Genomic DNA, 72,089 nt, shown 5'->3' on the forward strand with positions numbered 1-72,089 from the left:
TTTCAAATTACTCAAACGCTTAGGTGTGGGCTCTAAGAGAAGGACATTTAAACAAGGCCTCAAGATAATGTTTATACATATTGATGTCTGAAAAGCCAGTCTTCCATATACTAGAATATCAATGATTTAGGAACCTACATATAAGGTACATCCAATGCCAATACACCTCTGTATCATTCTACTTCTCTATAAAATTTGTATATGAACTTAATCTGTGATCACCAATTTCTTTTCTTCTCTGCTCCATCCTTCCTCCACTAGAGTGCATCTTTTTTACAAAGTAGAGAACATGTCTATTTTATTGGTCAAGCTCCTCTGGATCCTCTTCTTTACTAGACTCTGACCTGGGGTTCTCTTCTTGGCCTTCTTAATCCAGCTATAGCGAGAATTCTATGCCCTCACTTTAGGGAAAATCCTCTCTCACTTGATATTTGATCACATTTCCCATCCCCCATTCCCTACAGCTATTACCCTGGTTGCCCTCAATAAGAATCCTGGGGAGTCAGTGTAACAAGGATCCCCCAGCCTCTTAGCAATTTTCAATCCACTGATTCCCTCAGTGCTCCTTGGCTATAACTGTCCACTTGTGCTAGCTGTATTCAGAGTTGAGTCCAATCTCTCTCCCTACTGTATAACTATCTACTGCACTAGTCCCTCGTGAAGAAAGTCTTCTTTTCTTTCTTGAATCATTTTCATAAAATATTTTTCTTTAACATTTGTTTTAAAAATAGGAATATGAACGGAATAGGCCTTACATTGGAGAAAATAACCGTCTACTATGAAAGTTTATCTCATAAGAATTATTTATAAAGCAATACAACCAAATCTAAACAGAAACATGTACCAAGCCAAAAGAAAAATTACTATAATTTGAGAGGATTATGGAGAAGTTCTTCCTGTGGTTATAGCTACATGGCTGAATTTAACTACATACAAAAATTAGAAATGACTAATTTGATGTAGCTTGTATATAATAAACACTGTTGTTCATGCCAAAAAGCTAGCTTTAAATAACATCAAGTATGACCTGTCTTAATATTAGGATCCATAAAATGCACTCATTTTGTTTTTAGAAACAAAAATATATTTGACATACTCTGCATGTTTTCATTTTAACAGTGCATTATTAGAATAGTCTTTGCCTGTTATGACATCTTTCTATTGTAGAGAATAGTAATGTAAACTCCGAGGAGAAAGATTCATTTGATGTCAACCCCAAGAAGAAACTTATCTGCTGAGATGGACTCCCCATGGTTAACTGAGGGCCCAAATTTTATAAGTAATAAGAGCCTAATGGACATTTACTGACAGGGGCTTCTCATGTATTCTGGTTACTGGGAAGAACCTCAGACTGAACACTCCCTGCTTCTCGCACTATGTTCTGGTGATTTACACAATCTAAGTCAATGATTTTAAGAAGTTCCTACTTTTTTCTTTCCATCCATAGACTAAGCCCTGCCCTATCCAATCAGAACTGCTCCATAATAATGCTGACCAATCAGGATTGCATGATTCAAACAAATCAGAAGTATACAAATTTGGATATCCCATTTACATAAAATGAACCTAATTGGGAACCTGGGCAGATACTTTGTTATAAAAGGCAGTCTGCCCTTTGTCTGGATAGAGCACAATTTGGGTTGCTACCTGAGTCTGTGTCTCTGGGGTGCAGCTCTCTTTGCTCAAATAAATGTGTGTTTTTTTTAATTTTGTTATTACAGTCTAAAAATAATTTTAGTTTACAGTAGTTATACACATATACATGCAGGTATACATACATATTTATCTCATTCAAGTGCATCATCACAGTGGATGTTGCCAGGGAAAGCTCATATACTTACTCAATGTCATTACCAAGTAAAAACTGAAGAAATTTCTAGTGGCTAAGTGCCTAGAAACTTTTGGACCGTCAAATCTCCTTTGTAATTAATTGTATTAAAAACCTAATCTTATGGCTAAAAATCAAAACACTGACAACACCAAATGCTGATAACACCAAATGTAGAGCAACAGGAACTCTCATTCATTGTTGATAAGTGTAGAAAATGGTACAGTTATTTTGAAATACAATTTGGTGATTTCTTACAAAACTAAACATAATTCCATTCCTTGGTATATTCACAAATGAATTAAAAACTCATGTCCTACAAACGTGTGCAGAGAAATGTTTTGTTGGGTTTTTTTTTTAATATATTTTATTGATTTTTTACAGAGAGGAAGGGAGAGAGATAGAGAGTTAGACACATCGATGAGAGAGAAACTTCGATCAGCTGCCTCCTGCACATCTCCTACTGGGGATATGCCCACAACCCAGGTACATGCCCTTGACCGGAATCGAACCTGGGACCTTTCAGTCCGCAGGCCGACGCTCTATCCACTGAGCCAAACCGGTTTCGGCCAGAGAAATGTTTATAGAACCTTTTTTTTCATAACTGTCAAACTGGGAAGCAACTAAGATCTTCTTCAATAAGAAAATGAATAAACAAAATGTGGTTTATCCACACAATGGAATATTATTCAACAATAAAAAAAATGAGCTATTTAACCACAAAAAGACATGGAGGAAGCTTAAGAGCATATTGCTAAGTGAAAGAAGCCAATACGAAAAGGCTGCATACTGTACGGTTCCAATTATATGCCATTCTTAAAAAGACAAAACTCTGGAGGCAGTAAAGAGATCGGTCGGGGGTTGCCAGGGATTCTGAGGGAAGGGCAAATAAGGGAGCACACGGGACCTTTTTGGGGGGAGTGAAAATATTCTGTATAACACAATAACAACAGAAATATGTCATTATACATTTTGCAAGGCCTATATAATGTAGAATACAAAGACTGAACCCTATGTAATGGACTTTAGTTAATAATAATGTCAATAATTGTAACAAATGTATCACACTAGTAAAATATGTTAATAACAAAAATTTCATGTGTTTGGGGGGAGGGGTATGTAGAAGTTTGTAATTTTCAGTTAATTTTTCTGTAAACGTAAAACTGCTCTTCAAAATCTGTTAATTAAAAAAATAAGAAAGCAAAACGAAGACACAGGTTATGAAACCCAAACCAAAACAAGACAAAATCTTGGCAAAAGAAGACAGCTTCTAGAATTGTGACCAAAGAGCATTTTCCATGGTGAGACCACTGAGCATCTGAATTGTTACCTTATATTTTTGAGGTGGTTACTGTGGTGGTAGCTGTGACAACATTAGAATAAGGCACAGGACAAATACCAGAGAGCACCCGGGCCCCATTAGCCTGAAACCTATGATTCTGCATTACTTAGTATGGGTTTGAGTCAGTGCCCACATCTGTTGACCCCTTAATCATTTTTTGAATGACTACTAAGTTATAACTAAACCAGGACTTAGCAAGACCAGACCAAATACCTGGTATTAAAGTGAGGCCTACACTATACAATTACCTCAGACCATGGGAGTCCTGTGACTGACCCTTGGGGCAGATTCTGTCTATGTCACCTTCCCCAGAGCCCTAGGACAATAAGGAGTCCTGCCACAGTTGAGATGCCCCCTGGGTCCTTCAGGAGAAAGCTCACGGACAGGAAGGAGGAAAAGATTCTCAGTGTAAGTTTCTCGATATTGAAATAGAATTAGTGAAATCAGAAATTCTGGTAAACCTTTAGGTAAAATGGATGTCACATGAAAATTTAGGACCCAAAGTATCTTTCCTTTTCCTAAGAAAATCTCTTAACGCCGAGTCCAGTCATAGAGATGCACAAACAGCAGGCGACACTTGAGGACTTTCAAAAAGGAAAGCTTCTTTTGCTTCCTAGCTGAGCTCCTCCAACTAACAGTTTATAGATGTACCAGGACCCAATCCCTCCAGCCCTGGAGCTGTCTGGGATGTGAGCCAGAAAATTTTCACAGAGTGCCGGAGGAGAGAAGGGCCAGAGACACTCGGGGGAGAGTCTCCACCAACCACGCTGGAATCCCAGTGGCTACACTGGTGCTTTGCAATTCCCACTGTTCCCACATACCATCTACTCCACATGGATAACGTTTGCCAAGGAATTACTGCTGAACACTTCACAGGAACGGTATAAAGCATGAGCTACTACAAAGTTCTAACCAAATTTATAGTGCCCTTAATACTTCTGATAATATTGCCTATTTTTGCATCACAGTTCTGCTCATTTTCTTTTAAATGCTCACCAGAGGATATGAGAGAGAGAGAGAGAGAGAGAGAGAGAGAGAGAGAGAGAGAGAGAGAGAGAGAGAGAGAGAGAAACATCAATGTGAGAGAGAAAATTTGATCGGTTTTCTCTTGTACAGCACCTAGCCAGGGCAGTTTTGTTAATTTTCAAAGTCTACAAACCAAAAGTAGGAATCGGCTGTTACCTTATAATGAAAACTTCTTTACTCGTCTCAGGATAAAACATCGGTATCTTCACCCAATCCCTCCGCTCCAGGACTGAGCAGTTCTTGAAGTGCCTCTACCAGGTCTAAGGGGAAATAAAAATATATAAATAAACTTGTTGGTATGCTTCGGCTAACTCCGCTTGAACTTATTTAGATGATCCTTTTGGCATTTCATGAAATTTCCACATATCTTGCATGAGACTATTTTGTACAAAATAATCAGCACTTGAACACAATTTTTAAAAATAATTTTCTTGCTTTAAATCATTTATAATTTCCCCCTTATCCACCTTTGAATGAATGGTGTCATTGCTTAATGACACCATTATAATGTCAGAGTAACTATTTCCCACTGTTACTGACTTACTTTCCCTCCATCACAATTTTATTCTTTATCTCATAGTAAAAACAAATGTTTCTGCAATAGAAGTTGAAAGTTGTTAGGTTTAAATAGTCCTAACTGGGGCTTCACTAAGACTGTTTTATTGCTTTACTTACTATGAAATTTACTAATACATTTTGGTTCCTAATCTCCAATGCCTATTTTTTTTTTTTAACCTAAAAATCCCTACTGGAGCCCAAAGAACTCCCATCAGGTCTATAATAATATGACCTGAACCAGTGACAAAGGGTGCTCTGCCAGCATGTTCTATAAGATAGCTTTCCTTCACCACAAAGGTTTAGGCATTCTTTTTTGGAACTAGAAAATAAATAAATAAATAAATAAGCTGGCTTTGGTAGTCAATCAGAAACTGCTCTAATTCGATGAATCCCTCTTCTGCAGGCTTTACTGGGCAAGCCTCTTCCTGCTGCCTGTAAACTGACTACTATTCTTTGCAAACCTCCTTTCTAGTTCTACCCAAATATCACCCTCTATCCTCCAAAGAATTATATGTTGCTGAAAATATCTTTTAAAGCAGACTTTCAGTAGTGGAAATACAGTGGGGCCTTGACTTATGAGTTTAATTCGTTCCATGACCGAGCTCGTAACACAAATTACTCGTATGTCAAATCATTAAAGTGAACAAGTGAGACACATGATGCTGGGCTGATGTTGTGGCGTTCACTGTGACGTTCACTGCACCAACTAGCGGTGGGGTATCTGAAGCTGCCTCATAACCCAAATTTTAGCTCGCAACTCAAAGCAAAAAATCGGCCGAGAGACGGCTCGTATCTCAAAAAACTCGTTAGTCGAACACTGGTAAGTCAAGGCCCCACTGTACCTAATTTGAGAGCTTTTCTTAACCTCTGCAGTCTGTGTGGCACCTGAGTACCTGAAAGGGCGAGGGCTACGTCCTCCATCTTGCCCCGAATCCTCCATGTTAGGGCAGCAGCCACGTGCTCAGCAAGCACCTTCTTCCCGAAAGCCCAAGCCTCTGCTAGCCACGCCCAGGATTTCTTTAAACTAACCAATGACAATCAAGGGATGTGCGCGTCATAGGTATGACCACATCCTGTGTAACAAGACCCTACTTGCACCTGGCCAATCAGCAGGGCCCACAGTCATCTCTCCTCCCCTCACTCCACCCTCCTATTAAAACCCCCTTTTTCCCACGGGGCTGGCACTCTTGTCTCGCCGTTTTATCGGTTGAGGCTGGGAGCCAGACCCGGGTCTATAATAATAAAGACTCTCTGCTTATGCATCGGACTTGGCTGGCTCCCTGTTGGTCTATCGGGAATCTTGAAATCTGGGCATAACATACCCACAGAACAGTCTTAGAGGATAAGGGAAAGCAATGGCAGAGTGCTTTAGCTCAGAGAAGTCAGGAAACTGGCCATGTCACCTGCTCTAAAATGTGCCCCTCTGGACTGGCTTGGTTTGTCAAATGATCTGCATATGGAGGGCTCATAGTACCATTATATGAATTGAATGGTACTTCTAAACTCTACTTCTAGAATAAAATTTGTGCAAGGGGCTCGGCCCTCACAGCCACAGTGGCTTTCTTCAGCCCTCACTGCCCCAGCTTTGTCCGGAAGGTCATCCGGAAGGTTGTCGGGAAGGATGTCCGGAAGGACGTCCTGAAGGTCGTTTGGCTCTGTCCTAATTAGCATATTATGCTTTTATTATTATAGATGTCTTTGGAATTCTTATGAGCAAGTGATTAAAGACTGGGGGAGGTGAGACCAATAAAGCTTTCAAGGAGAGGCATACAACAGTTTTTTGGGTTTTTTTTATTGATTTTTTACAGAGAGGAAGGGAGAGGGATAGAGAGTTAGAAACAAGGAAGAGAGAGAAACATCAATCAGCTGTCTCCCGCACACCTACTACTGGGGATGTGCCCACAACCAAGATACATGCCCTTGACTGGAACTGAACCCAGAACCCTTTAGTCCGCAGGCCAACACTCTATTCACTAAGCCATTGGTTCTCAACCTTGGCTGCACATTAGAATCACTTGGGAATCTTTTTAAAATCCTGACTTCTGGGCCTCATCCTCTGGAAATTCTGTTTCAGCTAATCTGAGCTAACAATGTTGGTGCTTACTGAATCACTAAACGCTGTTAGAGTGATCAGACCAAGGCAAACTGAACAATGTTTTTCTATTAAATCGAGCCTATATAGCCTCCAAATTTACTGAATCAAAACATCAAAGTAATTTTCATGTCAAATTTCATTGGAATAGTGAAAGCTTTTTAAATAAAATTTAGGTCTTCTACACCCTAGGAAGCTTACATATACAGCTGTCCATCAGGATAACATGGTGTTAAATGACCCTTTTTCCCATGAGCAAATCCCAGCTGGAAAGATAGGTGCATCTACTTCTGGTGACTTTGCTGCCAATGAGGGATCTGCAGGCTCTTCCAATAACAAGCATTACCCATACTTACAATAGATCCAAGCTTGTGAGAGGTGCTGTATTTGATATACAAAGTATCACCACAAATACCAGCATTCCAATATAAAATGCTTTCACGTAATTCTCATTCTCTCTCTCTCTCTCTCTCTCTCTCTCTCACACGCACACACACACACACACACACACACACACACACACACACATTTTTAAATGAAGTCCCTCTGTGGTCACATGACTTTTTTCTTAGCTTAGCTGGTATCAAAAAAATACCATGTTCCTTGGTTTTCTAACTGATTCTTTCCAAAATGGGAGGAGCCATTCATTATAAGATTTAAAAAATAAAAGAATGTACGTAAAAAGCAAAAAAACCCAAGAATCATTTTTATTATATTTTGTGAAACTCTCTAGGAAGAAACTAACACAATTTTTAAAAGATTGCTCTAAGAGGAAATAAGCTAGAAACAGTGAGTTCAAAAATTAGGTTTGGAATGAGAAGCATACTTTACACAACGGCCATAGAGGGTAAATGAATGGTTTGTATTTAATCAAACCAACACCCACAACATCACCTTTTACTGATCTCTGCTATCCTTTCTAGTCTCTGGCCAGACGATTTAGGGTTTGGGTTGTATTCCACTGGCAGGACAGAAACAGGCCACTAAAACTCTAAAGTACCTGGAACTCTAGATAACCATTCCATATGACCACGGAAAATATTGTCAGATTTCAATCCAAATTGTAGAATGGCATTTTAATTACTTTCTTAGTCTGGTCAGTGATAAATTCAAAAGAAATCCTCTATTGCTGATTAGGAATTACGGTTCCTGTTTACATAGGTTTAACATATTCTATATGTAAGATATCTATCTATCTATCTATCTATCTATCTATCTATCTTGACCAAGTAATACATTCTTTTAAAATGCCATGTTTTATTTTTATTCTCCAACCAAATAGTTGATAATTAGAATACTTAACACAATGAAACATTTTCCTAGCATTTTAGTGTAATTTTTCCTTCTACTTTTCCAATTTTTATTCTCTCAATCTCACTTTAGTTCTGGTTTCTGGATTTTCTTCCTGCCAATGTGAAAATCAGCTATCTGTGTTCCCAGTTCCTTACAGAGTCATTCTTTGATACTCACTGGTATTTTAAGAAATACTTTAAGGAAAAATGTGATATTGAGTTTGTGAGATTTGAAGAACTTTATAAGTACTGGCACTTACGACTTCTTTCTGACAATCCACTGGATACGTAATTGTGGTGCAAAATTCTAGATGATTTCTAATGGTTTTTACATTGTCACAGCCTTCTTCCCTACTGACTCTCAAAGATGTCACATTCCATCTGCAGGCCTGTATCCACTGATAAGACAAGCCTTTCCCATGTGTCCTTAGAACAATTTTTAAGCAGCTCCGAATTTAATAAATTTATTGAACACTAAAATCTAATAGTACTGAAACATTTTGAAAAAGGAAATAAAAAATTTTGCAACTATTGCTTTAGGATTGTATTTTTCCAAAGGTCCAATTTTAGGAATTAGCTTTACCACATATGCATACTTTAGATTAGTTCAAAAGTATACATTTAGCAGCTCTTAGTGTGGGCCAGTCACTGCACAAGGGACATGTACAAAAAACATTGCACTTTCTGAGTCTACAGTAACTCATAGCCTTGCCAATGAAGTTAAGGAGACATAAATACATAAGATAATTCAATAGCATTTGGCAAGTACTATGACAAATGTATACATAAGACTATGAAAAAAAATGCAGATTGTAGACTCAATTTTCCTGATGAGGTGTGAAGAACTAGGGTGTGCTTCATATACACTGAGTGGCCAGATTATTATGACCGGCCAGATTATTATGACCACCCCATCAGTACTTCGTTGGGCCACCTTTTGCCTACAATACTGTGGCGATTCTTCTTGGCACTGACTCCACGAGATGTTGAAAGGTGATGCGAGGAATCTGACACCATGCCTGATGAATAGCACTGTCCAGTTCCGTGAGATTTGATGGTTGTGGAACCAGCTGCCTGATGGCTCTTTTAACTTCGTCCCACAAATGCCCAATTGGATTGAGATCTGGTGATTGTGGGGGCCACCTAAGCAAGGTAAAGTCTCCCTCATGTTCTTGAAACCACTCCTGCACAATACGAGCACCGTGGCATAGCACATTGTCTTGTTGGAAGAAGCCATCTCCATTGGGATATGCGATCAACATGATAGGATGAACTTGATCAGCAAGGATACTTAGGTATGTTGTGCTATTCAGACTTCTGTAATGATCTGACCCTCTAGCAACTTCAGAGCGAAATTATAGCTAATTTGCCTACAAATGTCAGGTGGTCATAAAATCTGGTCACCCAGTGTATATCTAAGTATCTAACTTTAGGACATGTATCATCTAAATCAGTCCTTAAGATACTCACTGTCCTGATTATTGCAAAATTCATTAAAGACTTATACACTTGGTTTTCCCCTGTTTTTATTTAATAGTTATCACTTGGCTAATTCAGGCAGAATTTTTCTCACTCATAAACATATCCCTATAGTGTTATTGTGATAGTTAATGAAATAATAGATGTAAAATACTTAGTGCAATGCCTGGTATGTGGTAACCGCTCTCCTCTTCAGGAAAAAGAACAACAAACAAAACATAAAACCTTAATCATCCTTAGAGAAGATCTGTCTTATTATTGTAAGTCTCTGCCCTTGGGCAAAATTTTCATGTGTAAAATATATGGAATCAAGTGTCACAGTTCTTATTCCCTTAGAAGTCATCCAACTCATCTGAACAGGTTGCTTAGCTTTTATATGAGGAAAGAGCTGCATATTCCTCTAAGACTAAAGGCTCATTCCGGGCATCTCTTTGTCTCTAGAGGCCAGTTCTCAAGACTCATAGCTGAGCTGTGGAGATCTCCAAGGTTTCCACAGAGATCATGAATAGGTTCTATGGGGTCTGTATAGTCCTCTTAAATAAACTGAGAAGACAACTTGTGAGACTTTAAAATCAATTGAGTATCTTTAATGGAAAGAAGACATATCTAGCATACCCTTTGTGATTATGTGACTGTTTAGAGGGTAATTTGAGCTATTTTACAAAACTGTAAATTACAGATAACTGATAGCAGTTAAAATGATATTAATCCAAAGATAAGCAAATTTGTTCTGGTGGAGGGAAAATTGATTTCCCCCCTATTCCAACCATAGGAGGAAAAGGCCAATTTTGCATCCATTTGTAGATTCATTTCAACATTCCTGATTCAACTATGTATGTGTGGTATTTTGAATTCCCTATTGAACCAGTTGATAACATCTTATAGATGCCCTCATTAATAAACAAGTTAAAGGAATTGTTTGATATATTTTTCATATTTGTACAACGATCTTGAGTTCGCCCTTTTATAAGCTATTCTTTAATAATGTAATTTTATATTTGTTTTGATTTCTCATAATAATTTAGTAAATAACCTATGTGTTTTCTGAGTCACCTAGACCACTATTTTATAACCATATACTCTCATATGAATTCAGTGTTCATGTTTATAGATACAATCATTTTGGCACCAAAAATTATTAATAAGAACAAAGAGAGAGAAAGTCTAATGATGACACTCCACAAAGGGATTTCCACTATCGAAACATTAGAATTGTCACTCTGCACTATATTGCCATAAATTATATAAGAATCTGCGTATAGCAAGACAAAGCCATATTCACATGGTAAACAGATATTTTATTTAAACAAAATATCTATCTCCTGTTACATTAAAAATCATTACTGTGAAATTGAGTTTCTCAGATTTGTAGATTTTATTTGTAATTGTATTTTGTAAGCGGTATAAGTACAAAGCATTTATGCCTGGTTTTATTTATATATTTGTAATTTTAAATAATTGTAATTATAATGAATTAATGCTAAGGTGCAAAGAGATTTTTTTACTTTCAGTTTTTCCCTTAAAAAGACTCTACATATTATATAAATTTCAAAAACACTGGGCCGAAGAATTGTAAAAAAAAATGTATATTTCAAATTTTGCATTTGTAGAAATTTAGTATATGAGATAAATCTCTGGTATCCTGAAAGAGTTAATTTATTTCAATCTCATGATCATCTTTAATTCATACTGCCTTCCCATCAGATCATGTTCTATAAGAATAAAGAAGGCTCAAAATAAATGTCATTGTTTGAAAAAACCTAGTCCTAATGAAGCTTTGAAAGTTCCCCTGTGTAGCTGCAAAATAGCATTTGTCTCTTCAGATTCTGATGTATTATTAATTTGAGTTTAGTAATATTAGAATCCAATTATGAGAATATTTTATTAGCACAGAACTGCAAAGAGAAGTGGTTTTATGTTGTTCCATTTTAAATCCAAGAAGAAAGAAAACCCAAAATGCTAAATTTGAATTGTTTAAAAAGATGAAGTCATTTTCTACTCTTCTAAAAAAACAGGTGCATCTTGGGAAATGATAGCTATTAGGTGAGAAGTGTTTTAATTATTTGAAAAACACATTTCTTTCTGTATATTATTCACTTAAGAGAGCCTTTTATAGAACTCAGCCTTAAAATTGTATGTATTAGCATGAGTTAACTCTTGGGGATATAACAGAGTGCTCTCTAGTGGCAGAGGTAAGGAAATACCAAATGCATCTCTAGCTCTACCACTACACTCTGTGGAATGTAAACTTGAGCATTTTTTATGTTCACTTGGTGATTGAGACCTGGATTCTCAGCATTCAGTCGACTAAGAAAGTGCCTACTGTTCCCCGTACCCACCCACCCCACCCCCCCCCACCCCCCTGCGCGCGCACACACACACACACACACACTTATCTATTCCTATACCATGGCATATAGCAGGCATTCAATAAATGAATCAATGAGGGTTATAAATAGGAAGGTTTGGCCAAGACAGCATGTGTATGTTAAGAGTTTTTAAAACAGATTCACTAATAGCATCTATAGCTCTATTATAGCAAAAACATTAGAACATTGTTTTAATTAGAGAACATTATTTAAGTTAGAATACAAAGACATATAATTGGCAGATTTCTGTTTTGTTTTTCTTTTAACTTATGGAGATAGGCAAACATAGGTAAATATGCAGTACACCTATCATTGTGGATTTCCTTCTGCAGTGGGGTATTTTTCTAAGTGCTATTTTTTTCACTTTCTATTTTTTTTCTATTTTTCTACTATTAAATTTAAGTAGCAAAGAAAATTTTCTCTTTGCCTTAGGGTATGAGATACTGATTCAGAGAGAACAAAGAATCACATTTTTGGCCTCTGAGCAACTAATTTGACCTTTCTACCTCAACAGTGCAGACAATAGTCTTTAAAGGATGGCTTTGAATTGCAAGTACCAACTGCTTATGGTGAAAAAATTCTAAGAGCTTGGATTTAAATATCAAGAGCCAAATCCTGGAGGATTTGGAGTAAAGGGTTTAGGCCACAGAAAGGGTGGGGAAAATGTGTGATGCTATAGGAGTTTTCCTAGGAAACCTAGAGGTGATAAAAATAAAAATTCTTTTTGGACTACAAAAGAAGAGATAAAGGAGAACAAAAAAAGCATAGATAGTATAGGTGGCCCTATTCCCTGAACCTACTTTGGAATGGAAATTCAGGAGAGTTGGGTGACAAAAACTCCCCAAAATATTCAGTAACTCTTGCTCTGGTGACTAACCTCACATCTACTCTGGAATTGAAAAGTTCCTTGCTGGTTACCCTTCACCCAACCTACGGCTGCAGTAGGTAGAAATGTCCGCCAGGCAGATCTAAGTAAAGAGAAGGCCTGAGGTCGACTCCTGTCATACCCAAACTTTCTTCAGCTCTCATACTGTATAGAGGAAATAAGAAATTCTGAAGACCATGGCTGAGGAACAAAAGAGAGCTGAGAATCAGTGAGCCTAAAGGATTACTCTATTTGGTGCAAGGGGATACTGTAGCTGAACAAAGCTTGCATAATAAGTGCCTCTAGCTAGGGTTAGGGTCCTGCTAAATTTTAGCAAACCACAAATTCAGTAAAAGCCAAACAGGGACCTAGGCTGCAGTGGCAGAACTCTATGGCCTCAGGAGCAAACTCCATTTTATCAATGCCTACAGGACAGAAATAAAAATGATGCCATTGTAATAACCTGGTTATTATTTAACAGGAAAGCAGGAAAGGGAAGGCTAAATAATAGAGGCATACCATTTATACAACTTTGCCAAAAAGCTGCTCTAACACTCTCAAGTCTGTTCCCCGCTCATCGCTGGGGGAAAGGGACTGGACAAAAGCAGTTTAAACACATGCCCAGTAAGTGTCATGGGAAGGTGCTTACCAAGCCAGGGAACAAATTAGTGTGCAGGGTGGGCGTGGCCACTGCAAGGGGTGGGGTGGGGAAATCTGAATATTAAACTTCTAAACAAAGAAGCAAGTGCATCCTCTTGGTTTTTGCTTTCTCTCACTCTGGCCTGCAGGTTTCCTGGCTCTCCTGTAGCAGGAGGATGCACTTCTTGCGCCCAGGTGGCACACTCCGATGTGGGAGTCCTCACACTACTAGACCAATGGACTTTAATTAGCGTGGATGCCGAGCTACACCTGGTTGCAACATGGACCCTGGCCCTGCTTTTGGCTCTGCTGGAACCCTAACTGCACCTTTTCCAGGACTGGCTTAAGAGGCAGGGGACTTTGGAACCCGAGGCATGTAAACTTAAAGTCTTCTCCCACTTCTCATTCTTCCCTGTGAATCTTAGAAAATTCTTTTTCTGAAGATACCACAAGAACCTCAACCCCACTCCCACCAGTGTCAGGAATTTGATTCTCTGATAAGAAAATGACAACCAAGACTGTAGATGACAGAGAAGCAAACACAGATCAGACAACCTGATTCTTGGACAACACATAAAAACTCAACAGGAAGAAAAAGGCAGGGGGTAGGGAAAAAGTGGTGGTGGAAAATCCTGAATCTAACCAAAAGTGAGTGAGCTTGGGACAACAGGTGACTAATTTACCTTCAACTGGCAAGATTAGATTTTCTGCTCCCAATCAATTAAAAACCAGAGAGTTGACTTATAGTTAGTGGTAGACAAATTTGAGTTGCTTTTTTACACATTTGAATCTGTGACTTGCTACCTTTCCTTCTCAGTCACACATATTTAAAAACAAAAACTAATATATAAAAAATATTTGCTATCCCATTAACACATAATAATCCACATTTAAATAATCAAATGGTAACCAACAGGGAGGAGAAAAGATTGTTCTTCAACTACTGCATCCCCAGCATTTAGTGCAATGATTGACATAAAACACACATCGGTATTTTTGAATCAATAATTAAAAAGTAAGTTTATCTGAATAATAAAGGCCAACATTATTAACCACTTAGTTGGTATTACACTGTTGCTATACCTCTTCATTTGACGCTCACATATTTATTTAGTAATATTGTTATTCTTATTTAACAGAGCAGGAAATTGGTTTATAGGAGCTAAATGATCTGCCCAAGGTCCCAGAGCTGGTAAGTGGCACACCTAGGATTTAAGAGTGCACAATCCGAAACATGCCAATGCTGAATCTTCATTTTAAAAAGTTGGTTTTGGATATTTTAAGCAATTTTGGAAAGTCCACACTACCATTTGCTCTAATTTGTCATCTGCAGTTTTTATTTTAGTGTCTCACTTAGCATCACAGCATTTTAGTCCTGAGGAGGAGGGCCTCATACATCACCTGGTTCAGCCCTCTAGTTAACAAATGAAGGAAGAGACAGAGCAAACTAGCACAGTTGACCCTTGAACAAAGTGAGGTGGGGGGATTAAGGGTGCACCCTCCACTCAATAATCCATGTATAACATTAAAACATTTAATACATATTTTTATTGAATTTAGAGAGTAATGAAGGAAGGGAAGAGAGAAACATTGATCAGCTGCCTCCTGCATGCCCCCTACTAGGGATGGAGCCAGCAACCCAGATATATACCCCAACCAGGAATCGAACTAGCAATCCCTCGTTGCATAGGAAAATGTGGAACCAAACGAGTCACACTGGTCAGGGCTGTGCATAACTTTTGACTTCCCCAAAACTTAAGTTGTCCCTTGCTATCTGCAGAGAAATTGATTCCAGAAACCCCTGTGGATAACAAAATCTGTTGATACTCAAGTCCCCTATATAAAAAAGTGTAGATCAATGCATACAGGTGGCCCTTAGTATCTGCATACTCTCAATCTTGGATCAAAAACAGGGCAGGTATTTATTGGGGGGAAAAAACACGTGTATAAGTGAACTAGCACAGATCAAACCCATGTTGTTCAAGGGTCAACCACAGTTCTTAGGGAAAAACCCTCTTGCTTTCCTCTTTTCCCTTCAGTTTTTTGTCCTTACCCGTTTTAATCATTGTTAAATGAGTTAAAAGGTGAAGAGTAGTGGTGCTCAGGATTATAAAGGATTAGAAACAGAAGATCAATGAATGTTGAAGTTAAAATTGGTGAAGCAAAGCCCTCTGGGTAAATGTGGTAATATAAACAATATCTAAAACTATGCTTTTAAAGAGCTTGCTAACTGTATCTATTGTAAAGGAATCCTTTATGATGGCATGAATGCTATTATCTCAGGCCTCTCAAAGCTATTTTTATTAGCAGATTTTCTTATTTTGAAGATCTATTCTGTATAGAGTATTCTATTTTAATGTTCTGGGCCAACTTACATAAAACCCCAAATATATCAAAATATCAACTGATTCAAACAATAAATAGACCCTTCAAATGCCATTCACACATGGTTAGTATTTTTTACTTCATACAAAATGTGGTTTTACTGTTTGCTTTCCAATCAGCTTACTGTAAAGGCATGAGTGAAGAAAAAAAGGATAATTTGATGAAATGTGTATGAGAATAAATATCCTTAAAATGTTTAATCATTTCCATAGCCATCTATTTTTTAAAACTATTAGACACCAGGGTACATTGACAAATGGGTCTAATTGTTTCTCTGTGATGGTCATCCAAGAATTGGTAATTCACTCTATTATTTTGTTAGACATGCACTTCCACTGACATTATAGTGAGCATAAAATGGTCTGATAACTTACAATTGGGATAAAACTAAAGTAATATGTTTCAGACTTTGTAAAAATGTTTCTGTGGAACTCATTCCACATTTTATATCTCACTGCATCATCCTTCCTCTTTTTCTGGTCGAATCATCTCATTTCATTCTTGTTATGATCCTCACACTGTTCTTGCAGCTAATTTTTGCTTAAAGACACAAGTACTATTATTGTATATGGTCAATCACTTCTTGGCTGGGCCTAGTGAGGGCACAATAGGGACAACCTGAGAGTGGGTCATGTAACACCAAGGATGTCATTTCATCTGGCACCTCTAGCTCTCCTTGCTGACATGACTTTTTAGTACCTTTATGTTCTTCTTTCCCCTTCTCCAATAGACTGTCAACCTCGTTCCCACGTTACAAGGCTTAAATCAGCCCAACATTGAAAAGCACATATGTTCATAAGTAGGAGAAATCTTAAACAAGCACTTGCCAATGTCTTAGCTTTTGCTCTTTCTTTTGAGTTGTGCATTAGGATGCTTTGATGACTCCTCAAGCTTGAATAATTAATGGAAAGATGGATGTGATCAAGCAGTTTGGAAGTAATTGGCCAATCTGCTCCTTTTATCTTCTGCAGACAGAATTATTTACGGAACTACAACACCGACTTAGGAAAGGCTTTCTGAAAGTTCAGAAGAAAGTCTTTCCTCTTTTTATTTTTTTTACACATTGGTCATCCTTATTTATCATGTTTCTCTTTTTTGCCTCTTCCTTAATTTCCTTCTTTTTAATGATTAAATGATTTCATTTTATCAATTAAAATTAAATACGGATTGTAGATGATGAAATAAATTGCTTAAGTTCGCTTAAATATTTAAGGAAGCCAATTTATCTTAGTGAAAGGTATAGATAAGGGGATTTTGTTTTGAATAGGGTACCTATATTTTTAAATGGGAGAGTGAACCTTTTTATAGCATGTTTTATTAAGATACTGAGACCCTAAAACAGTTGACAGGATCTCAAAACTGTCAACAATATTTTCCCCTTAAAGGAAAAGGCCCCAAAGCTGTCAGGGTTTAATAGGACACAAAGCTTCATGTTTTGTATCTGTCAACCTCAGTTCTTCGTGTAAAGCTGCAGGCCCCAGAATTGAAATGTGACTTGAGGCCACAATCAGTGGGCAAGATATGAAATTTTCTAAACTCCAGAGAATAAAAATAACAATTACTTATAACTATGTTCACTGACACTAAAAAGTGCTCAATACCTCTGGCTGTCCTAACTCTGGTTGTGCTTACTCAAGATGAACACCTAGAGCTGCTAAGTTGAATTCTAAGCTCTGTCCACAAGGCAATTGCATTAATATCATAATGTCCTTTCTCATCCATTTACTACCATGAGTGGAATTATGTTCCCCCAAATGTATATGTTGAAGTCCTAACTGCCAGTACCTCAGAATGTGACCTTTCTTGGAAAATAGGGTTGTTCATATAATTAGTAAGAGGAGGCCACAGAGCAGGAGGGTGAGCCCCTAATCCAATGTGATGGGTATCCTTGTAAGACAGGAAAATTTGAACACACACCCAGGGAGAACGCCATGTGAAGAGGACGGCAGAGACCAGTGATGTGGCAGAAGCCAAGGAGCAATAGTGATGCCAGCAAACCCCCAGAAGCTAGAAGGCAGGCATAGAACAGATTCTTCTTGACAGCACTCAGAAGGAACCAACCCTGCCTCCTCCATCTCAGACTTCTAGTCCCCAGAACTGTGATTTACTCTGTAATACATTTCTATTGTTTGAGTCAATCAATTTGAGATACTTTATTATGGCAGCCCTTGCAAAATAATACAGTAGTTTAGTAAGGAGATATATAAAGCCTGATGTGATATTTACAATGCATAGCATATATATTTATTTGTTATGAGGAAAGAACATCTTCAATCATCCAGTAACTAGACTTGAACTAGAGGCCCGGTGCAGGGATTCATGCACCGGTGGGGTCCCTCAGTGTGGCCTGTGGGGATTGGGCCCAAACCGGCAGTCCAACGCCTCCTGCAGCTCCTGCTTATCCTGGCCCTGCTGCACCTGCCACCGCCGCCACCTGGTAGGCTCGCTGCCACTCCACTGTGGTCTCCGGGCTGCAGAGGCCAGCCATGAGCCCTGTGTCTGGTGCCTGTCAGTCAGCTGAGTGCCGCCTTCCCCCTGGTGGTCAGTGCGCGTCATAGCGACCAGTCGTTCTGGTCATTCCAGTCATTCCAGTTGCTTAGGCTTTTATATAAATAGATGGGCAATTCCAAAATTTTAGAATCACATTTATGTACTCTTCTTGGAGAGCAAGCTATCCAATGAGTAAGTCGCATCTTAACATCTGGGTCAAAATCATATCAAATTTTAGGAGTCTTTCAAATAGTAAGAATAAGAACCTACGATGTAGCTTCAAAAACTGATTAAAGTATTGTTGATAGCTATTTCAACTTGTGCCACATAATTTGTATCTTAGATAACTGCAGGGGTAGATCCAGTTTTTATGAGGCCTGAATCTTTACTGGATTAACTTCACCTGAAATCTACCTTTGGCCATAAGACAGTGACAACACAGTCCAGAGACAACAATCAGTTTTGCAGATATTAAATGATGCTTATATCAACACAATTTTGCTAGACTATAACTATAAGATAAAAAAAGGTTGAAAGACAAGGGGAAAGAGAGATGACGATGCCAAAAGATATTACAAATGTTCTAGACCAGGGGTGGGCAAACTTTTTGACTCGAGGGCCACAATGGGTTCTTAAACTGGACCGGAAGGCCGGAACAAAAGCATGGATGGAGTGTTTGTGTGAACTAATATAAATTCAAAGTAAACATCACTCCATAAAAGGGTACGGTCTTTTTTTTTTTAAGTTTTATTCATTTCAAACGGGCCGGATCCGGCCCGCGGGCCGTAGTTTGCCCACGGCTGTTCTAGACAAATCAATCTAGCCTAATTTCATGTCAGCATTTCTCTACCAGCAACTGCATTATGTAAGCAATGAGTAATCACATTGTGTCAATAAGAAACCAAATCAATTAGCTGGCCAGTTTGGTAATCTAATGCAAACAGTACATCAAAATAGCTATTAAAATATGAACCAACTGATTGATTAGAAAGTTCCCATATTCCAGTGGTAGACCCCATAGACACAGCTTCATATACTCACATCCCTGATACATTCCCTTTCCTTCTGTACAATATTCAGTACTAAATATTTTAGAGTCAGCTCAAGAACCTGCAGTGTTTCATTTGTTTATACCTCTGTCCTGCTTAGTTTCTCAACAGGTATATATCTCTTTGTCTTCCCAATAAATATCTACTTACTTTTCTCTGTCCCATATGGTTTAGTCCCTGATCTTAAAATAATGGGTTGAGGATCCATTACTGTACATTACTCTGCAATAGTTATGTTCTTGAATCCATAAAGGTGAATCATACTCTAAGAAGAGAAATACTTTTTTCTTTCTAATCCTCAACTGAGGATATTTCCCACTGATTTTTAAAGAGAGTGGAAGAGAGAAGGAAAGACAGAGAGAAATGTCGATGTGAGAGAAACACATTGATTGGTTGCCTCCTGCATGCGCCCTGACCAGGGCCGGACTCATGAGGAGCCTGCAACCGAGGTACATGCTCTTGACCTGAATCAAACCCGGGACCCTTCAGTCCGCAGGCCCACACTCTATCCACTGAGCCAAACTGGCCAGGGAGAAGAGAAATACTTTTAAAAGTCCCCACCTTTCTCATGCATTTATTTTCCTCACGTACAACAGCAGCCCTTACTCAATATTCCTTCTAAATTATCTACAAACTTCCCCACTGAGTCTGAGTCCTGGTTCACCCAAGAATTCCCCTTCTTCCTTCTCTTATTTATATAATTAAATCACTGAGCAGCCAAAGGCAAAACCTTTCCAGGACAGCAATGGAGGGAAAGAAAATAAAAAACCACCTTGGGCTCCAGGTGGAAGGGAAAGTCAGAAAACTCTATGTTCATAAAATGCTCCTTCTCTTTTCAAAACTCAAATACTCTCAGAGACTCCAGGAAAACCACCCTAACTGGCACACTGCCACCTCTCTCACTATTATTGATTACTCCCCTTCCTTTTTAATGTTATGATCTCTGTACCTTTAACATGTTTATTGAACTTATGATAATATATTGAATTTTTAAGTCTACTTCTGCTGAAGGATGTGAACTTTTTTTGAGATTCATATTTTATCCACAAGCAAATGAAGAATGTCCCCTGTAAACTCTAATTTAGGATGAGAAGAGCAATATAGAGTAGCTGTTGGCTCCATAGTGATGTGTGAAAGGAGTCCATCCCACTCTTTCTTTAAACAATGATTTTGTTATTAAAAAGAAAAAACAGAGCCCAGCCAGTATGGCTCAGTGGTTGAGCATTGACCTATGAACCAGGAAGTCATGGTTTGATTCCCTGTCAAGGCATATGCCTGGGTTGCTGGCTCGATCTCCAGTAGAGGGTGTGCAGAAGGTAGTCGATCAATGATTCTCTTTCATGGATGTTTCTATCTCTCTCTTTCCCTCTCCCTCTCTGAAATCAATAAAAATATATTTCTTAAAAAAAGGAAAAAAGAGAGGTTCTCTTACATCGACTGCCTAAGAGTCGTGCTGTAAGAAGCAACAACAAGCTCTCCTCTTCCTCTCCGCCATCCGCTCGGCAGCCTCAAAGCAGCAACCATGCGTGAGTGCATCTCCATCCATGTTGGTCAGGCTGGTGTCCAGATTGGCAATGCCTGCTGGGAGCTCTACTGCCTGGAACACGGCATCCAGCCGGATGGCCAGATGCCAAGTGACAAGACCATTGGCGGGGGAGATGACTCCTTCAACACCTTCTTCAGTGAGACGGGCGCTGGCAAGCATGTGCCCAGGGCAGTGTTTGTAGAGCTGGAACCCACAGTCATTGATGAAGTTCGCACTGATACCTACCGCCAGCTCTTCCACCCTGAGCAGCTGATCACAGGCAAGGAAGATGCTGCCAATAACTATGCCCGTGGACACTACACTATTGGCAAGGAGATCATTGACATGGTCCTGGACCGAATTCGGAAACTGGTTGACCAGTGCACAGGCCTTCAGGGCTTCTTGGTTTTCCACAGCTTTGGTGGGGGAACTGGTTCTGGGTTCACCTCCCTGCTGATGGAACGTCTCTCCGTCGATTATGGCAAGAAGTCCAAGCTGGAGTTCTCCATTTACCCGCTCCCCAGGTCTCCACAGCTGTAGTTGAGCCCTACAACTCCAACCTCACCACCCGCACCACCCTGGAGCACTCTGATTGTGCCTTCATGGTTGACAACGAGGCCATCTATGACATCTGTCGTAGAAACCTCGATATTGAGCGCCCAACCTACACTAACTTGAATAGGTTGATAGGTCAAATTGTGTCCTTCATCACTGCATCCCTCAGGTTTGATGGAGCCCTGAATGTTGATCTGACTGAATTCCAGACCAACCTGGTGCCCTATCCCCGCATCCACTTCCCTCTGGCCACATATGCTCCTGTCATCTCTGCTGAGAAAGCCTACCATGAACAGCTTTCTGTAGCAGAAATCACCAATGCGTGCTTTGAGCCAGCCAACCAGATGGTGAAATGTGACCCTCGCCGTGGTAAATACATGGCTTGCTGCCTGCTGTACCGTGGTGACGTGGTCCCCAAAGATGTCAATGCTGCCATTGCCACCATCAAGACCAAGCGTACCATCCAGTTTGTGGACTGGTGCCCCACTGGCTTCAAAGTTGGCATTAACTACCAGCCTCCCACTGTGGTCCCTGGTGGAGACCTGGCCAAAGTACAGCGAGCTGTGTGCATGCTGAGCAACACCACAGCTATTGCTGAGGCCTGGGCTCGCCTGGACCACAAGTTTGACCTGATGTATGCCAAGCGTGCCTTTGTCCACTGGTACGTGGGTGAGGGCATAGAGGAAGGAGAGTTTTCTGAGGCCCGTGAGGACATGGCTGCCCTTGAGAAAGATTATGAGGAAGTTGGTGTGGATTCTGTTGAAGGAGAGGGTGAGGAAGAAGGAGAGGAATACTAAATTTAACATGTCACAACGGTGCTGCTTTTACAGGGAAACTTATTCTGTTTTAAACATTGAAAAGTTCTGGTCTGATCAGTTCTTTTGTATGTAGAGCAATGTACACTCTCATATACAATTACTGGCCTATGCTTTAAAACACAATGCTTTGTTACAGATCCAAATTGTCAATTTCTCTGATGGGTTTGAATAAAGTATTCCCTGTCTTAAAAAAAAAAAAAAAAAAAGGAAAAAAGAGCCATATGATTTCATGTTGAATTTGTGAAAAAAATTCAAAAGAAAAATGACTTTTCAAAATTCTCCAGTCTCCAGTCCAATGTGTGAAGTGACCAGAATGTCACTTTCTTCCAGTGACAGCCACTGCTCCCCAAGAGCAATAATGCCTGAGCAAAAGAGTTAATAGTCATCAAGAGTATCTATCTGCTTGGGAATGGAGAGACCTGGACCTTTAAAGTCTAAACTTGCAACTTCTCAGCTTCTAGTTCATCTGCTGTTCTACCCATTGTTCCTCTAAGATTTCTTCAATGGACATGTGCCAGAGGGGTGTGTCACTCTCCTTTCCCAAGTCTGTTTCTCCCAGAAGAACCACGTTTTCTCCTATGACCACCAAAATCCCTCTAGGGATATCAGCATAGTTTTTGCCCGCCTGAATATGCTCCACAGTCTGATGTAGCATAAATTAGCAAATTCACCGATGCTTCTCAAAATGCCTGTAAGTATCCTTCCATTTCGAAGCAGGACCAAGTACTTTCCCCAGAGTTCATCTGAAAGAGATGAGCAACTCACTATTGATCTTTCAATGAGGCTGGCAGCACTGGGCATATAGTTCATTTTGAGCTGAGAGAAGGTTGCAGAGTATAGTGGCAGAGGGCCAGTGCGTCCAACATCTCCTTCCTCCTCCTGTGGTCTCTGATAGTTGCTGTCTGCTTAGAACAAAGACCAGAATTGGCCCTGGCTGAAGCCACCTGGGTCTGCGGAGTAGAGTGTGAACTTCTTGAATGAGGAGCTCTACATTCTTAGTGCCTAGCATGCTAATGAGCACATGATACATTCTCAGGTTGTGTCTGAAAGAAAGTGAAATATCTTTACAGGTTTTCTCCAATGTGTCCTTTTTGGTCATGTTTCTTTAGAATCAACATAATAATTTGTTTAGAGTGGCTGGCATATAGTAGTTGCTCAATAAATGGTTATTGACTGTAAGAAGGAATTTATAAGATCTGAGCTTGCAATTAACCTCTGCAAATAGTCTTTAAGGTCCTAAGTAGAACTCACTGGAGATTTTGGAATACAGAATGTACCCCATACAGATTTTTAAGACTAATTATATAATTCGTCAAATTCATGCCAAATTTGCTTTTGGCAATTTTAATGTTCCATATAGAAAATCACTTAGCATCCCTTCACTTTTTTCATTAAAAAAAATAGGAAGGACTTTTAGACCTCTCCCCCATGGATATGAAAAGATGTCACAAAGTTTCTAAACAATTTAAATACCATCATCAATGCTGGTGATTGCCTTTTTCCTAAACCAGGCTTCACTTCATATCTGACAGTTCTACTCCTCAGATGCTGCCACATAAAGACTGTATTTCAGTTATAAAAATGAAGAGTGGGGGAGAGCACAGCAAGCAGAGGGAAGAACAAGGCAAAGGCTTTGAAATAAGAAGAACTTGGAAAGTTCAGAGAAGAGGAAAAGATCCCTGAGTGTTTCCTAGACAACAGTGAGCATTTGGTAGACAGGAGTAAATTTATGTGGGACCTTTTAGACTATGATCAGAGGTTTAGCTTTACGAGAAGTTATTGAAGGTTCAGCAGGGTTAAGTCATCAAGCTGGATCCACTAGAACCAAAGGGTAGAGCCTACAGTGAGATTAGATTTTACAGGAAATACTGGATTAGACCCATGATTTGGGAGGGTGCTGAGGTGGTTTGGAAAGGTCCAATATACTTGGGTGTTACCACGTTGGTAAAGGGATTCCTATTCATTTTTGTTTCACCTCCCAACTCTACTTTTATTTCGCATCCTTCCTATCATACACATTGATATCACGGGACTGAGTAACTGAAAAAATATATATGCATGAATTCTGGCTTGAAGTCTCATGATAGCCCCTTACCAGCATCAACATATAAAGATTGGCTAATTTGTATGTCCTATCAAACCCACAGCCAGATATGTGGGAACAGCAGAGTCAAACATGCAACAGGTTACTCACACACTGAAACATACTAAAACACAGACGGACACATTGAACACACTGAAATTAGCTAGTTAGTATATAACCAATCAAAGCAAGGAAGTGAACAGCAAAACCACTAGAGAACTAATTACAGAAAGGGAGTTCCATACTCCAGAGTAAAAGAATCCTGAGCTTTCATGGTCTGCTACCAGTCTCCTACCACAGTGTTTCATACTACCCCTCTGCTCTCCTCACACCTTGCTGGGGACCCTGGGCTCTCCCTGAGAGCCCTTGAACTAGGTATTATCCACAGACTTGACAGCATAGAAGGAAGGCCACCCATAGCATTATGGTGACTAATGGGCCATGTAAGGCACCCACCAAGGTTAAAGTACTGTGAACTTTTGCTCCTACTTCACAAGGAGTATGTATAGTGTATATATTAATAGGAAAGTTGATTCTTGACATACTGAATAATACTACACTGGATAGCTTTTTTATGTTTAATAATTCTATAAGTAATTAGGAAAGGTTACCTCCGGTCAGTATCCATGTGCCACCTTGAAGCCAGTTCACTGTAGGTGTCAAGATGCCCTATAGTTTTGATAGTAATCTACCCAACTCTGTATTGGCTGGATTTCCCCAAAGCTCATTAGTTTCTGATGGAGGCTGCCAAAATCTCAGTTTCTACACCTGTTCTCTCATGTCTTCAACTCCAAAACCCATCTTTCAATTTCAAGGGAAGTAATTTAGGAGATAGAGTTTGGTATATTAATTTCTTCTCTCTCACAGCTAACTTGGAAGGAATAAATATCTAGGAAAGAATAATTGGTACATAGGAATGTGTCTTCCCACCAAGTCTTGGTGGTATAAATGAACCAAATGCCAGTTTTTATTTTCAAAATGCACATATATTAATTATGTGATAATTAATTAGCAGGTCCTGTTCCGAAATAACAGTTCCCACAGGCTCTTTTAGGAAAGAAACTTAAACAAAAAAGAGTCTCTTCACTTTGTTTATTCGGCATTCTGCTTATCTATTTTTAGCAGATTCCTCTTTGCTTTCCCCATTGTACAGGATCAAGGAGCTGAAACTACAGTATAATAAATCTCTTCAATCAGCATGCTCTTTCCTACCTATAGAAAGGATAATAAAATATCAAGCTGCCAGAAGCCATGAGCCTGTCTTCTATGTAGAATAATGAACCCTTAGGACAGAGACTCTGAATGCTTCCTTATAATAGGTACGCAAAATTGGTCAAGCTGCCTGGAAAGGTAGGCACATGCTTTATTTTTAATTTTACATTTCTTTAGTGCTTTTCAAAATTATTTAAATGTAAAGAAGCTCCCAGAAACCAGCCTTCTATATCTAACAAAGAAAAACTGAAAGACTGGTGAATATAATCTTAAGCAACACTGTAAAGTCTTGAACATGGGTGGGATGGACCATGACACTGTGCAATCAGGAGAGCAGGAATGGGCTGTTGAGATTATGGGGCATGTGCAGCCTCAATTCAGTATCCCAATTCCTCTCCAGCTCCTTCTGTTCCCAACAATTTAGATATCGATGCTTTTACTAAAAAGAAAACAGAATACTCAATAGCTATTACATAGTTATTAAAATAACCTAACATCACTTTTGTATCCTTTAAAATCCAAACCTTTACAAGATTCCAAGAACTGCATTAGATTAAAAACATATCTATATATTAATTATAATTTAAAGATAGGAAGCTGGGACTAAAAACTATTTCTTAATAAAATAAAAGAAAAAACATATGTGAACTACTATTTCTACTTAATTTTTAATTGTCAGAACCCAGAAAAATTAACCAATTTTTAGCATTTTCTGTATTCATTTTGATAGCAGAAAATTATTAATGGGCCCAATCTTGGGGATGATAATGCCAGTGAATTTTATGAACTTTCTCGGTAGTATGAAATAATGGCACCAGATAAACTCCCCTTGGGATAGAGCTAGATCAATTAGTGACATTGGGTTTGAAGTTGGTGAGATGTCCTGCTGAGCCCTTGGTCCTAGATCTCATGAATATACATCAAGGTTCTAGTTCTGAGGAAAGTGACTGTGATGGGAGTTTATTTTTGAAAGTGGACAGATGAGTGTTCAGGATAAAGTAACAATTTTAATCTTGAGAATCAATGCTGTGGGAAGGCAGTCTTTTGTTTCAAATCTTATAGAAATAATTGTATATAATTTGGTACTAATTTGCATAGGTTTTGGATATATATATGGCTAGTGATTTTTCAATGTTAACAATAGCTTTTCTTACCTGCCATGAATTTTTAATGATCATACATATTAATTAAAATCATGTGTTGATACCTGAACATATGAATGATAATTAGAAACTGCTTTCCAGTATAGTTTCATATTGCTAGAAAGACAACTATGGTTTGACAGTATGTTAATTGCAAGTGTCTGATCATATTTTCAGTATAACCAAGAATTACTTAAGATGCATTTTATTAAGGTTCAGAACGTGTTATCATTTGTTCACATGTACTGCTTAATGCTTTAGTATATGCATCCATGTACTACCTACTAGTTTGTACAGACTTACTAGTAGTATAAATGAAAAAAACTATTTTAATTCTAAATATGAAATCTTAAAATTCCATAGTTTCAAATTTTTTCTCAAGATATTATGTTGTTTTTTTCCAATATATAATTTATGTAATAAATATATACTACATGTAATAAATACATACATAATAAATAAATGCTATATATAAATATACTAGAGGCCCAGTGCACATGCACTGGTGGGTCCCTTTGTCTGGCCTGCGCCTTCTCACAATCCAGGACCCCACCTTGCCCGGGAGGGGCCATGGAAGGGACTATGGGAGGGCTCCAGGGTATGTCCAGACCATCTCACCCAGTCCCTGATCAGGGCCATCTTGCCTAGGCCGGCCAAAGAGGGACCGCAGAAGGGCTCCACTGCATGTCCAGCCCATCTTGCCCAGTCCCGATCAGCAGAACACCAGCAGCAAGCTAACCTACCAGTCACAGTGTCTGCCCCCTATTGGTCGGTGTGTGTCATAGCAACTGGTCGAATGATCGGAGGGGCACTTAGCATATTAGGCTTTTAGATATAGATATAGATATAGATATAGATATAGATATAGATATAGATATAGATATTTACTTAATAACTATATACTAAACCATCCATTATAATAAAAGAGAAACATGCAAATTAACCATCCCTCCACTATGCTCAAGCCAGGCCACAAGCCATGCCCACACGCCAATCAGGAAATAGTATGCAAATTAACCCAACTAAGATGGTGGCGGCCACAGAACTGGAGCAAGCAGGAGGCTTGGGTTGACCCTGGCGATGGAGGAAGACAAGCTTCCCACCTGCCCTGGCCAGCATTGGCTCCACTCAAGGCTACAAAGTTTCAATTATAGAAGATAAATAAACTCCAGGAAAAAAAGGAGAGGCTGGGACCTTGGGTCACAGGGGGTGTGGCCAGCCTGAAAAAAAACAGCCATCGGCCCCTCACCCAGGCTGGCCAGGCATCCCAGCGGGACTCACCTACCCTGAAAGGGCTGTGGGCAGCCTGAAAACGGCCTCATGGGGGGCTTGGCCAGCCTGCAAACAGCCCCTCACTCAGGCTGGCCAGGCACCCCAGCGGGGATCTCCACCCTGAATGGGGTATGGTCAGCCTGAAAACAGCCCTCAGCCCTCACCCAGGCTGGCCACACCCCTATGGGTGAGGGTCCCCTCTGGGGGGCTTGACCAGCCTGCAAACAGCCATCAGCCCCTCACCCAGGCTGGCCAGGCACCCCAGCAGAACCCCCACCCTGATCCGGGACACCCTTCAGGGCAAACAAGTTGGCCCCCTCCTGTGCACCAGGCCTCTATCCTATATAATTAAAGGGTAATATGCAAATTGACCCTAACAGCAGAACGACTGGGAATGACTGGTCACAATGACACACACTGACCACCAGGGGCAGACGATCAATGAAGGAGATGCCCCCTGCTGGTCAGTGAGCTCCCACAGGGGGAGCTCTGCTCAGCCACAAGCCAGTCTGATGGCTGCTAGTACAGCGGTGGTGGCGGGAGACTCTCCCGCCTCCTCAGCAGCTCTAAGGATGTCCGACTGCAGCTTAGGCCTGCTCCCCACTGGCAAGTGGACATCCCCGAGGGCTCCCAGGCTGCCAGAGGGATGTCTGACTGCCAGCTGAGGTCTGGTTCCCCAGGGGAGAGGGCCTAAGCCAGCAGGTGGACATCCCCCGAGGGGTCCCAGACTGCAAGAGGGCATAGGCCGGGCTGAGGGACCCCCCCGAGTGCACAAAGTTTTGTGCACTGGGCCTCTAGTGTTAAATAAATATTCAAGCACTATTCTAAGTATTTTAAAAGCATTAACTATTTAACTCCCATAACAGTCCCCTAAGATAATGTTACCCCATGTCACTGATAAGAAACTGAAGCATACAGACGTAAATTACCCAAAGATATTTAACCAGCTAGTGGTAGGGCTGGGCTTTTACACTTTGATAGCCTGGCTTCAGAGTACACAATTTTAATGCTGACACTATGTTTCTCAGGATACCACTAAATACTTCATCTTATAGGTTTGGCTTCTACAATTCTCTGAGCCATAGAAGTGTTTCACACTATTTTGGGAAGACCACAAAAGACCACCTTGTATATCTCCTCAAATCATTCTTAACCTCTTTCTTCCAAACAGGTAATCATTATTCTGACTTCTAATGAATAATGAAGTTAGTTTAACTTTATTTATATATCTATCATATCTATCTATCTATCTATCTATTTGCTGTCTCTTTATATTGCTACTTGCAACTGTACTCTCTTCATTTTATTCCTATCCCAATGCATGAATATAATCCAACATATAAACATACTACATTTTAAAAAGTCTTTGCTACTATTGATGAATATGTGGGTTATTTCCAAATATATTAGATATAACAAGTAATGTTGATAGGAATTGTATTTGTTTCCTTCTTAGTGCCCAAAACTGGATGGCTTAAAACAGAAATTATTTATCACACACTTCTGAAGGCTAGCAGCAGGGCCAAGCTGCTCTGAAACCTCTGGGGGAATCCTTCCTTGCCTTTTCCTCAGTTGAGGTGGTTTGTGGGCGATCTTGGGCATTCTGTGGCCTGTAGATGCATCAGTCACTCCATTTACATGTTCATCTTGTCCCTGTGTGTATTCACATCATCTTCCTTCTGTGCACGTCTGTGTGTCCAGATTTCCCCTTTATAAAAGAACACCAGTCATATGGGATTGGGCCCACCCTACTGATAGCACTCTAACTTGATTACCAGTACAATGACCCTATTTTCAAATAAAACACATTCTGAAATACTTAATGGGGTTAGGAGTTCAGTGTTTGTTTCAAATGAAATATAATTCAATTCATAACAAAATTCTTGTATATGTCACATGCCTTTTGTCTGTCTGTCTATCTATCTATCTATGTAAATATCTTTAGTGACCATCTTTTCAAATCCACTGCAACATTACCCAGAAATGCATTTTTTTTTTAAAATGTTGACTTCAGGTCCAGAGAACTTGCTAAATTTACTTATTAATCTAATAATTTTTGTAGATTCCTTTGTCCTATCTTCATATATTACCATGTCATCTTTTATTCTAAACCTTGGCATTTCTTTCATTTCATTTTATTTACTGGACAGGTCCTCCAGTATAATGTTGAATAGAAGTGGCTATAATGGAATCCTTGCCTTGTTCCTGTTCTTGTGGGGTAATTAGTGAGCATTTCATCATTAAGTATAATGTCAGAAATACCTTGTCATATTGGGAAAATCTTTCCTATTACTAGTTAAGAAGTTTTAATAGATTCTGAGGAAATGTTGAATTTTATCAAATTTCTTTGCTGTATTTACTGAGATGAACATCTCATTTCTTTTATTTTGCAAATATGGTAAGTTAGAATGATTAAAATTTTGAATCATGCATCATTGAAATAAACCCAACTAGATCATTATGCATTATCCTGTTTATATTTCACGGAATTTAGTTTGTTAATATTTTGGGTGAGATTTTTGCATTTATGTAATGAGAAATAGTTTATGTTCTTTTCTTGTCACGTCCCTGTTATTTTTATTATATTTGATTTAAAAAAAACATTTTATAGTCCACTCTCAAAGTAATTTATATTGAAAATTATTTATCATAGACCTAAAGCCATAAAATAGTTTTCAATGATATTACATTCTTTCAGATTATAAAAATTAATCATCTATAGAATTTTATGAAGATGGACATCATTCCAGGAAAGCTATGCTCTTTCAGTTTCATGGCCCTTGAATTTCCAGCTGAACAATAAATGTCATCACTATTCCTTTCTACCCCTTTACTATGCTTTATGTATATTCTAAGCACTTATCTTCAATAACTAGCATATTATATTTGTGTGGATATTTATTAATTATCTATTTTTCTCCACTGGAATATAAGCTCCATGAAGTAGTGTCTTGGTTTACTCTAATGCTTTAAACAATGCGTAGCACACATTAGACAATAACTGTTTCTTGAGTGAATTAATACATTAATATCATATTATATTCTCTAGTTTATATATGTACATTATATCAAGTCTATGAAGTGTATACTGAATTAATTTGCTTACTTGATTGCTTTATTCCAGTTGTGGAAAACAAGTATTCTTGACAAATAAAATACAAGTGCTACACAAAGTGACATTTTGAATTAACAGCCCATTTATGAATCTCCTCATTATCTTTACCATGGAATGGCCTTTTGCTCTCATCTCTACAAGGAACGCAACTCTGCCAGTCATATGTCATCATATCAAAACTCTAGCTGACAAAACAAGACAAAGAGTCAACAGTTTGTACTACGGGTTTTACAAATGTGTGGTAAGAAGAATTCAAATAAAAAAAGCAGTCTTCTTTTGAGAATCTTAATTGGACATTTTTATTCTTTACTATTTGTTCTACTAAGTAATTTCATAACTCAACACGATTGCTAAGGATTATTTATGAGTTATCAAAAGTAATGAATGGAGGAGGCCCTACATTAAGTAATAGCCAAGAGAATACCTGGATTTCTGTACTTTTCCTTTTCTCCAGGGAAACAAAAGAATATTATAGATTAGCTCAGATAAAGATACTTGATATTGATGAGGGTAGCCAGCTCTGCTAGTCTCCTTGCTAAGCACACCCCCTTTCCTTCTACTCTGCCTTCTCATCTCCAGAAGGTGAATGTCTCCTATCTTTGTTGGTCATGAGACTGACTACAGGAAAGTGTAGATGAGTTTGCTCCCATCTGAAGGTCTACTGCTACAGCACCGTGTGCCAATTTTTACATACGAAAGAGCATGCTAGTAGTTACTATTACTAGTATACAATGAGGTACACAGCTTACTGGGGCCAAGTTAATAGTTTTAGAAAAAAGAGTTTCAAAACCGCCCTGCTTAAAACATTCATAAATATCATGTGTATATACTGGATATATTCATATTTCATTATCAAATTTATTGCTTCCTGTTTTGATCTCTTACCATTTTATTTCTTTTCTTAAAAAACAAAACTGCAGCTCCTTGGCCTGGACATACTAATGAAACTGGGCTGTAACACTTCCTTGAGAAATTCATTAAAATATTTCCATCTGACTATAGGAGATGGTGTTGCATTTATAGGAGGAGGAAGCTTTCTGAAGACAGTAAGCTCAGGTGTGAGTGGGAGCAAAGTGTTTTCTTGCCTTGAAGCAAAACCTGTGGCTGACTTAGAAGCAGCAGATGATTCCTGTAGGCAATGCCACAGAGCTCTTCTTTCACCAAGGTCACTGTGAGAAAGGCCTTTGGAGATGGGCAGAAATTACCTTATTGAAGGGAGGGAAAAGAAACCCAGTCACATCTCCAGTAAATTGTCTACTTTCCCTTTATGTGACATGAAGTTATTTTTTTTTATCACTTGGCATTATTACGTTTTATAGTCAATCTCAAATAGTGGACCATTTTTTAGGTAATTAAAAATAATGTACATTTGCTTTCTGGACTTCTTTTAAAATACATTTGAATATACATATCTTTATCTAGTTATGAACAAATACTTTAAGCTATATCAAAAATGCACACTCAAATAAGTTCAATCAGCTGATTTTTTTCTCTCAAATACTTTTCTCTTTCTTAATACTTAAATGTTTCTTAAATACTTTCTTCTTCACATTGCAGAATGGGAAGAAAATCTTAGATTTAAAAAAGGATTAAAATAGAACAAGGAGCAGTTACCTCAAAATAACCATGGGAATGCCTCATCTGGAAAACCAAGGTATGTCTTTTTCTGTCTGTCTGTCTGTCTGTCTGTCTGTCTGTCTGTCTATCTATGCTTAAAAGAGTCTCCCTCTCAAGAACTATTTGGATACTTTAAAATAGTATGTTACTTATGTCAACACATAAAGAATTGAGCAGAATGGACCTCAATGCCAATATAATTTTTAAAAATGTTCCTGTGACCAATTATGCTGTGAATAATACATGAATGAAAAGCAGAGAGTTGAGTTTATATTATAATACTGTAACTCCTATTTATTGCCTTTGGCACCTCACATCTATCTATTAGATCATCTATTTCCCACAATGATCCTTTGAGTCAATATTTCCATTCATAGCCATGTCAGAGATTTGAAGACGGAGGTTAAGGGAAATTAGGTAACTTTAAGGTCACTCGACTAATAATTAGAAAAGCTGAGTTTTTAATTTAAGATTATCTGACTTCTGTGAATAACCTCTATTCACAGCCAGTATCTTGTGTTGCCTTATTCTTTCTTATATTGGGTGAATTCTGATTCTACTAAACGGATAAGGACTGGCCACATTTAACACTCAAAATGCTCTTTTCCCTAGATATAGGATGAATTATATTTTCCTTCTTAATTAGAATGCCATGAAACTTTCAAACAGCCAAAAAAATATGCCACAGGAGACCACAATTTTACCTTCTTAACAAGGAAAAAAAGCCCATTCAAAATAGTATAAATTGTATTCTTGTCTTAAAAGCGGAATTATACTTTATTGAGGCCAAGAATTTACATTTTTATTATCAGTTTACCTTCTTTAATAAATAGCTGAAGCTTTGCAATAAGGGTATTATATGATTATCTCCCTGATGATTTGTGTATTTTTTTCCCCAAATCATTATTTTAAATAGAAAGAGATATTACACACACACACACACACACACACACACACACACACACACACACACACACACGACTCTTGGTACCTGGTAATGAATTCCTCATATAAATCATTTAAGTTAACTATGTTTTAGAAAGCCCCTCTCTTTCAGTTTGACTTTTCTTAGTAATTATACTAAAGATTAAAGATGGAACAATTAAGTGTCTCAGACCTGAGTAAGGAAGAGGTTTTGAAAAGGATGGCTCAGCCCAAAGCTTAGCTTGTCCCCTTGCTCAGATCCTCTGAGTTTGACAGGCCTTGCCAAATACGTAGTTCTAAACATCTGGTCTGATCTTACAACTGCTTCCTGTCTTCACAGTAAATTTTCAATGGATTTCCCCACATTTCTTGTTTCTCACTTTCTAAGGAGTGCAAATCAAGATGTCCATATTACTCAGAGTTTATTCTCAGTACTACTCACATATTTGGTCTTACACTTGCCATTTTAGTTTCTTTTCCTAAGTTACCTTTAGAGAATTTCCAAAACTCTAAAGTTCTTTTTTACCCAATCTTAAAAGCATTGAAGCCCTTTAGTGTTAAAATTTTTGTTGGCAGACATTTAAAACATGGTACTATTGTTCAATCATATCTGTATGTGCGGTGGAAGAGTAAACAATTATGCGACCTGATTCTAGAGGCAAACTTCCTGGAGCCAGTCCAACTATGTGACCATGGGACAGTCCCTTTTCTATTACCTCGAGTTTGTGGTGAGAAATAAAAGAATAATCAATGCAAGATATAGTGATTAGTATTATTAAGCAGTAAATAATACTACTAATACATTATTAATATTATTAGGAGGAGCTGACTGTGTAGACCCATGTACAGAACCTCACATTTCTTTCTAATAAATTTTAATAGGCATTGATACTACTATCTTCCTAATGCTGGTAAGGGTTACAGGGACAAAAATAAAGTAAAATATTCTGAGCTCATGGATATTAAAATTTAGTGAAGTTAAGGTGGTCATGAGAGAACAATGGAGTTCTAGTTTTGCCACAAAGAATATAAGTATAATAGATACAGAAAAGACAAAGTAAATAAATTAGAATTAGTCATTAGGAAGAGAGGCCATAAGTTGTGCCTTGAGGAAAAGGCTTATAATGTTCCCCATAAGCTTAAGTAGAAAATGAATGCATTCACAAATAAATCCGTGTTCATTGATTAACATGCTAAAAAGCTCTGAGGAAAGATGTCACAGAACAAACTTATAAGGCACTTATCCTGTTGTCACATTTGAAAGTTTGTTCCCTGAATAAGCTACTTCCTTTGATATCCTTTAGTAAACTATCAGAGAGACTATGTAGGCAGAAAGGGTTACATTTGTATTTATTTTCACAGTATACTATAGCGAAATAAAGATTACTATGCGAAACACTTAATATGGTGAACATAAACTAGCCAATGGAAGCTAACTGCATTTAAATCATTATTATTCTTATGTCCTTACTGAAGTTAATGACATAATATTACACCAACCTTTGGATATCAGATGGTTTTCAACTCCTCTCTTCCCTTCAGTGCCCAAATGCAATTAAGGATGTATACAAAGACAAAGACAGACACATTTGCCAATTTTTAGGGAGGAAATAATTTAATTACAGAAAAGTGAAATAGATGGAGTTTCTCTCTTAATAGAAAAGTTTAGGTAGCCCAGAGAAAAATAAATATCTTGAAAAGGCTTATTACATATGCCATTTTCTCTCATTCATTTTGAGTCAGCTGTAAGCATGGGGAATGGCTAACCAGTAGCTTTCTAACTTTTTAGCACAGTCTAATTGTATGCTCAATCTGTCTCATACCAGCTCATGAGAGTTGACTGCTAATTTTCAGGAATGTTGTGAAACAGTAGTTAAAAATGGCCATTATTAAACATTAAATTATATAACTTAAAATCAAATACATTCTATTAAAAGTAAAGGTAATAATCATATCAATTCCTAATTATTATACTATATTTACTCTATGCTCTTAAGGTTATTTACATACTATATTTACAGTTGGACTGTGCATCTTACCCAACTCCACCTTCAATAGAGTTACAGTGATAGCCTGACATCTGCTAGGGACAAAAGAGAGGTATAGCACTTACAACATGGAGCTTGACAAACTATAAATTAGAGCAATTTACCCCAAGACAGCTAGTCCTTAAGTATTTTACAGTGCAACTTAGTAGCACACACATATTTATACATGTATATATACATTTGAATCATACATGTATATATACATTTGAATCAAAGTTTCACATTGCTGGACTGAATTACACCACTAGTTTCCCTAGATCTTCAGCTTCCAGAGAACAGACTGGGGAACTTTTCAGCCTCCATAATCATCACATGAGCCAATTCCTTAATACATATATATCTTTACATATATATCTTTACTCTGCTAAAAATGATCAATTTAACATACATATATTAAATATATGCCACTTTCCAGGCTATGTTCAGGCCTCACCCACCTCCAAGGATCCATATATTTTAGTTTTGTTGATTTTAGTGGGCTTCAAGATAAGACAGCAAAATAACGAGGCCATTGTCCCACCATATGTTGGTTCCATTCTCTCAATACACCTGATTAATACACTATCCATTCTGAGCTAAATTGCTCTATGTTATGCTTTATCCAGGTCAGTCCTGACATCCCAAACCAAGCTAACCTTCCCCTTGCAGACTGTTGGCTCTATGTGGTTTACACACACACACACACACACACACACACACACTATTCCTGTTGCTATTATTATATCTGACAACTCCAGTTCATGAGTTGTGTATTAAGAATATACAAATATAACATAGACATGATTTTGATATCAATAAAAATTTAGTGCACACATACAAAAATCCTTGATAATTGTGGATAAGTCTCTGGTGTGGATAAATAAAACTAATCATGCAAGATTCTAGTCTAGACAACTTTTCAAAAATCTGTAATCTGTATGCCAAACAAGTAGAACTGAAGCTCATTTAAAGGCAAGGTAAATTACGGCTGATATTTCAACTGATGTATCAGTGCTATCATTTTGGCACAGAGGAAAATTCAATTAGCCTGACAAAACTTCACTAAGAAATCCTGATTACTAACTACCTCTTTCCTTTAATATGTTCTCAAAATGATATGCTGTTCAAATTTCCATTGAGTTAATGATAGTAAAAGTTTACTGCCCCCCACCCCGAAAAGAATAATTCTTGATCAACCATTTCCCCACTTAAAAACAGAAAGTCAGTTAAACACGCCATTGGCATTTGGCCCATTTTCAAATTGAAATGCCTTGTAGGAAGTGCCTCTGTACATATCACTTCAATTTTCTCTAAGCACTTTTTCCTAAACGACAGAAAGGAGCACTGTTCTATGACCCTACACCAAAATATCTCTACCCAATCTCATTTTAGCTTTGTAAATATTAAAGCTCTTGCATTAGCTTTGTGTAAAAATGGCAGAACGTATACATTGCATTTCATATATTTATCTATTTATACTGAACAAATAATTTAGGAAATATAACATAAGCAAGGCTGTCCTATAATTTAGAACTAAGGCTTACATTCTAAGGAAGAAACTTAAAAAGAGGGCAATCTAGCAGGAAATGCTAGATATATATAAAGAAAATCCACCCTAAGGCATAAACTATGAAGTGAACCATGGAGGAGATTCTGAGACACCTACTTCCAATCAAGGAGACTAATTTTAGGGACCTGGAAAGAGATGATTAAGGTAAACATGAGTAAGTAAATAAGTGGAAGTCTTTGTGTGAAATGGTTTTAAAGAATAAAGGAGAATAACAGGGGTGGGGTAGTCTGCCTTAGTGTAGAAAATGGGAGCCCAGAATGACAGACACATCAACTGGAGAAGGGCCATGAGGAGCCCCTCTACACACCTGCCTCCCTGGCAAATGTATCCTCTGGTGAAGGTGTACCTATCGGGCTTGATTAGGACAACGACTTGGGTTATTTAACCCCTTCCCCGTGATTCTACATTCCCCAAGTAAGCCACCAACTTCACACGGGCTCTCTATGTAGACACCGCTTCAGGAAAGAAAATGTGCTATTCCACTAACACTGGTACCTCATCTACTTGGCACTGTAATTGTCTATGTAAATCAGCGATCCTTAATGCGGCTGCATATTAGAACCACTGGGGTAATTTGAACAAGTATAGATATTAGCACCATTTCAGACCAATTAAATCATGATTCCATGGAATTGGGTCTAAGACCTGAAATACTTTTTTTTTTCTTTTTTAGAAACTGTTTATTTTCTGTCAACCTTACTTCCATTCTGTTTAAAGTTTGTGCAAGAACAGCTTAAGACCACTAGAGTTGGTTATTCCTACCCATTCAGTGGCCTGAGCAGGGGGGCTGCAGAACAGTCTTCAGTGGCAGGCTGAGCGCTCCAGCTTCTGTAGGAAACTGCTGAATGGGCACAGAGGGCACCTGCACGCCTTCAGACCAGCCTGCGACCTCAGGCAGAGCAGCAGTGAACTGGGGAGCTGGAGCAGTCCATCTACCCTAAAACTCTTCCTTGGTCACACAGCCTTTTCAACAGCAGCCTGCACTTCCTTTCCAATCTCTCTTGTATCTCTGTATACAGAGATCAGGCATGATCTTCCACGGGTGTTCATGGGAGATGGTGACACACATGCACAGAACTTCCAGGCCTGCATCCGTCGCATCTGACCCACTGAGTGAGCCTCCTTGTTGTTGAATGGGATGGCAATGTCCACCGAGTGTGGAGGACAGTCTGTGTGACACAGAACAGTGGTGGGCAGGTTAACATAAGATGCCTCTGTGGGAGGCTGGTGGTCAGCTCTGGGATGAGAAGTCTTGACTCCCAGAAGGCTGCCTGGACCTGGTTAGTGACGGTTCCGGGAGTGAAGCGGCCAGCAGCAGGAGTGGCTCGGTGGCAGCAGCAGCTTCAGCACAGCTCACTGGCCAGTATTATTGGAGGATATGCCACCGACATCAGTGGGGTTCCCAATAGCAACAATGGCAGAGCTGCCAGCAGATGCTTCTCCCAGGCTCCCTTCAGATTTCTGATGTAGAAGCCATCACTCTCCCTTTTGTAGATGTGCTGTTCCATCCGAAGTCAAGCTTGGTGCCCCCTAAGTAGGTTTCTGCTACAAGGACTTTGAGGGCACCCTCCTCCTTCATTTGCAGGACATCAAGGGCTTCAGACATTGTAAAGGTTTCCCTTTAAGTTACGTGGGAACCAAGAACAATGCTGGATGGTACCCTCAGGAGAGTACAGAGAAAAGCTAAACCCTGAAGTTCTGTAAGTAATTCTTGTGGTGCTCAGGGTTAAGAACCAGAACCATAATTAAACTGGCAATTTGGTTTCTACATCAGCCTCTTGTCTCTTTGATTGTTGCGTGTCATCTTTTCATGATCAAATTCTAGGTAAATTGGCAAAATTGAGGTTTTGGTGTTTGCAAACTTGAGGTCCAGTCTCTAGACATTTTGTTCTCGAAGTATGGTTTATTGAACCAGCAGCCTTGGCTAGGAGCTTTTTAGAATTCAGATTCTTAGGGCAGTCCTAAGATCTACTGCATCGAAATCTATATTTTAACAAGATAACTGGTTGATTATTTTCTCATTAAAGTTTGAGAATCACTGTGCTTTAATGTTTCTGGAAGGACAATTCTTACACCTGTATATCTGAATGATGCTACAAATGTTCATTACTGGGCCTCCCTCAGATTGCACATAATAACCATGCAGCTAGGAAGCTTACCACCATGACGACTTTGTCACTTCTGCCTCTTTCACTATTAATAAGTATTTCAAATACTCCTGAGAGCCACAGATAATTGAACATGAAATGTTTACAAAATATGAACTATTTTAAAATTAGTCACCTAGTTCCAAAATACTAGAAGAGTGTTAGTGCTCTCATTTATGAATCTATGCTGTTACTCCACTTAGAAACCAGCATGGCAATAAAAAGTTACTAAAAAAAATAGAAAATATTTTTAAAATATATTTTACATAAAAAACTGTCATTTAATTACAGATACTCATGCAGCTGGTAGAGACTCTATTTAGAACAAAATAAGCCACATAGCATTCATATGGAATTGGTCATTGCACCACAGTATTCTGAATAATGTATGAGGCATCCAGCAAAGATTAATTTGAATGAAAGGATATTCTGAATAACTTTCACTTTTTAATTCACATCAAAATTGAAAACAATATTGCTGCTAAATCATTCATTCATTTTTGTTTACACTCTGAAAGTTGCATGGCTGGGAGTCTCTCCCAGGAAAAAGATGAAGTGCTTTAGAAATTAAATTACCCAGTGCACGTTCGTTTTTCTTTCTTCTTTGGTAAATAACGAGTCCATACACCCTTATGCCTTTGGAACAAGGGAATAAAAAGTCCTTCCATTATTTAAGGAAGAAGTTGAAAGTGGAAAACACCTAGTCATCAATAAGAGTCCATGATCCTGACCCATGAAGTGCTTCAGAAAGAAAGAGCTATGATTAAAGAATGTTTTGAAAATAAGATTTGCAGATATGATTCCCCCAAACACAATTGCATGGTAGCGGAATAACTGTGTGTAGGATGCCATGCCATGACCTCTCTCCAGTAGAGTTCCCACCTTCAAATCATACCTTTAATGTTTTTTCTTTGTTTTAATGAATTATGAGATGCAGATATGAGGAGGGTTCATTGCCATTATATGCTAGAAGTGTCAAAAAACAAAAGGATGGTTCTCTGGGCCTTATACACTCTGGCAACCCCCTTTGTTTGTGTAGGATGAGAGCATCTGACAGAATATTTTGATCTGAATTCAGGAAGCAAAGGCAAGGCAGCTGATATTCTTCCTGAGTATTTCTGTTGCTGAATGTGTTTTCTTGGCAGATTTTCAATGTTATCTCTCCAGTAAAAGTTAAGGAATATGAGACAGAAGCCATAAATTGCAGAATACCTACTTCAACCATTTACAAGTGAAATAACTTAGAGAACTGGACATCAGAATCATAATTCTCCCAATTATTATTTTGGTAATAAGGCACCTTCCAGTTTGTTTTTTTAAAAAGATGCACCTGCTTTTTAATAATCAAATAGCTAAATCCAATAATCTGAGTCATTAAAACCAGAAGGGCATTTGACTATACTTGTTCTTTCCAAATCCACTGAAATGTTAAAGTGAAAATAAAAGTAAGAATTAATACAGTATTGTAATGGTGGTTACAGTAAAGGGTGCCATCACTGAAAATCTTGAAGAATTTCTGAAATGATATAAGGTTAGTGGAAAAACAGGGGAAATTTAAGGACTCACAATACTATAAAAACAGACTGCCAGAAAGTAACTTGTTCAGAAGACTCTGTTACCAAACTCAACATTTGAGGCAGCAAAAACTGGGAGCAAGGCTGAAGGTGGGCAGTCGGTGGGCTCATTAATAAAAAGGCTGTACAAACTTGTTTAATTCCCCTGCTATGTAGTTTGATCCAATTAAAGATGAAAGAACAACTCTCTGAAGTAGACAATCTGCCACCAGAGATTCATTCTGTGGGTGACAGGATGAAAGCCAAAAATGGAATCATGGTCTAAGCAACCACTGGATCTCTTCACAAACCTTGAAATTCAACTACTCGTGTCATATAATACTAGAGCCCATTTGATCATATTCCCAATCCAACCCAGGACAGCCAGGGATCCTGTAATCAGATTCTAGATTGATTGTCCTCAAGGGCCATTAGAGATAAATAAACACAGTCCAGTAACTAGTGCAGATCAATGTAGACTCTTTCCTTTATAATATCAATAACCAATTGTGTTTAATTTTAATTCTCAAAAATTAACTGTGATCATTATTTTTAAAAGTTCAATAAAAATGTTGACTAAAATAATGGTTATGGCTGGAGGGGAAAAAATAGAGGACAAAAAGCAAAACAAGAAGATCGAGGTAGGGATCTGAAAAGCTGAAACAAGAAATTCTCTCAGAACACAATGCAAAGGGAAAGAAAAATAAAATTATGAAAAATAGCTATGAGATATGGAGGATCAATTTTAGAAATCGATAGCAGGCAAAATGGTCATTTCAGAGGGAGATAAAAGAGTTGGTAAAGAGCAAGAAATAATAAGAAATAAAGGCTAATACCGCCCCCGTCCCCCTCTCCCCCTGCAAAAAGAAAACACCTGGATAAAACTAAGCTAAATTAACAATCAAATAAATAAAGAAAAGCATAAAACCCTAGAGAGACAAAAAGTTATTTTCAAACGAATCATACTTATGTCAGACTTTTAACCTAAAACATGAAATTTTAGGGAAAACATAGTATAATATTTATGACACAAAGAAATGCAAATGTCAACTCTTGTACCACTTAAATCAGTGTTTTGAATTCACATTCATAATGTGTTTAAAATGTTATTATTATGGATCTTAAATTTTTTTTCCTTCCTGATGCCTGAGAAAATAACAAAATAAAACAAACATTCAAGATACAGGAATACTCAAGATAAAAGAAAAATAAGCCATGGGCTCAGGAAAGTGTGTATTTAACTCCAAATAACTGGTTATATTATAGCTGTGAAGTAGATATACTGATTTTATAACACAAAGATTCATGAAAGAGGCATACTGGAAAAACATAGTATATTATATTGGATCCACAATTGTAAACAGTTATAAAATCTGAAAGAAAAATAGGGAGAAAGAGGAATAGGTAAGTTTCTCATTCACAGGAGAGGTTACAGATATTGATTAGATGTTTACATTGATAGCAAAATGTATGGTTAAATATATTGTTTTAAAAAAATGACAGGCCCCAAATGGTATCATTTGCCTCAACAATAGCAAACCAAAACTTAATTGAAACTTCAATCTCTCCCAGAAATGTGACTTTTAAAATAGTCAACCTGTAATTTACTGATCAGCAATAGTGAGGAAATCTGTATGATAAAACCTTTGCACCCCTCCCCAACAAAACAAATGGGAGAGCCTGAAACAATCTTTCCTTTTTTTGTTTTTTTGTTAGTAACTTCCTTGCTCAAAATACCTTCTACCCATAAAACTTTACTATTTTGTACAATTCCTGGGCGTATGTCTCTACTCCCTCAATGGAATGCTGCTCAATTCATTAATCACTTAATAAATACAATTTGATTTACTAGGCTGAATTCTTGATCTTTAACAATAGCTGTTAAAAACTTACACTAATTTTCACTATAGAAATACAATAAGATAGTAGAAATAGGACTAAAAACATATCTGTAATTCTAAATATTAATTCACAAATTGGGAAAGTATAAACACATATACTCAAATCCAACAACTGAATACAAAAATAACACATACATTTGAAATTTTTTAAAAATTAAATTAACACATAGAAAAATATTAAAAGAAAGCAGAGTTAATATTCAAAGGAAAATTAGTATCAAAGTATTAAAGTGGCCTAAAACAATATAGTAACTACAAGCCTTTATGCATTAAACAGCTTTAAAGTATAGAAAGTAAAACCTGTTAGTATAGATGAAAATTGACAAAAGTGATCATATTGAATTTATCACTATCTCAGGTATCAGAATATAGCAAAAACCTATTTAGGATGCACAAGACTTGAAGAACAAAATGAATACAATTTATAAACATATATAAAATGGGGCAAAATAAGGCATTTTTTTTTCATGACTGCCTCTGACAACTCACTCTGTGGGAGTTAGATCTTTCTTTGCCCTTGGATAAAATTTCAGGCAGATCCCATCTTTCCTTTGCTCACTTTTAGATAATACTAAGTTCTTCTGTGTGTTGCATACATGGAAACATGTCAAGGGGAAAGGGGGACACTGTTCTTCTTCTCTATTGCCCTCATTATCAAGCTACTGTCTCTCTCTACCAGTTCACTAGACTGCCAATGCTTTTGAAGTTTGAAAGGTGATGGGGAGAAGTAAGGAGCAGAGAATAACTTCTTAAACAGAAAGAGTTATAAACGGGGGTCAATATTCTTTTAGCTTGCTATATGTTAAATGCTGACTTTCACTCCTCAGTGTGCTTTGTAGGTTCTATGAAAAATACTCACTGTTTTGAATCTCTCATTGAAATTATTTGATGCACTTTCCACAGCTGGCTGCTTATGATAACACAGGCTGCCTGCCGCCCCACCCCCCCTCCCCGCTTACAGATTTTGGTTCCCAACAGTCTAATCCCATTCAAGAAGTTCTCTCTTGGAATCCCACCAAATCTCCAAGATGCACTCTTAGGAATACTCCCAATAAGACAACCCTGGGCAACTCTGTCTGTGAATATATCCACAGGAAACATGCCTTTAATTAATCTGTGAGAAAGTAGTTATTCTCCAAATCACAGCTTTCTCTACTGGGCTGCCACAAGTGACTTCCAATTCCTGCCCTTCGATTCTTTCAGGCTAGTGGGGCACTAATTCACAGCCTCCTAAGAAAATACCCGGCTTTCTGATTTGTCTCTTTGAAATCTTCCTCAATCTACTTGAGGTTAGAGGAGGAGCACCTCCCTACCTCCCTCATATTGTATTGGGGATTTGCTACAACATTCTACAAACTTTTACAAATATATTTCCTCTACAAACCCCAATTCCCTTTCATCCTTTCCATCCCTTTTTATACAGGTGGTTAATTAGCTAGAAGTTGAAAACGTCCTTTGAAAGGCATGTGTAGGTGGTCTAAGACCTCACTTTACAACACAGGAAAAGTTATTTTCTACTCTGTTATTTTGGTCTCATGAGAAACTCCGACTAACATCCCATTTACTATCCTGTTGCACAGCAAGTTGGCATTGGGCAACAGGTTTACCCTTGCAGACTATAGTTTTCCAGTGTCTATTATAGATCATACATTAGCAATGAAGATGTGAATTTATTCAGCTCAGGTCATGGACAGTTTCCTAAGAGAGTCCAAGCAACCTGGGACTCGATGGTGACATAAAATACTCTTAAGAAGAAATGGCTGAGCATTTGGGGATGTAGCTGTGGCTAATAAATATATGACACTGGGGAAACCTCCATTGCCTCCACCACTTCAGGTGATAAAGAGGAAGAGCAAGAGCTATTTGAACAGATAGTCCATGCTCACTTCCAAACCTTAAAATGTTCTTAAATAAGGTATGGTTCTTCCATTTCAAAGTCAGAGGATACAATTAACTTCAATCCATGAATATCTCCCTAATTTTAAGCATTTCATGATTATTTTGGATATCTGAATTTTAAAACTAATCTAGACAGTGATCCCCCTGAATTATAGCAGTTGTCATATTCAAATGGAAAATTTGTGTCTGGTGCTTCTAGCCCAATGCTCTTGCCTACATTGGCAGCTTAGCTTGAAGACAATTCAAACATAAGTATTGGAATTAGTGTTCATAGATCTTTTTTTTAACTATTCAATATATTTGCAGCAGCAGAATTCTTCACCTTTTAGGTCCAATTTATCCCACCCAAGATCAGAGAGCACAAATGGATGCTCACTTTTACTGTATGAGTGTTTGACTCAATTAGGGGAGGATTTTCAGAACCCCTTGATATGAAAAGTGCTCCATCTAGTGTGAGTTCAGAAATCCAGAAACTCCCATTCCTTAATAAGAGAGACAGACCCTCAAGAAGAGAGATTTAAAGAAAATCTATTAAATATCTTCAGGATACAAAAAAGGGCAGATAGAGTGCTCCTCCATAATACCTCCAGAACTATGCTACCATTTATCTCTGTATAATGTGAGTGGTACAAATTATAATCCAAAAACCACTATGCAGCTAACCTTAGGGACAAATTTCAAGAACAATACCTCTCAGTATTAATGTAGAAGTTAGGCTACTTTACCAATAGAACCAAACTAAAGTAAATGCTCCTGAACTGGGAACCACGGGGTAAAAGCAAAATGGATAACTGTTAGAAGCCCACACTACATCTCACATTAGAGTAGTATAGGTTTTACCTATATGAAAAGTGAGAGATCTGAGTAGATCACATTCATTAACCAAATAGTGAGTAAATGGCCCACTGTTGTAGGACCTGGTATTGCAATGTAATTTATATTCCAGTGGAGGGAGACAGATAATAAGCAAATATATTAAACAAATAATAAACATGAAAAAGAAATGTGCAATGGTCGGAGTGAAGATTAAGAGCAATGAAGAACATTAAATCAGGGTCAGAGAATTTATAGATATTGTTTTTACATGGATGGTCAAAGGACCCCTGAATAAGGTCATATATTGGTAGATATCTAAAAGACAGAGCAAGCCATACACATCTGGGGAAGAGAATAGCAGAGAGGGGGTAGTACATGCAAAACACCTGAGGTGAGACTATAATTGGCAGGCTGAAGGAAGGCAGAGGAGGCCAGTGTGAGTGGAGCAGTTAGCAAAAGGAGAAAGTAGTAGGAAAGGTTAAAGGGGTCATGGAAGGCCAGGTGGTATAAGTCATTCTAGGCTTGGGTAAGCTTGGATAAGCACTGTTTTATTTTGAGTGAGATGAAGGTTTTGAGCAGAGAAGTGTCAAATCATTAATCATTTTTAAAAGGATTATTATTACCATGTAGAATACAGGTGTCAAGTGCTGGGCAGGGAGGCTAGTTAAGTGTTTTTGCAGTCCTAAGATGGGACACAATGGTGACTGGGATTAAGATGTGTGTGTGTGTGTGTTGTGTGTGTGTGTGTGCGCGCACACGCCCACAAGTGCAATGGAGGCTAGAGATGGAGAAAGACAGCGACCAGAGAGAAAAGCAGAATGATTCATATCCATCAAAGACTACATATTCTTTCCAAGCAACTATGAAACATTTATTAGGATATCAATTAAAAATCAGTTTTAAAAAGTAGAATGGGAACAGGCAACATTCTTCAATAGCAGCAAAACCAAATTCAATATTAACAGTGATAAACTAGACACCAAATGTAACCCACTTGAAATATTTCAAAGTCCTCTGTATAACTTTTAGCTTGTTACCTGACAATCCATTTTAAACTGGGATCTATGTGGTCATTCCTCTTGTTTGCCTAGGCATAGAGTAAGACTGCCAAACTAGGAGGCTTACATTTCTCAGATCTATGTCTCCGAAAAATTTTTTTATGATTTTTCTACACATCCTATCTCCCAGTATTTTTAAAAGTATACATCTCTCTCCTTTTTTTCAGTCAGTATATGTTCTTAAAATGTCCATCTCTTGGTAAAGCTTTTCCTGCCTTCTTCCTATTTCACATGTTAGTCCAATTCAGAGTTTTCCTGTGCACACCAAGGGTGGAGCTCAATTGGAGGCCCCTCCACAGTGGTCACTGACCCGGCTGCTCTCCAATGTGAATCTGCTCATGTTTTTTAAAGGTTAAATGACCAATAAAAGCCTTTCATCAATAATTACAGTCAGGGAGGGTCCTCTGAAGTGAATAAAGGTGAGCTCTCTGGCTGCCATCTTCCCCACATTTATTATATTTATGTAGCTCCCCACTGTGTGTGTTCTCTGGTGTCCATGTAAATGCACACTCTGGATAAAGTTCATCCACATTCATTTACAGGGCTTCTTGCCAGGGTGAGGTTTCTGAGGTTGTCTAAGGACAGAGTATGCACTGGAAGCTTTCTCACACAGAGACTCATAATGGTTTTTCTCCAGTCTAAATTCCCTATGTTGCTTGAGGAAGGAATGCCTACTGAAGCCTCTACTACACTGATTACATACATAGGCCTTCTCCCCTATGTGAGTTTTTCCTAGGAGAAGGAATTGTCCTGGGGAAGACTATGTAATTCATGCTGGAGAAGCAACTCAGTGAAGTAAACATTGAAAATCCATTAGTCATAGAGTAAGACTTATAAAACATGTGAGGATTCACACATTATAAAACTCTCTCAGTGTCATGAGGAGTGCAGTTGGAATCACATCAGAACAGTCACACTGGGAAGAAACTCAATGAAGAATCCTCAAGCACCCTAATGAGCAAAACATCCAGACTTTTGCTGAATGACCTATTATTGGAAAAGTGTAGGGCAAAGATGTGGAAATGTTGAGTCTAGAATCTGTTAACAAGTAAGAAATAACCATATAAATCCTCTTCAATATATTTGTACTGTGATTAATATTAAACAAGAGTTGTTAAAAAAAAACTTTTAAAAGGTGTATATCTCTTAAAATTTGCTTTTAGTTTAACTTTCACTTTTCTAATTATCTACTTTATTATGTATGAAGAAGAAATGTCTCGACTATCCACTACAAAAGAAAAAAATCAGTTTAACATGATATTATTGAAATCATCTAGGATTATAGACACATATATCATATATATTTGCTTTTAAGAACCAGTCATGATATTTTCATTTTACTTGTAATTTTAAGACTTAATCCTATTTTTATTGCCAGTTCTATATCACATTTTCAATGTGAGATTCTTTATTTTCATAGATTCAGTTATTTCCTTGCATTTCAGGAAAGATACATGGATGATACATTTTAAAATCTCACATACAAATAAATGACTAGTTCACAAAATTTAACGTTTTTTAATCACAGTATTTTCTTTCAAACTCTGTAGAATGGAGAAATAACTATTTCCTCAACAAATAAAATTGTAAGAAAAAAGAATAAGGGAGACATTTATAGATTAAGTTAAACTTTAGGGACATAAACAGCCAAACAATTTGTGAATGTATTTGGGATCCTGATTTTAATAAACCAAAAGTGAATATATAAAATTGGGAAAGATTCATACACTGATTGGCTATTGATTTTTTTTTTTAGGTATGATAATGGTTTGTAGCTATGTAGTTTTTTTTCTAATTTAGAGACATAGATTGACTAGTTATGAAAGAAGTGATATGTCTTGGAATTGCTTCTAAGAGTGTGGTAAGAGGGGTGTGAATAGAGACATAGATGAAACTAGGCTGGCGTGAATCAAATGTTGAGCTGGGGAATGGGTACATAGCATTTATTATATGAGGTTTTCATACTTTTGTAAATATTTGAAAACTTCCATAATAGAACATAAAAAAGGGCCATTGTTTATTCTTTTCTACAATTGTGGCAGAGAGATGTAAGAATATAGTTGCCTTGTTAAGAAAAGGGTTATTTATTCACTATTTCCTGCTAGAATGCTAGTTGCATTCTGTTTCAGATTAATTTTAAAATTAATTCCATAAACTTTGTTATGTATCAAATTATAGGTATAGCTATGAAATGTTTTCACCTATTAGGTTTTAATATCATTTTAATATGTTCTGATTTCTTCAGCAAATTCTATGTTGTTTTTCCACATCACAAATCTTTTTCTGCTCAATTAAATCTTTGTTGTTATCTGCATTCTGAGATCATTCAATTTTCTGTTGAATAGTTTGTGCTCTTAACTGGTTTTAAAGCATTTTAAAATCTTCCATAACTTCATAACCTTCCTTTCTTACATTACTGATATATTTTCAAACTTCTGTTTGCCTCTCAGACAGCTCCATTTTAATAATCTCTTTTTTTTACCTTCATCTCTTGCCTTATATAGTCTATGTTTCCTTCCTTTGTCAAAAGAACAAAGCAAATAGAATCTGAAATTTCTTGCTGCATATGGAAAATCTTCTTTTTAAGAATAATGTATTTGGATGCTTATAGCAGTTTTATTCATAATTGCCCAAACTGGAAGCAACTAAGAATATCCTGCAGTAGGTAAAGGAATAAACTGTGGTAGATCCAGACAATGGAATATTACTCAGCACTAAAATAAATGAGCTATCAACTATGAAAATAGATGGAATAAATTTAAATGCATATTAAATCATTAAGTGAAAGGCTATAGAGTATTTGATTCCAACTGCATGACATTCTGGAAAAGGCAAAATTATGGAGGCAGTAAAAAGATCAGTGTTTGTGGGGTAGGGCTGGGGGCACAGCATGGTGAGGGATGAGTAGGTACAGAATTTTTAGGGTAATGGAAATACTTTGTATGATACCATAATGATAGATCCATGTCATTATCCATTTCTCCAAATCCATAGTATGTACATCAAGAGTGAATAATAATATAAACTATGGACTTTGGGTGATGATGTGTTAATGTAGGTTCATTATGACAAATTCATCACTCTGATTCTGGGTGTTAAGTGGGGGGAGGATATGCATGGGTGAGGGTGGTGGGTATACGGGCAATTTCTACTTTGGGCTCAATTTTGCTGTTCTAAAAAGTAATGCCTATTTCTTTAAAAATGTCTTTCCTCTGCCTCTTGAATGCTTTATGCTCTATTTCATTATAAAATCTTTTCATAGGTCCTTCTTTTAAATTATTTTTATTTTTTAAAGATGGAAAGGCTAACCTAAGCCTACTATTTCCTCACAGAAACAGGGCAAAGGGTTTCTCCTTTGGCTTATTTATTTTCTACTTGCATGCTATTAGAGAACTTCTTCTGATGCTCAAACTGCGGGGCTTGCTGCTAATGTGTTGACATAATGTATATGAGGAGTGGAGCCACTCAGGCTAAAAAGGACCCTACCAGGCCAAGTCCATTTCTTCATGCTTTCTCTTCTGCCACTGCAGAAATAAAGTTGGTGACACCAAGCTTTCTTCCAGGTTCAGAAATAGTGAAATTTCCTTGGACCAATATTACTAACTTTATACTCAACACCACCCCCCACTTAGTATCAGGCCACCACTATTCCAGATCAACAACTCCTGGAGTCTCATTCAGTTTCATCTTGGAAGTCACTAGCATGTTGAGCCAACTCACTACAGTCAGTGTTACTGCAGCCTTTCTGTTCCTTTTACTTTTTTCAGTTCCCGGCTCCAGTGCCACTACAATGTAGGGCATTTCTGCTGGACCAGGTGGCTCAACAGGGCTGTACATGGATTTGCCGGTCCGTCTCTCAGTTCACTCCTCCAAGCCCAGGAAGGCTTATGTCCTCCAGGTTATCAATGGCATACCTCCTATGAGGCAATCCTTCTCTTCTGGGACAGTGATTTTCAAGTAGATTCTTCTTTATGCATGCCCAGCTCCATTGATTCTAGCAGAAAATATTTGAAGTTGGTGGCATTTTATGGTTTTATCCCTTAGTTCCAGTGTTGTTGCAGATTTCTCCTCATTTTTATATTTTCTAGATATTTTTCTTGTTTTGTTTATTTTTGTTAATCCTCACTCAAGGACAATTTTTCCATTGATTTTTTTTTTTTTTTTTAGGGAGAGTGGAAGGGAGGGGAAGAAACAGAGAGAGGGAAACATCAATGTGAGAGAAACACATCTATTGGTTGCCTCCTGCACGTGCCCCCACCGGGGCTGGGGATCAAACCTGCAACTATGATGCATGCCCTTGACCAGAATTGAACCACAACCCTTCAGTCCGTGGGCGGACACTTTAACCACTGAGAAAACTGGCTAGGGCTAGATAGTTTTCTTAGAATTGCAGAGGATACTTTCCCCAAAAAATTTTCAAGCAATCATCTTTTTCAGAGAGGCTGACCAAATTTTAGATAATAATTTTAAATTGTCTAAAAGAGCAGTGGGCTTTGCCCATCTTTTCTTAATAACTTTAAACTGCTTTTGGCAAATCTGCATGCAAGCACCTTTAAAAGAAACATTAAATAGAAAACTGGCAATGATGTATTTTTATTATCTCAAAAAGAAGTCTCAATAGACAACTGAATATTATGTGCAATTATTACTAATAAAATGACTTAAGAACTAATATTCTAAAAGCAAAAATGTATCTCCATTTGAAGGAGATGTCCTATAACACAATATTGTCTTGTAACGATAACATCTTATAGAAGGTTAGGCCACTTAGCTACTCAGAGATGCATTTTTGCAACTTGATTAGTCTTGCAGAATTCATGAAGAAGTTCTATGACTTTAAAATTAAAATTCTCACAGGTCCATTAATGGAATTTTTCTATGGTAGAAGATTGGTAATACTGGTTTGAAATTTCTCCAAGTCAAAGGTATTAGAGCAATACTCATGGTAAAGAATGTGGAGGCTTTTATGTTCCCATTTGTCTAAGTGTTGTGTTCTAATGAAAATATTTGCCCCAACCATTTACTCCCTCACCTTCCTCTGTGTGAAGGTGTAATGATTATCTCTTTAACTGCGAGTCCTTTTTCATTTAAACTGCAGGTAATTAATTATACTATCCACTCAACTGATCATCAAAGCACATGGACTTTTCCTAGGCAGCAGCAAAAGAAAAGGGCAGTTTCATGCCAAAGAATTCTCTGTTGTCCAAATATCATCAACACTGCAGTTATAAGAAACATCTGGAAGGTTGCCTGAAGGATAAGTAGCTCATTAATTTTCTCCTAATATCCTAAATTGTATCCTTGCTTTAGTTAGACCGTCAACAATCTGCACACTTATACTGTCTTCTCTCAGACTCTCATGGAAGTGCTTTCTGTGAATTACATTCTGGAGGTATGCCACCACTTTGCTCTGAGGAACATAGTATTAACAACGACAGTGATATTATTCTCCCTAAAACTGGTTACTCCTGTAATCTTCTCTCAGAACCTCTCTGGCTTTATCCATCTTTCCATTTGCTCAGACAAAAAAACTTAAGGTCCAAACTTTTCCTGATATGCCACATGTAATTCTTCATCACATTTTGTTGTCTCTAACCTCGAAAAAAAATACAGATGTTGACTAGTTTTTGCCACCTCCATTGCTACCATCAAGATGTCAGCTACTACTGCTAGTCATCTATATAAATCCAAGAGCCTCCTGAGAGAAGAATCAGATGACCTTATTCAAATATAAGTCAGATGATATTACCCTTCTGCTCCAAGTCTCCACTAGCCCCCACTGCACTAAGAAGGCAACAAGGGGTCTACAAGGGCCTGCTGGGTCTGGGCCCTCATCAGCTCTCTGACTTCATCTCCTATCACTCTCCTCCTCATGCTTGTTTTAGGTAGACCGGTCCATTTGTCATTCCTCAAATACTCTGAATAGCCACCCCACTCCCTCTGTTTGGCAGGCTTCCTTCAGACATATTGATGCCTTCTCTCTAATGCTTCAGGAGAGCCCTCCCCCCTGTCCCAAGAACCTTATTTAAAATTAATACCAGCCACACTTACTTTAGCACTATTTATCCTCATTCCTTCCTACCCACCCCGCATGGATGGTCTTCTAAATAATTTGATTGTCTCCTCCTAGTCTGATCCAAGCTCTCTGCAGGCAGGAATCTTGATTTGTTTTGCTCATTGTGGCATCCCCCACGTCTGGCATGGCACCGTGCATATAGCAATAAACATGGGCTGAATAAGTAATTATGAAGAATAATGACAAAATTAGAAGCTAACATAAACTGCCTCTCTGCATTGGCCAGGCATTGTCTTTATGGGGATTATTTATGCTCAGAATTCTAGGAAGTGGGAGCTTTTCTCTCCAATGGAGGAAACTGAGGCCCGCCAGAGGGAAATTTAACTGTGGTCACACCTGAGGCAGCAGCAGAGCTGAAATCCATACCTGTCTCTTTTTTCCTCAAGTCTCCACTTTTTTCATCATAACCTTGTATGTATTTGCTTTCAGAAGAAACTCATTTGCTGTATGGATTTGTTTGTTTAAGTAGAGGACATTGTTCACTATTGAGAGTTTCTCCTTTATGTGGATCCATGGGAGAAATTCTCTTAAGAACAGATAGCTATGTTTCCATAGACACTTAGCTCAAATTTATCTTGTTGGACACTGTGAAATGTCTGAAGGTGTGTGTTGCTAGGGTTCCACTCTAGGACACTCAGAGAGAAATTTTGAACTGAGTCTTAGCATTCAATATTGGGTACTAATCTTGATCTTGACATGTATTACTTTATAAAGCCTCCATTCCCATATACATTCAAATTTCCTTTGTTATGTATTTTATCCTTTTTAAAAATATATTTTTACTGATTTCAGAGAGGAAGGGAGAGGGAGAGAGAGAGAGAGAAATATCAATGACGAGAATCACTGATCGGCTGCCTCCTGCACAACCCCTACTGGGGATCAAGCCTGCAACCTGGGCATGTGCCCTGACAGGGAATAGAACCATGAACTCCTGGTTCATAGGTCAAGGCTCAGCCACTGAGTTACACCAGCGGGGCGATGTGTTTTATCACTTGTAGTTTATGGTATTTGTGTAAACCCCTCCATTCCCCTTCGGGAGATGGCATGGAGATAAATATTTATATTTATAAATTAAATCAGAGAGTAATGTTCTTGCACCAAATCACTTCAACCTCTTAAAACACTGCCTATTCCTCACCTGTCCTTTGGTGTTACGTTCTCAGGCTATGTCATGGGTGAGATAATATTAGGCACAGCCATGAGCATGCAAGATATTTCTTGCTTTTGTTTTCCAGATGCCTATATTCTTAAAAGAATATAAAGGGGATTTGTGGAAAAGGGAAAAGACTTTTGTAGATGAAGAGGGGGTGGGGGGAGGGAATGCATGAAACTAGAGAACAGCCAATGAGACCCAGAACAGCAGGGATGGGCCCTGCCTCTGTCAGCACTACTAGGACATGGCCAGTCCCTTTAGGTTTAGAGCAAGCATGTCAAACTCGCGGTCCACGTCGAATATTTTTGTGGCCCAGCCAATATAACGGTATGTAAGAAACGTGAAATTTCCTAACTTAATTTTTACAATATCCTGTTAGTCATAATTATTAATAATGAACTACGTTCGCTAATGACTGATTACTATAATCGTGTTTCATTCATTTCCCTTACGTGTCTTACACACAGGTGCACCGTTTCTCTCCACTAATACTAGCAGCGAATATTTTAGCAGCCGATTGCCACGTCATTAGCCTTGTACTGACTTGTCTGGTGTGCGCAGCAGGAAATATTTCGCTTTCGGAGAACAAGAAAAATAGGTTTAGTTGCGTTACGCTTATTAATTTGTGCCATTATTCAGTGTCTGATAAGTCAATATTCAAGAAAAAATGTTAATTTTTATTAAAATGTTCTATTATTTTATGTTAACAATTACTCATTTATTTCAGCCCTTTGTATTTAGCATATCTCTATCGAAATAAACCTCCATTTCTATGAAAATTGAAGCTTTTGTTTTTTTGTAGCCCGCAAACACTTAAACCTTGTTTATTGGGCCCGTGTGAGCCTTTGAGTTTGACATGCTTGGTTTAGAGCCTACGTGGAGTGTCCAGGCAGGCTGAGCGTCCAGGCAGGCTAGACCATTGGCAGTCGCAGAGGAAGCCCTGGGGTCCCCAGGTTAGGCCCGAGTGGTGGAGAGTTAAGGAGTTACACAGCCATGGACAGTGAAGCTTCGCTAAAACCTGCCCAGGATGGTGGCCTGCAAAAGCACTGCCTTGGCATTCTGAAAGACACCAGAGCTGTGCAACCACCCCAGGATGAGTAAGAATGCAGAAAGCACCGAGGTTAATTTCTCTGCCAGCTCCTGGGGGAGCAGGGTCAGAAATTGAGTTGAGTCAGAGGAAATAACTTCGTAAAAAGTGACATTTTTGTCAACTTGAATTTGTGAAAGTACACATATACTAGTATAAGCTGCTTCAAGTTCCTTTTGGAACTAGATACAGCCCAAACTAACCAATCAACCCAACAACAAATAAGTATATGAACCAAGAAGAAAACATGCAAATAAAGTGATATGGATGAAAGACAAAGAATTAAAAGCTATTCTATCAAATTTCTCTCTCCTGCCAGATAGTTTATACATCTTTATGCATAATGTGAGGAACAACCAATAATTTAATATGAAGTACTTTATTAGTCTAAGTAAATAGTTGTTGCTATTATTAATTATATATTTTCAGTTCTGTACTTTGAAACTTGAAACACAATCTTCAAGCATTATTTTCATTCATTTGTTAATTTAAAAAAAGACTGGTTGCAGCATAAGGGCAAGTGAATAATAATGATTTCATCATATTCTGAATGAATTTGCATTTATTATTAAAGTAGTCACATAAACGCTGGTTTTCTATGTGTGCAGAACACACACAACTTGCAAACTCACTGCAGCCCTTTCTAGTGCCTTCCAACTCTACTCCCAGTATAATTTGGGGACATTATGTTTGAAATCTGGACCATTTCCATTAAGCAGGAAGAGTACATTCCAAGAATGGAGGGTCGCAGATAAAATATGCTTTTCCCACTGGTTCTATCTAACCAGTCTGCCTTTCCCCCTTGAGCTCAGTGGAGATGTGGAATTGAAAAATGTAATTACCGTGATACTGTCCTCTTACTGGTGCTCATAATTCTCTTAAAGAAAATAGAGATTCATTGTCTTGCACCGTATTCCCAAACATCCTATATTGATTTCCAGTGTACAAGCAAAGGGAAGAGAGAGAGAGAGAGAGAGAGAGAGAGAGAGAGAGAGAGGGAGGGAGGCTGACTCATGGACACAGACATCAGTATGGTGATTGCACGAAGGAAGTGGGGATGAGGGGGAGGTACAAGAAGATAGAAAGGGGTGATAAAAGGTCATGGAAGGAGACTTGACTGGGGGTGGGGGGTAAACACACAATACAATATAAAGATGATGTCTTATAGAATTGTATATCTGAAACCTATATAATCTTATGAACCAATCAATGTCTCCTCAATAAATTAAATGCATAAATAGGAATAAAAGGCTTTCAGGCAGAGGTTATTTGCGTCATTTTAAAATTTAGTTTTCGTTAATTAAACCACTGAACTAAACAATTAATTAATGTTATATAAAGGCTTCATAAAAACATACAAAATGGTTTATGTTTTAGGCCTAAACTCTCTTATTGATTTATAAAAATTCTAGGGGAGCTATTGCAGTGGGAAGCTGCATTTTTTTTTATAGCTTCCATGGTATGTGCTTTTTATAAATGTTAGCATTTATAATGTCACATTCTATATTTTTGACATTCAAAAATATGTCAAAATTCATACTAAAATCTAAATTCATTATATTAAGGTCAATCTGTAACCTCATAAAAGTTTCTGGTAACATTTTTAATCATTCAGAGACTGAGAAACATTTTGTTCATGGTGGGTTCTTCAACCCACTGTCTTTCCTGCCAATTCAACCTAATCTGTATTTCCATTGGGCTGTAACATCAGAATCTTATGGATATTTGTTAAAAAGGAAGGTATGGGTCTAGTCTTAATTTATTAATTCCAACCTTAGGTTCTTATTCTAATGGGCTTCCTGATGTTCAAGAACTTCTGCACGAATTTCAATCTTTCCTCAAAGTCTCTTCCTGTACAGCCAGCCCTGCGCAAAAACATGTGATTTCTTTTACACACAATTTGGCTCATAGTAGAATCAGCAAATACTATAAGCCATGGACCCACCCTATTCACCCTACTACAGCTAGACTGCAGAGGAAAGAAAGTTGAAAAACTAAAAAGTATGATGAAATGAATAGCTTCAAAGAGAAAAAGCCTGGAGTCAGACCAGGAATAAGGTTGAGCATTTTCTCTGTAACTTTATTGAGAGTAGAGAAATTTAGGAGTAATATGCGGTATTGCTGAGAACCAAGACTGGCACTTCTGGCCGTTAGTACTCATATTTACCTAAACTTAGCCAATTCCTTTGGTTCTCCATGGCTTCATCAAGATAGAGACATAATGGGCAGGATTACTTGACTACTGATTTTAATACAGTATTTTAAGAATCCAACAATACAGATGATCATGATAACTTGATAAGTATAGTATTAGTTATCAAGAGAAAGTTATTAGTGATCTTTTGCTAGTGCTACACTATAGTTAACAACACTATATTGTATATTTGAAAGTTGCTAAGAGATAAATCTTTCTTCACAACACTGGCCAACATCGCCGAGTGCTCAGACTCTTAGAGCATCAGCTTGCTCACTGGAGGGTCCTGGGTTCAATTCCCGGTCAAGGGCACTTATCTGGGCTGCAGGTCAGATCCTGCCCCAGGTTGGGGCATATGTGGGAGGCAGCCAATCGATGTGTCTCTCTCACATGGATGTTTTTCTCTCTGTGTCTCTCCCTCTCCCTTCCAACTCTCTCTAAAAATCAATGGGAAAATATCCTCAGGTGAGGATTAACTACAACAACAACAACAAATAACTATTTTTCCTTGTATTCTGCAGCACATAACCATACATTTCTCTCAGATATATATCTAGCAGTGGGGTGCACATTCACAGGGTATGTATATCTTCCACTTAACTAGAAAATGACACACCATTTTCAAAATGGTTTTGTCAATTTACAGGATTGCCAGCAGTGCACGAGCATCCCTTAGGACTCTATCCTACCCAATTGTGCACATTTGTCAGGATATATAGTTTACTATACTAATTCACCCATCCACCCATCCATCCATCCATCCGTTCAATAACGTTTAAGATTTTCTATGTCCCAGTCAATGTGCTAGGCACTGAGAACACAAAAGAGAACACAATAGACACTGGCTGCTTCACTGTATCCATTAGAAACTGAAATAAAGACAAACAAAGCCGGAGTGCCCCACAGGATTCAAATTTCTATCAACACTCCACTGGGCCAATAAACTATTAACATGATTTTTCAGAAAAAACGTCCTACCGCAGAGGTAAAAAAAAAAAAATCTAATGCATCATATTGGTAATGATTAGAGATCATATTCAACAGCAATTCAAGTTGCTTCACTGCTATTCAAATAGTTTGATATGTGCATCTTAGATGGGAAATATTTTTCTTTCATGTCACAGGAAACAATTCCTGGATTGTTGCTTTAGCGGTTGTTGTAGGTTACATGTCTTAGTTTGATAAATTGATGAAATGAAGAAAAGGTGCCTCAAAATAGCAACAAATGGTATGCTAGGCTTCATGTCAGAGTAATGTTGAATCAGTTCAGTTTTTAAATAGGTATTCTGATTTCATTTAAATTCAATGAACACAGTTTTCTGAGTGCCTCTGTTTTTGCACATGCATCTACTGTGCTCATAATTACAAAATAAGTGCATATAAATCATATACAAAGGCATTGGATCATTACAGTTTTGATACTCAGATACAAATATATATTTGTGTGCATAAATGCAAAGTGAAAAGAAAAAGAAGAACGTGAGCAAACCTGGCAATGGATATGAAGTAAAAGACTATACAGTACAGTAGTTTTCTTACTCCCATACTAATTTTCCACAGGAGTTCATTCCGATAACCCAACTCTGGCAGTGGTCTGCACAGCATGCAATTGGGGAATTATATATCATCTGAAGATGTATGCAAAAGTGATATTTCTCACCTGTGTTACTGCACTGTCCTTAATCCTTTAAAACTCATATTATTTAAGATAATACAGAGAGGCTTAATAAATGTTTCTTTTAAATAGGTGTGTTCTTCTCCCTTTTAGTGAGACTTGTTCTTAATATTCCATAGTAGGTATTTAAACCTGTGCAAAAACTCTTGATTATTATAGGAATCTTGTTGCTGCATTACTTCAAAGAAATATCACCGTGGCCAGTTTTTTCAATGGTTAGAGCATCGGCCCATGCACCAAAGGGTCTGGTTTGATTCCCAGTCAAGGGGGTGTGCCTGGTTGTGCCTGATCATTCCCAGTCCTGATTGGGGCCAGTGAAGGAGGCAACCAATCTATGTGTCTCTTTCACATTGATGTTTCTCTCTCTCTATCCCCTGCCCTTCCACCCTTCCACTCTATTAAAAAAAAAAGAAATATGGGAAAACGTGAGAATCATATATAAAATAACAATCAAAGCAGCTATAAACCTCAAAATCAGTTTAAAGTGGTAAATGACAACTGCCAATGGAATGTGTAAAACTGGATTTGCACTCAATACAGGACACCAGCAGCAGGGTTCTGTCTGCCCTGCACAGAGACTGCAGGCTTCAAGTGCCTGTCATAAAGAGGGGTTGCCAGCCCTGTTTATAGTCACTGATACAAATCACTTCCTGTAGCATATTAAGTAATAGGGTAGATTTATAGTAGCAGGAAGGCTGATAAAACCACTGGCAAGATGTATCGTGCACAAGTAAACAAATTAACCAGAAGGAGCAGCTGGGGAAAGAAGTACAGGCATATGGATGTGCATTTGGTTAAAATGCAATGTTGACTTCAAAACGATGGGAAAATAATTCTCTTCCTTCGCCCATGCTCACCCCAAGGCACAGAATCTAAACAGGATACTTTCAAACTTCATTGTCTGCCTGCTGCTGGGAATCAGGTGTCAGATATGTAAGTCTTCTATTATTGCTCTAAACCCACAATCCTTCATGACAATCCCCTTGGCTATAAAAAGGAATGGCTGTTACAAAAGTGTATATTCTCATTGTCAGCTGTAAAAAAATGAGCAGAAGATGAGAGAGCCCTAGGACTTACAGACTTGCCTCAATCTAAATATGGCTTGCAAACTATTCTTGCTTCATCATTTTGAAAATCAACACACACACACACACACACACACACACACACACATACTACTGTAGCGAACACGTTTGAAAGTTCCAAGTTGGGGGGAAAAGGCTCCTCCTCAGATTACATAATTTTCATTACGTCTTCCTTCTGGCATTTTAGCAGGTGGCATTTCAGTGATCAATGAAGCTCCAGCATCTGGCTTCTTTGTATACCATGCTTGTCTGCCAGTCCACTGATCTAGAATTACATTATTGTCACCATCATTTTCACATGCCTATAAAAATCAGATCTTCTGGCACCTTTCCTTGTTTTGTAGCAGGAGAGTTTTCCTTAATTTCCCTGTATTTTATTCTTAGGGAGACTTTTTTTTAAATTCCAAACTTTATTTTCCTTTGTCTCTTTGGTTCCTTTCAAAACCCTACATTTATGGCATGTGTAGTACTCAAGACAGATTGGAATAGACACATCAAAGCACAAACCTTAACATGTTAGGCAGTTAATAAATGTAATTGAATGATTAGAGATGCCAAATGTGTTGGGAAAGATGACATCTGGACATTTCAAAACATTTTCATCTTGCAGAATGACTTTGTGTATACCTTTGGCTTTGATGTAGTGCTCAAAATATGTTGTCATGTCTATCATCTCATTTGATATTCACAGTATTCCTGTGAGCGAGACAGGAAAGTCATTCATTCAATATTTATTGAGTATCTCCTATGTGCCAGGCAATGCTGTTGGCACTAGGAAAAGAAAGACAAAGGAAACTTCCCTGTTTTAAGAGAAGGGGAATCTATTCTGGATATTATCACTGCTCATCTGCAAATGTGGAAAAAGAAGCATCAAGATTTAAAAGTTGACCCCTAGTAAGCAGTGGCAGGGACACGGTTAGTAATCAGGTCTTCTGGTTGCTGCTCTAGGGTCCCGGTTGCTCATGGTGCCTCTATAGACAGGCAGTAATTGCTGCAATAACAAACCCTGACAATGGCAAACCCTGAGCTGATATATTCAGTTTGTTTATTTGGGTGGAAACCCTCAGCTTGATCTTGACAATAGAGCACGCGCACTTTTAAAGGCTCTTTGCACCAAAGGCTTTTCCATTATTAATTATATTGGGGAGAAACATTTTTGGTATGTGTATCTGTTTCACTGTATAAACTGGTCCTAACGAGTTGTGAGCAGAAGACAAATAGATTCTTTCTCACCAAGCCTACTCCAAACAATCTCCATAACATTTCTTTTCTTCAGCTTTTTGAAGTTACTTTCTGGTATTTCAAAGATCTACCGTATAATTTCACTTATATGTGGAATCTAATGAACAAAATAAACAAACAAAATAGAAACAGAGATACAGAGAACAGAGTGACAGCTGCCAGAGGGTAGTGGGGTATAGGAGCTGGGTGAGAAAGGTGAAGGGACTAAGGAAAAAAAAAAACACCAAAAAACAAAACAAAACAAAACAAAAAACCCACCTCTTAGACAGACAATAATATGGTAATTACCAGAGAAGAAGGGGGACTGGGGTGGGGGAGGAGGGAGGAAGGTGAGGATAAAAGGGGGATATACATTGATGGAAGGACACCTGACTTGGGGTGGTGAACACACAATACAACATACAGAGAATATACTAGTATTATAGAATTGTATACCTGAAACCTATATAATTTTATTAATCAATGTCACCCCAATAAATTCAATTTTAAAAACACACAAAAATCATCCAGTTTCAACCTAGGGAATCAAGAGGCAGCACTCTGAATGTGGAAAAAGCCTAGAAGAGCCAGGGGTGGTAAGTAAAGATGTTGACTGTACCCGCTGTACTTATGGAGGCACTGAGCCCAGGCTTCACCTGGGAGAAGAGAGAAACTTCCCACTGTCTATGAGCTTTTCTTATTTTTCTCTGCTTAATCCTGTCACTTTTTATAACATTCCAATACCAAATAATGACCTTTTCTATTTGCTGCCATAACTATGCCTATTCCCTTCTTAACTACTTCATGCAATAAAGTCATTTTGGAAGATCGGACTTAGTGTGCATTGTTGTGATTCAAAGAAGAAGCTTTAGAGCAGTGGTTCTCAACCTTCCTAATACCGCGACCCTTTCCTCATGTTGTGGTGACCCCCAATTTCATTGTTACAAATTGAACATAATTAAAGCATAGTGATTAATCACAAAAACAATATATAATTATATATGTGTTTTCCGATGGTCTTAGGCGACCCCTGTGAAAGGGTCATCCGACCCCAAAGGGGCCGCGACCCACAGGTTGAGAACCGCTGCTTTAGAGTCATGATTGTATATGTTCTGAGACTGAGTCTTTGTACAACAAGTAGAATACTATTATACACAGATATAGTGGTTTATGTCACTTCCAAGGCCAATAATCATGGGAGACATGGATTGTAATGACCATGTTGGTCATTTATCTGTATTTCAAAACACTTTAGAGATGCAAAAGGCATGCTTAAGTCATCCAGTGTCCACTAAGCTTTTCTAGGGCTAACCGCAGTATGCAGTGTGTTTTTCTGGTTTATGGATCTGCCCTTGTTTCTTGAAATGCACCATGCCTTCAAACAATTTTATACAAATGTTTAAATTCTCAACATTATAGAACTAAACGGAAATTTTTTAACCTTCCATTTTATATGTCTTTTTGACTAACAGAAATAAAATTCATGAACCAAAAACCCAAAACAAAATTAAAAACAGAGAAAAGCTCATAAATCTAAATATGGGTCCCAAGATCAACAACTGAACAGGGATTATGATTTTTAAATTCTTAGTGGATGATAAAGTTGTACAGAAATGGAACACTAACAAATTATTTAAAGCCTGGAGTCACTAACCAGAAATTACACAGCAGGGTCCCAGGCAAACAGCGGAAAGGGATTATGAGTAGACCTACACTGTTCTGGCTGAATCCACTCCTTTCTCCAATAGCAGTATCTCTGATAGCTCAACTTTATATTACTGTAATGAGGAGCCCCACATTACTTTCATCTAGTAAATTTACAGTATTTTCTACTTATTGATAGTTTTTGTAGTTACTGCGCATTGGTTTGTCAAACCAACCAGCTTCTTCCATTATTCACCATTATTCCGCCCACTATTCACTACTGACACTGAACTTCACTGGGTATGTTATAGGCACTCAAGGATTTTGTTGGTTGCCAATTATGTCATTTGAAACAACGGACAGAAGTAATATTGGTGTCAATGCACAGAAGTAATATTGGTGTCAATGCATAGAAGTCATGTATAAATTTTGAGTCATCTCTAAATCTCCTATATAAACAGCCCTTTAAACTGCTACAAAAACCTTCAGTTTGATTTAGAGCTTTACTTTGGAGTTACACTCTAAAGGATAGAGAGATTATTTTGCTGGACTAATTTTTTAGGAGGTAATCTATCAAGATGATATTTAATAGTCTTGTAAATGCTCAGTAAAAATTCCAAAAGAAAATATATTTTGCTATTCTGATTATAGCAGCCCACTCTGATAACATCATATGATATAATATTATTGGAATCTAACAATAACAGTATTGTCAGACACACTGGTTCTGACACAATCAGGCCCATGGAACTGTTTCTGATTAAAGTTGGTGAAAAGTCAACAGCCAATGAAAATAGCAAGCAAAATCATCACTGTGTATTTTCAGAGTTGAAGAGGTTATCAGAATACATCTTGGTGTATTAAACTACCTTAACTCAGATATGACTTAAGAGTTTTACTTCTCTGAGTAAGAATCATACTATGGATAAAAGCATTCTGTCTCAAATTCCCGCTATAGCCATCCTAGCTGCTTTAACTTTTATCAGTCTTTTACATTTTCCAAATTCCAGTGGTACGTGCTGCTAACATGTATGGCAATTTTATGATGTCTTCTATTATCACTGCTCTCAAACTGACTCTACTTATGGATAAGGGGCATGCTTCACATGTTCCCTATATTTTTCTTTTTTTAATTTTTTAACATTGATTTTAGAGGGGGAATGGAGAAAGAGAGGGGATGGGGGAGAGAGATAGAGAAACATCGATTTGTTGTTCCACTTATTTATGCATTCACTGGTTGATTCTTGTGCCCTGACCGAGGGCTGAACCTGCAACTTTGATGTATCCAGACAATGTTCTAACCAACTGAGCTGCCTAGCCAGGGCTTCCTATATTTTTCATAGTGTGTCTAGCATAGTGATGGGAAAATAGAAGGCATCTCATAAATACTTGTGTATCAGTAGTAAGTATAATGCCAATTATTCTTGAGAAAGAGAAACTAGATTAAAGGTTGTTATAATATTTTATGGGCCATGATTAAGCACTAAGACCTCATTTACTCAGGAAAGGTATTGTGTGCTTTAAAACAATTTGCAATTGTCTTTTTATGTGATAACTATTGGAAAGCACAGTAGCTACCAATAGTCTTAATTCTGGGACATATTTATTATTTGATAAGACTATGAATCTCCTTTTCATTTAGATATATTTTTCTTAGCTCTGGTCAAGCTATTTCATTTCCTTATGGTATTATTAAACCAGAGGGCACGAAATCACTTTCCTAATGACTTTTTTTTCCTGGAAAAGTACAAAAACTATTTAACACATAAGACAAATTTTAATTTATAAATTAGGCACCATAAGACATTGAAAACAATAAATAATAGTACAATTAAACAATTATAACACTAATAAAAGTTACATGAATGTGATCTTTTTCTCTCAAAGTATCTTATTGTACTGTACTCACCCTTCTTCTTGCAATGATGTGAGATGATAAAAAGCCTATGTGGTGAGATGGAGTGAGGTGAATGACGTAGGCACTATGACTTGGCATTAAGCTACCATTGACTTTTTGATGATACATTATGAGGAGAATCAAAACTAGCACACATTTACTTTCCCTTCTTCACAATTTCTCAGAGAGAAGATTCATTGGTACTGTAGATCTTAGCAACCTTAGCATATGACATTTTTTTCCTTCCTTATTAAATCAAGAACTTTAAGTCTTTTTACTCAAAAGAAGCACTTACAGTTTTTCTTTGTCAAATCTGAAATGCCAGCACTTTGGAACCATTTGGGATAAAATAATGGTCATGTGAACACAGCACTGTAATACCGCTACAATTAATCTGATAACCAAGAAGACTACTAAATGACTAAGGGGTGTATACAGTGTGGATACACTGTACAAATGGATGACTCATGTCTTGCAGGATAGAGCAGGCCACAAAATTTCATCACACTACTTAGAATGGCATGCAGTTTAAAATTAATGAATTACTTATTTCTGGAGTTTTCCATTTAATATTTTTGGACCATGGTTGACTATCAGTCACTGAAATTACATAAAGTGAAACTGTTGATAAGGGGTCTACTGTACTTTCAACAACCATTACTATGGTAGTTTGTGATTCACTGAGCCTAACAGGTTAAGTAAAATCATCAAACTATTCACTTGCGGACTAACCATTCTTCTTGAGGCCACCTTGCAATGGTGGAACAATGAGTCCTAGACATTTCCAGAAAAACCCTAAATAATATTATTTTCCTTTAAGTACTTCTTAAGAGAGCACAGCTCTTGAATTGGGAATTGAATGAGCTTGTGAAGTTGGCCAAGTGATATAACTACTGAGATGCAGTTTCTAACCAGCAAAAGAGGGGATAAAATATATTGACTATATTGAGTTGCTACAGAATTCAATGAGATAATGCATGTCACACATGTAATAAACACTCAGTAAATATGAATTTCCTTCTGACTTGAAAGGCATTAATTGCATATTACTTTGAATAATGTCTGTTAAAAAATTAAAACAGAAGTCTAGGCTGTGCATTAAGAGAATCTACCTCATACTCTCATAGTGATGGCTGCCAAGATTGTTAAAACAATACTTGTGAAAGCCTGATGAGAGATGAAAGCATACTAGAATTAATCCACAGCGCTGTCAACTCATTAGTGTGATTACAAAGAGTTGCTGATTGATGGTTTCTAATAGTGTTTACAGTGGTCATTAGCCTAGTCAGTGGTCGGCAAACTGTGGCTCCGTAAGCCGCGGCTCGCGAGCCACATGCGGCTCTTTGGCCCCTTGAGTGTAGCTCTTCCATAAAATACCGACTTCTGCGCATGGGCCACAAAGTTTCAATCGCACTGTACGTGCGCGCCCACACATGGTATTTTGTGGAAGAGGCACACTCAAGGGGCCAAAGAGCCAAATGTGGCTCGCGAGCCGCGGCTTGCCAACCACGGGCCTAGGTCATAAGAGTCAACATGCATTTATTTCAAATGTAAGTAATCTTTATTGTAACTTATCTTTTCAACATTCCACAGTTCATATCAATGGTTTTTATGGACAAGTCCACTTTACTTGTTTCACTGAAATCTAGGTTTTGGCACCTTTAATTTATTGTGATTCTTATAAAAAGCACTGAACCAAGAAGAAGACACATGGTTAATTATATGCCACTTTAGGAGAAATGTTACACACCGTGAACAAAAATGACATTTATAAAGTGAACGTTATAACCTAATTGGTTACTTGCACCTTATAAATTAGACCTAATTAGCGCACAGAAAATTTGCATTTCAGTGGTTACATCACTTGGCCAGAATCTCATGATCAGTCAGCCAACAGTCAAGTCAAGATTAAAGCTCATCTTCTTAATTCAAAGTTAATATTCATTCTATGTGCTGTGTTCTCTCAAGAAGTATATTTGGGGTTTTCATGGAAACTGCTAGGACTCCTTGACCCAAGATTGGGCAAAAGTAAGTTGTCCTTAGTGTTTGTAATATCTATATAAAAAACAAAGGTCTTCCATTAAAACTTGAATCCCTTTTTCTTTAGTCCTCCTATTTTGTAAAGGATGTTTATGTTTAACCTGTATCGAGGGGTATTGTGAAATTAATTTGTAGGTACAACTTTTAATCACTTATGCCAATAAAAATATTTTAAAACAAGTACAATAGGAGCACTGGCCAATCAAAATAGATCATGGCTGTACATCATAATAAACTTAACTGATTCTAATTTTTAATTATTGTTACCAGTTCCTAAAGTCAATGAGGTTATATGTATTGCAATAACCCACTGTGTAGATAATAAGATTTAAAAGTTGCAAAATGAGAAATCAATGGAAGCATAATGCTTAGGTATCAACAGTAGTTCTTTCTCATTTCTCTTTCATCAAAATTACCCTTTAACCTGAATGACCTCTTGCTTCCATTAACCGTTACTGTACACATGAGGAGGTTAGCTATATCTTTCCAACTCTATCAGACCATTGATGCAGGTATTTTTTCATAAAGGAACAAGAAGTAAAACCATTCTAATTTGAAATATTTTTCTTTTTTGGTCTCTTTTGAAACCATTTCCAAAGATTAAAATAACATCATTATGCTTGGAATGTCTAGAGCTCGGTTAAATAAATAGAGCAGATTGATTGTTGAGACATTGTAAGTTTTATAGCCAAATGCTCTTCAGTCATTCTGAGAACCATTTCCGCTGAGTGTGTGCCTCAGTAAATATGTGAATAAAAATGATCTCGGTAAAGCACTGGAGCAGAGAAATAAACTGAGGACCTAAACAAAATATGCCATCTTTTTAAAAAGGGCTTAGTGAGTGAACTGGTGGCTTTCAACATTTTTTATCATCAGCTACAATAACACATCTTACATCTTGATCCAATATACACATCCTGCCTTTAACATGAAATTAAAATTTAACTTCTGTTCCAATAATAACACCCAAATAAACTGACTCATCATAAAAAAGATTGCTACAGAATAGTATTTGGAAAACAATTATTGTACTGTAATAGTTAACATTAACAACCTTCAGAAATTCAATGTCTTTTAAGCATTCCTAAAATAATAAAATGGATAAATTTAGGATTAATAAGGGCATAATTAAAATATATAAATAGCAATTACTTAATAATACTGATATATAATAAAATATTTGTTCCTGATGTGTTTTAAGGCTACTTTCTAACTATAGATATTTAAATAACTGCATTTGTACACTGGTTGCACCTATAAGAAATCTCAAGAGTTCTTTTATTTTGAACATATATTCATTTTTATAAAAATGCTATTTGTGTTAGCACATAATGGGTTTATTGTTATTTTTTACTTACTGTTGACACTATTACAGATGTGCCCCATTCTTACCCCCACTTTACTACCTCCACTCAGCCCCGCCCCCTTTCCCTCTGGCCATCACCACACTGTTGTCTGTGCCCATTAGCTAACCTCTTCACCTACTTTCATCCAGTGCCCCCCATACGCCTCCCCTCTGACATCTGTCAGTCTGTTCCATGTAACTGTGCCTCTGGTTCAATTTTGTACATCAGTTTATTCTTATTTTATAAAAATTATTGTGGTGATATTGAACATACTTAAGATGGCTAAAGTGACATGCTCATGAAATACAGTAACTCAAAGGGCAATCCTTCCCATATAAGGAGCAGAACAAATGTACCTTTAGTGAGAGTAGGCACAAAATAATGAAAACATTGACTTATTGACATTCAGGGTTTTTTTTTTCTATGCTTATAATAGTAAAAAATGAGTTTATAAATTACCTGTGCATGTAGCACACATGATTTGAAAGCTGCTCTTTAGCTGCCACAACCCAGTGGAAATAAAAGGACAGCAATTAAACAAGCATCTTAATTATCATAAACTCTGAGGAATACAAGAACAGAGTGCCAGGAGGCATTCATTCATTTTCATGCCAGGATGTGCTTTATTTAAGCATAGTACCAATCACCAAAGTGTTTGAAATCTATGCTAAGGTAAGACATTCTTGTTAATGGATATGTCTTTGAACAAAGTACACTGAGTGAAGAATGACTATGCCATCCAACATCAATTTTCACTCTGAAAAAAAGATTTACATTATAATAAACATATTTATACTGATTGTAATGCATCCTCACAATTTTTAAATAATTAGTCAAGTTGGGCATATCAGCCAAAATTACCAGGCAAGCAAGTTGTATTGAACAATGAAGACACAAAACAACAAAAGAGAACCACTGTTTCAGTTAATTAACTTAAAATCTCCCAGTTTAATCCTTGAATAATCACTAATCTCAAAGTAGTCCAATGTATTTTTGTCAACTCTGTGATAAAGCATGTCTTTATATTGTCCTGAAACCTTCTATTTATATCCATCTGTCCTTGCGTCTTGGGATCAAGCAAAAAAACAAAAAAATTGTAATCTTTTTTTCATGAACAGGCCTTAACCTTTACATTACACATACAAAAAATCATGTCCACCAATTTTCCTTCCACTCTATCCAAGATAAGAGTCAACTATTCTTCAGGAACCTGGTTTCAGGTTATTTCCACATTGAGTTGTCTTCCTTATGAATGTATCTAATTTGTCCATAATTGTGTGCAGAATTTCAATCTGGACATTCCCATGCAGATTATACAAGGGTTTCTGAAAGGAGTTTTTAGGGGTAAAATAGGCAGGTTTAGGGAGTTTTAGGAATTGGGGGGTTCACAGGGGAAAGAGGCACAGTTGGCTGGGGACTTGGAGCTGGCAAAAGGCAAAGAACTAAAGCTCCAAAGCCTAAAGGGAGAGGAAGGTATCCATTCACAGGAGATAAGGGGAAAGCTACAGGGAGTATAAAAACAACAGGGAGAAAGAGGAAAACAGATTTTCACAGGGAATAGAGAATTCTACCACAGGATGGGGAGAAAGAGAGGGGACCCCACATGGGGTTTGAGCTCTGAAGCTGCTACAGTGACCAATCAGAGGAGAATATCAGGACACAATGAACTGCAGCCTTTATAAACCTTAGGAAAAAGGGGCTTATTGGGCTACCCCTTTGGAACCCCTCCCCACGTGGGAGTCTGTACTTGTTTCCAAAAAATTTCCACCATTCCATATACCACCTTTTGTCCGTGGCTTCATTCTTCAAACCCCCCTGGACAAGAACCTGGGAAAGAAGCCACCTTTGCATCCTGCCCAGAAGAAAACCAATCCTTTCTGTTTGATTTCTGCCTTTCATTAGTAGGTATTTAGCTGTTAACTTGCAAGCAATTTGTCAGAATTGAGGCCCAATAGTGGTCCAGTTATATTATATCAGGCAGTAGTATTTCAGAATTTACTATGATTATGGATCACCTTGCTTAGATGCATATTTCTAGGTTTCACCTGATTTGTTAGGTCTTTTGACATTTATTAAAAGTAGAGTGTACAGGCACATACAACAATCAACAGAATTTGTTTGGTTTCCAGTATTTTTATTATTTAACTCGGAGCCAGTTTTTACTTAGATACATGCTATCTTAATGTCTTAAAATTCATCCTCAGCTTTCACTCAGAAACATTTACCTCCATGTTAGTCACTATCTCAAACCATTCATTGGTAAAAACTCCTTCATTTTCATTGAATTCCTTGCTTTTAATGAAATTAAATTCCAGTTACAAAATTCAAGCCTAAGTAATCTTCCTTAGTTCACAGGTTCCTAAAAGTAATTCAAACTTGTCCTCAACACTGTGTCCTAAGAAGTATTAACTGCTGCATAACATGCTGTTCAAATATGACATTTTGCTCCTCAGTTTTAACTGATGTATGGCTATTGGTGATGCTGGCCAAAGAGAATTCTGAGAGCAATGACCATAACTGGTGAAATCTGAGAGGAGGATTTACTAGAAGAGAACTGGGCAGAAGAGTCAAGAGGGTGCTATCTTCTAACCCTAAGCAAAAGTAACAAAGAATTCTAAGGATTACTCAGAAAACTTGAAGTGCAACCCCTGCAGTTGTGGATGCAGTGGATTAGTGAGAGGGTCTCTGTTAAAAGGATCCTGCTAAGAAGGCAGTCTGCCAAGGCAAGAGGACCCCAACGGTTAGAGCCTTGTGTAGGCACCGAAGCTAAGGAGCTCAGGAGAAGCCTGGCAAAGAAGAGGCAATGCCCACCTCAAGGCAGGCACAAAGAGAGAGAACCAATAGGGGATTCTTCACAGATTCACAAAAGGCCAAATGAGAGAATCTGTTTTAAACATCTGCTGAACTCAGAGAATATAAGAGCACCCTTCCCTTGCTTTCTTCCAACCCCAGTTGGGATGCAAACTGAGGTTATCCTGCTGAGAGATGAGCAAGAGAAGACAGAAGACTAATTTTTAAATAATGTTTGAACTTTTTATAGTATCTGTGACCAAGCAAATTTAATTAATGAATCAAGACTCTTTTGGTAATTTACAGTGACTCTAGGTTTGGCTTGGGCTTTTCCAGTAGCAAGAACATATCCAGTCATTCACCAAGCAGATTTAAGGGGACAGCGGAAGACAAAAATAAGGATTTCTAACTATATCGTATTAGACCTACTTACTCAAACTGACTAGATATGTGCCTGTGAAAAAAGGGGAACCAAAAAATTAGACTGAAGCAAAATAAAATTCTCAGCCTCTATGACTGGCAAGTCTGCTAGAAGTTCTAGCTAGTCTAGGGGACTGAGGATGATAATTTCCTATTTAATTCAGGTCTGAGGAAGTTTAGGTTGCAGCTTCTGTTTCCTATCTGTGATGACAACCTTCTGGGATAGATTTCCTACACAAAGCCAGATTTTTTAGTAGGCTTTTCATCCAATTAAGCTATTGAAAATATGCACATTGTTAGGTTCAAGATGGCAAAATTGCTACACAAGTGTTCCCTCCAGCCCTCTCCAAATCCCACTGAATGACAGTGAAGATGCACAAGGAACAGTATGAATCTACAACAGTGAGGAAAACAGAATGAGTTTACGACAAATTTCTGAAAATGGCATATCTGCAGGGGCTAGTCAGAGTACAGGATCCCATAGTACCCATGCCCCAATTTAAAAAAAAAAAAAAAAAACCTAACAGAGATTCAGCTGAAAAAGCTGATAGAGGTGGACAGAGATGTGCTGATGGATAAAATATAAAATACAACAGAATTTATATCAAGATATAAAAGAAGATGGAAATGTGAACAAAATATAAAAAGAAATAAAGACTTCAAGAGATCAGAGATGTAACTAAAAAGATTTCAAAAAAAGGACAGAAGAAATTGAAGGGAAGAAATTATCAAACATGTGACAAAACATTTATACAGCACTGAGGAAAGTCCTTAGATTGAAATAGATCACTGTGGGAGCACTCATTCCTCAAA

General features: G+C 37.8%; 2 pseudogenes across 2 annotated transcripts; one reads left to right on the forward strand and one right to left on the reverse strand.

Annotated features, from left to right (window-relative positions):
- Positions 1–20,933: 20,933 nt before the first annotated feature.
- LOC308522458 (tubulin alpha-1A chain-like) lies at positions 20,934–22,504 on the forward strand (annotated as a pseudogene). The gene has a single exon. The product of its transcript is annotated as a tubulin alpha-1A chain-like (transcript).
- Positions 22,505–37,985: 15,481 nt separating this feature from the next.
- Positions 37,986–38,880, reverse strand: LOC308522007 (small ribosomal subunit protein uS2B-like; annotated as a pseudogene). The gene has a single exon. The product of its transcript is annotated as a small ribosomal subunit protein uS2B-like (transcript).
- Positions 38,881–72,089: the final 33,209 nt, after the last annotated feature.

The sequence above is a fragment of the Myotis nattereri genome (genome assembly GCF_964212035.1).
Source record: "Myotis nattereri genome assembly, chromosome: 7".
NCBI classification, from domain to species: Eukaryota; Metazoa; Chordata; class Mammalia; order Chiroptera; family Vespertilionidae; genus Myotis; species Myotis nattereri.